The sequence below is a fragment of the Sceloporus occidentalis genome, unplaced genomic scaffold (assembly GCF_023333645.1).
Source record: "Sceloporus occidentalis isolate IW3139 unplaced genomic scaffold, rSceOcc1.0.p SCAF_17, whole genome shotgun sequence".
In the NCBI taxonomy this organism is placed as follows: domain Eukaryota; kingdom Metazoa; phylum Chordata; class Lepidosauria; order Squamata; family Phrynosomatidae; genus Sceloporus; species Sceloporus occidentalis.
The window spans coordinates 3,898,789-3,956,183 of NW_028316997.1; the positions used below are offsets into that span (position 1 = coordinate 3,898,789).

The 57,395-nt window shown below is 40.8% G+C and overlaps 1 protein-coding gene across 1 annotated transcript; it reads right to left on the reverse strand.

Moving 5' to 3' along the window:
* Positions 1 to 1,007: 1,007 nt before the first annotated feature.
* LOC149302760 (anoctamin-6-like) lies at positions 1,008 to 53,040 on the reverse strand. The gene is made up of 20 exons (XM_089481969.1): positions 52,974 to 53,040; positions 35,743 to 35,825; positions 33,399 to 33,530; positions 26,596 to 26,661; positions 25,860 to 26,138; positions 25,239 to 25,352; positions 25,027 to 25,142; positions 21,901 to 22,035; positions 21,690 to 21,795; positions 20,327 to 20,387; positions 19,423 to 19,568; positions 19,258 to 19,335; positions 12,619 to 12,844; positions 11,670 to 11,839; positions 11,498 to 11,595; positions 10,877 to 11,004; positions 8,494 to 8,699; positions 5,377 to 5,579; positions 3,962 to 4,067; positions 1,008 to 1,214 (listed from the first exon to the last, which is right to left on the reverse strand). Exons 1-20 carry the CDS (start codon positions 53,038 to 53,040, stop codon positions 1,008 to 1,010), a joined length of 2,727 nt encoding a protein of 908 aa, XP_089338095.1.
* Between the last annotated feature and the right edge of the window lie 4,355 nt (positions 53,041 to 57,395).

Consider the following 57,395-nt stretch of genomic DNA (forward strand, 5'->3'; position numbering starts at 1 on the left):
GAACACGCCTCCCCCGCAGTCCACAACATTATTTATCAGAAAGTGTTTTTTCCCTTTAAGTTTTATTTATTCTCTTTAACACATTGGCTATTAGAGAAATGAAAATATTCACACTCAATGCCCTGCTCATCCATCTGGCATTCAGTGATTGAGTATTTTCCCAATTTTGAATATTTTTTAGACATCTCTATCTCTTTTCACTGTAAGAATAAAGACATAAATAGTGAACTAAGACCCAAAGCCCGATATCCCATCGCACAGGCACTTTGTATTTCAGTAGTGATTCATTCACAACAAATATACTGGATTTAACAAGGGAAATACAGGACAGAATGTGGTTTATTCAATAAACCGTGAATTGAAATAAGAATTAAACGTCAAACATAGCAATGTATTATACAGGGCCAACTCAACCCTTCTGTAGGAGAAACTCGTAAAGTTAAGCCCTTTGCAATGCATAATTCAGTAAGATGAAATGTTTCATTTCACCTCTACTTAACAGTTTATTGAATAATTCAACTGGAACACAGACCCTTCATGTAGAGTTGTCAGCGCCAAAGACAAAAGATTATAAAACTCAACAGCTAGAAGTTCAACATTCTTCTAGATTGTTTTAAAAAAAATTACCATATGTAAAATATATTGTCAGAAGAGCAGGCATAACTGTATAAACACATTTTAAAAAAAGATATTTACCATTTTACATAAAAAGTTTTTATATTTGGCACGAGACAGGAAATAATTGCATTAAATTAAGTTATGGCACATTCCTATATGGATTGAAAGGCACAGGACATTATTGCAAACTTAACTGCTGTTTGTGCAAGGAGCAATTTTTCAGATTCTGATTTTGGACACAAAAAAGTCCTTCCTGTAGGGACAAAATGGCCACTTTTTTCCCTTGTCCACGTTCACTTCATGGGACTTAAGATACAGTGCTTTGCACTGTGGGGAACTTTACAATTTTAGACTGTTTCACAGTTCTAAGGGACATGTCCATTGAAGGTCTACTCCAGTTTACTTAATATGGAAGTTCCTCCGTCTTTTAAAATCCTGTCAGCTAAATTTCCCATTTGTTTCTTCACAATCTTCAAATGTCTCTCGTGTAACAGCTTCTGTGTGAGGTATTTTTCTCTCTTGATTTTGTCCCTGGTCTCATTGGAAATGTCAGGGATAATGTATGATATAATGAACTTCACAAAATAGACAATATGCTGTGGGGAGAAAAAAAATAAAAAAATAAAAAAAAGGAAACATACATAATTAAAAGTCCTGTTACTAAAATGCACTAATCCTACAGGAAGGGTAGTTATGTGTTATGACATCTCCATTTGTATTTCTATTATAAAAGTTAGGGTCTTTAACCCCTTCGTGACAAAGGCTGATTTTACTTTTTGTACCCTTCGTGACAATGGCCGTTTTAACATTTCTGCGCTGCTCGTGTTTAGCTGTAATTTTCTTCTTTCCCGTTTACTGAACACACATATTATATATTGGGTTTTTTTTCAGGACAAGAAGGGCTTTCTTTAGATGACATTGTTTTGATTATTAAATTTAGAAAAAAATGACTGTTTCTAACTTTTAGTTAAAAATCTTTTACTCATCTATAAAAGGTAATGATAAAACCTGCTAAATAGATTCTACTATTTGTCCTGAGTTTAGAAATACCCAATGTTTTTATGTTTTTTTGCTTTTTTCTACACATTATGGGGCAATAAGTACAGGTAGCGTCTTGCTATTTCAAAGCCATTTTTTCCAAATCTGGTAATTCTTCCCCCCATGTGCCATTTTGGGTATATTTGAAGCCGGCCAATGCAATTTACTCCATCAAGTCATATTTTTGAAAACTAGACAGCCCAGGGTATTCTAAATGCTAGTATTTTAACCCTTTCCAAGCACTAATTCTACCATTAGCCTTTGTCAAACTTTATGGTAGTAATTTTTTTTGCATTTGTTTTTTCACACACATTTTACTTTAGGTATGAATAAACAGGTTCTGGTATGTGTCAGTATCATAAAACACCCCAATATGAGTTTAGCAACATCTCCTGAGTACAACGATACCTCACATGAATGATTTTGCCTGGCTGTTTGGGGGTAAAAGGGTCACATTGGGGGCATGCGCATTTTCAATGTTGAACTTTGGCGTTTGCCGATCAACTGCCCATGCCCTATTTGGTAGATCTTTGAGCCGGGCCATTTCAGTGTGCCCAACAAACCCATATATTTTTGAAAACTAGACACCCCAGGGTATTTCAAATGCTAGTATTTTAACTCTTTCCATGCACCATATCTACCACCAGTCTTTGTCAAACTTTGTGGTAGTCATTTTTTTGCATTTGTTTTGTCACACACATTTTACTTCAGGTATGAATTAAAAGGTTCTCGTATATGTCACTATCACAAAACACCCCAATATGTGTTCGGCAACATCTCCTGAGTACAGCGATACCTCACATGAATGATTTTGCCTGGCTGTTTGGGGGCAAAAGGGCCACATTTGGGACATGCGCATTTTTCAATGTTGAACTTTGGCATATGGGGATCCACTGCCCATCCCCTATTTGGTACATCTTTGAGCCGGGCCATTTCAGTGTGCCCAACAAAACCATATATTTTTGAAAACTAGACACCCCAGGGTATTTTAAATGCTGGTATTTTAACTCTTTGCATGCACACATTTTACCACCAGAATTTTTTCAAAGTTTGCAGTAGTATTCTTTTGTGTGTATTTTTCCCCCACACACCTATGTAATGTATGAATTTACAGCTCCTGGTATATGCCTCTGTCACACGACACCCCAATATGTGTTCAGCAACATCTCCTGAGTACAGTGATACCCCACATGCATGGGTTTGTCATTTTTTGGGGGGAACTAAAAGGCCACATTTGGTACGTGTGCATTTTTCTAATTGGAAATTAGATGTGTGGCCATCCTTTCCCCCGTGTTAATTGGGACCTTGTTGAACCCGGCCAATTCAATTTACCCCATCAAATCATACATTTTTTAAAAGTAGACACCCCATGGGCATTTAATATGCCAATATTTTAACTCTTTCCATGCGAGAATTGTTTTAAGCTAATGTGCTAATTTTAGAACTTGCTCACAAAAATATATATATATATATTTTTTTTTTAAATGTAAAAAATTTTTTTCAACTTGAAGGTTCCCCTGATAGTGACATCAGTGGGAAATTATTTTTACATTTTACTGTTTTTTTTACTATTTTTTTTCTAATTATTATTAATTTTCTTTTTTAATTTATTTTTACTAATCACACTGTGATTAGAAAGCTGGGCTCCATTGACTTGCATGGTTGAATGCAGTACCTGTATTCAACCTGCAAGTGGAGCCAGAGTTCTCTAGAGGGTCTGGAGACCGTCTAGCAAACTTTTTCATCTTTATTATTTTTTTTCCCGGGCCGCTGCCATCTTGCTGATGGCGAAGATCACCGGCAGCTGCGGCTGTGACAGCTCTCCGGAGCGGTCACAGTCCATCTAGAGGTAAGTGTTCGGTGTCGCTGGATGCCTCCTGATCGCCTCCTAAACTCTTTTAAAACGGGCGTCCGCCGCCATACAATGTATGGCGGTTGTTGATGCCCCAGGGAGGGGCCAGAGATGGCCCCTGGTGCTGATCATGGCGTTGCTGAATGCCTCGAGTTCGAGGCATTACAGCAACGCCGTTTGGGTGCAGAAAGCGAACGTAGATCGCTTTCTGCACCCGTTTAATGACGTGCCGGTTCTGGCACGTCATTTGTCGTAAACGACTTGTTTTTCCGTGTCGTGCCAGAACCGGCAATTGTCATTAAGGGGTTAAACTAAAGAGGTGAGAATGGAAACAAAAAAAAATAAAAAAATGAAAAGCTGCTGTTCCATGCCCCTCCTTAAAACAGGTTTTGATAATCAATAGCTCCTTAACATGCATGAAATCCTGGACTGCATATTTGGACATTTTATTACCTCCATTACAATGATGAATGAGAGTTTGGCAGCAATAACGTGCCAGTAATATATGCTGTGCTCATACTGATGTTCGTGGCCAGGAGGGTATCTGAAATCACGGTATCTGGAAAAGAAAAATAACATATGAATTGTAAGCAGGGCTCATTTTCTAAAAGGAAGTGTACTAGGTCACCATATCTTGGGTGGTCACCTAGCATTATGTAGACTTATGTCCCCCACAAGTTTAATAATGTCCATTTACTCTATGGTGTAACGTATGCCAAGGAAAGGAAGCATGGTGATATACTTCAACTGCAACCCTTGCCAGGTTGTCCTTAAACAAGGTGAACCTGGCATGACCCTGCTGAAATCAGCAAAAGCAACTGTAACCATGGTTCTATGTTCAATAGAGTTCAGAGTAATCTGAAGGCTAATCATCTTTTAATTGAAATAATAATATTGCTGCATTATTTTACCTCTTATTAATTTACATTTCAATCAGATAACAATAGCAAAGCACTATTTGTTACATATGGTAATTTTCATCAGAATAGTTTGAGCTATGTCATTTTACAAAACAGGCGTACAACGCTGTGAAAAAGTATTTGCCCCTTTCCTGGTTTCTTCTATTTTTGCCAGATATATTTGTCAGATTTTATGTGTCAGATTTTATGTACCAGATTTTTAAGGCTCTGAGACTCCAGCAAACAACAACGAGTGCCATTACCTACAGACGGAGAAAACTTGGAACAGTGGAGAACCTTCCCAGGAGTAGCCGCCCTACCAAAATCTCTCCAAGACTGCACTGAAGACTCATCAACTGAAGACTCAATTGCTTCAGTTAAGTTCGCGATATCACAATAAGAAAGATTGATTAAAGGTGTGAAAAATGGCATCCATGGAAGAGTTACTAGGCAAAAACCACTGCTGACCAAAAAGAACACAGGGGCTCAGGTCACATTTGCCAAAAACATCAAGAAGGGCAAATACATTTCTCACGGCAGTGTATAATAGATTAAAGAAAAGTACTACACATTAACCCCCTTCAAGACCGGGACGTACCTGGTACTTCCGGGTCGAAGGTCACCGGCAGACCGGGACGTACCAGGTCCGTCATCGATGATACGCGATCCAGCGTCGCTTTGAACGCTGGAATCGCGAGGGGCGGCTGCTACTGATCGCTGGGGACACCACTCCCCCTCAATTCCGTGCACGTGATCGCTTTGCAGTGAATCACGAGCACGGAATTTAAATATTTAAAAAAAACTGCGGTCTTCAAGGGAAGACGCAGTTTGCCAACGCCGGTCCGGAAGGGGTTAATAAGAAAGAATTATACACATCGTTTACAAACAAGATATTTTAAAACATGTTATCCTTTGTTAGAAAATCCAAAGAGTTGGGATGGAGGTGCATAGAGTCAATTCAGTACTTGCCTGCATGTTGTTCTGTCACCAAACCAAGGCAGCGGAACAGGTTTGCTCTCATTCTTGAAATCAGCTATGTTGAAGACTGAGAGTGTATTATTTATATATCCTTCCATTGTGTATGAACTGTGATCTCCATAAGGAGGCACAGAGAAAGACCAATAATACACCAAACGAGGAATCATATCAGATGTAAATGCAATGATCATAGCCTACGATAAAAGACATGACATTTAGATCATCTACACAAAATGCAGTTGTAGCTTTCCAAAATATCTAATCATCTTTAAATTTTTATATAAATGGCTGAAATCTACAGTTGTGTAACTAAATACAGCATTATAAACATCATTCATATTACCATATTTGCTCGATAAGACGACCCTGATTATAAGACGACCCCCCAAAAATCTGAATATTAAATTTATGAAAAAAAGAAAAAGCCTGAATATAAGACGACCCTATAGGAAAAAAGTTTTACCGGTAAATGTTAATTCATGTAAACTATGTGAACAAGTGTTTGTTAATAAAAGCTACGATTGAGAAAAATATTTTTTTTTATTTCCTTTTTTTTCAACCTGCCCCGCTCAGTTATGCACATCTGCCCCCAGGCTTGCCGCTCTATCCCAGAAATGCCTTATACCCTATATATGCCACTGTGCTACATGACATGCCTTTTAACCCTCTATATGCCACTGTGCCCCATGATATGCCTTTTGACCCCCTATGTGCCACTCTGCCTCCAGAAATGCCTTATACCCCTATATGCCACTCTGGCATTTAGGGGGTTAAAAGGCATATTATGGGGTAAAGTGGCATATAGGGAGGTATAGGGCATTTCAGGAGGCAGAGTGGCGTATAGAGGGTTAAAAGGCATTTCTGGAAGCAGAGTGGCATTAAGGGGGGTTTAAAGGCATTTCACAGAGCACTCTGCCTCCAGAAATGCCTTATGCCCCCCATTTAACACTCCCTCCCTCCTCCAAACTTACCGGTGCTTCTGAGTCCCCCGGTGCTTAGTCCGGGCAGCGTGTAGAGCTCTACGTGATTCGCGTAGACAACTTCCGCTCTGCGCGAATCGCATAGAGCTCTACACGCTGCCCGGACTAAGCACCGGGGACTCAGAAGCACCGGTAAGTTGGGGGGGGGGGGGGGGAGACGTGTAGAGCTCTACGCGAATCACGTAGATTAAGCACCGGGGACATAGAAGCACCGGTAAGTTGGGGGGGGGCATACACAGGAGGATCCAGGTCCCCTGCATCGCTGCGGGGGATCTGGATCTTAGTCTCATAGTCATACCTATTTGAGGTCTGATTATAAAACGACCCAGATTATAAGAAGAGGGGTATTTTTCAGAGCATTTGCTCTGGAAAAAACCTTGTCTTATAATCGAGCAAATACGGTATAATGCTCAAACCCTTCCCTGAAATTCTTTTTAATCAATTAAATTTTGCTACTTCCATCTATTGTGGTAGGGATGCATGTCATAATACAAAAGTAGACACTGATAGGTTGCTGCCACAGAAACTGAAAAAGCTTCTTAAAAAGTTTATGTTGGTATTATGTGATTAAGCTTTTAGCGATAAAAACAAAATGGGAGATCTGCCATGGTTTGTTTTCTGAGCCTACTGGAAAGTAAAATCAATGCTGTGGAACAGCACTTTTAATCAGCCATTGATATATATTATATAATTATACTGGGTGAATTCCAGACACTTAGTGATGTATCCTGGCAACTAGGCCTAGGTCTTGTCCTGAAAGCTCGGGGAGGCATCAGTCCCCCTGCTGCAAAACCAGGAAGGGGCAAATGGTCCTCTTGGGTGTTAAGGCCCCATTATCCCGCTGCTCAATGGCTCGGTAACAGTGCAGACCATTGATCTACCTGGCCGGCCCATTATTGAGCACAGCCTCCATACACCTTTCAATGCGGTGGAGATGTAGACAAGAGGCACTAGGCGGCTCTGCTCTAGGTCGGGCTGATGACAGCACGGAAGGTAAAACCATCACTGGAGTTTCTTGGGCATCCATATATAAGTAACTGTTGCAGGTTAACCTTAAACCATTGTGGACCACTAACCAAAACTGAATAGCATTTTGATTATTATGATGAACATACTTTGCATCAACATTTACAAAGAATGTGGGTAAATTAGATTATTCTGAAATGCCTGACATAGCACCAAACAGTGGCATAACAATATGGAAGCTAACAGCAGTCCCAAGGATCCATCTGTTTTACAGCCTCTGTAATCTATTTAGCTTGTAGTTTACTGAGGGAGCTTGATTTCCATCAGCACACATCTTGTACTGATCCCTCTCCCTACATTGTTGGAGAATCAGAGCACTAGTAAAATGAAGATGCACACTAACTGACTGTGCAAAGCAAAAAGGAGGTCTGTGCCACGGAATGCCATGCTTCCCTGCTTACTACCGCAAACTGCTAGATAATGCCGTTAAGCCATATTAAAAACATTATTAATGCAAGTGGATGAGCTGTAGTACAGGTATCCAAAATATTCGTTACAATACACCCCTGGGGTCACGAACAGGCTGATCTATTTTAATCAAGGCAAAAATAAAAGCCTGGTCAATACTGGTATGACAGTGCCATTACCCATCATTAGCTGAGCACTGCAGATTCTGCGGCTTCCACTACAGTACTTTGCACAGAACAATTTCACAACCATTTTTCACACGTATGCTAATAGCACTGCTTTTAGTATGATCAGCAATCCGGGGCCTATAGATGTGCTTAGTCGCTTTTGCTTAATATTTACAAACGGCAGTAAATAGTAGAGACATTGCTTTGAGATATTAAAGTCAGTAACTTTTTATATTAAACCTAAGTTTAGCATTATTTGTTTCCTGCATTTCTACTGCCACTCTCCCTAAATATTAGACGACAACATGAAAATCGGATGGCCAGAACAATATATCATTGTATTGCTCTTTACATTATATATAAATTATATAAGCATACATATGTATTTGTAGCCATGAACAGGCATGTGTTTACTTTGGATAATGATTTTATGTTAACTCGTTATAAGGAACCATTTGAACTTAAAGTTTAAGAGTTTAATGATGATAAATTGCAAAAGTAAAATAACATGGGTAAAAATCACCTACATTTGTCACCACGGCCAAAAGCGCTATTCCTTGCATGATTGGTTGCCATGCTCCAATATCCTGTGCTTTTTCTGATACCATTCGTCTACATTGGGTGGTGATTTTCCACGCATCGACTCGGATTTCCAATAGGTTATTAACAAGTGCCAAGAGTGGTGCAAGTGGAAATGAAGCAACGAACAAGGTAACAAATCCAAACTGAATAACTGTCAAAAAGAAAACATCACAATATAGAGATGTCACCTTGCTTGAAACACATCAACCATGTAAAAGTCTGCAGGAATATAATGTAATTTACTCCTATCAAAACTTTCAGCCTTTTTAACAATATAAACGGTGTTTGCCCAACTGGAATTTAATTCAATAAATATTAATCTGTGCATTTTAAGGGGACAGAATAAAATATACAGATTTAAAAAAAAAATAAGCTATGTCTCCAAGTATAAAAGTTATATCATGAGTTTATGAAAAAGGCAAATCATCCAATTGATATTTATTCAGCCTTATTTTAAGAAAATAATGTCAAAATAGTCATGTTTCAAAAAGCATATACTATATAACACAGGAAATGATATGATAGTATATCGTATCAGTATAATAGTAGTTCCCTCTTCAGTTGTACATGAAATAACAGTAAGAAGTCTGGATTTGGATTCCTACATCACATTAAAAACTACAAGATTGGCATATGGGCAACTAAATTGGTCTAAATAGGAAAATTGTTTTTGCTAATCAGACTCAGAATATATGAATGTAGTGGGTGTTGGCATCAGGGTTAGGGTAGGGATTTATATATATATATATACCGTATTTTTCGCTCCATAAGACGCAGTTTTTTTCCTCCCAAAGTAGGATGAAAAATCAGCCGCGTCTTATGGAGCGAAGATGCAGGCAGGGAGGGGGGGGGGGGGGCAACGATATACCGTATTGGCTCGAATATAGGCCGCACTTTTTTCCCCCACTTTAAGACTTTAAAGTGGGGGTGCGGCCTATATTCGGGGTCTGCAGTCCCGGGCGCCGGGCAGGCAGCGGGGTTAGGATACAGATCCCCCGCAGCGGTGCAGGGGACCTGCATCCTACTCCCCGATACGCTCAGACAGCCTCCCCTGCCAGCACTTCCCACGGGGGGGGGGTGCCGGCACGGGAGGTTGTCTAAGCGCATCGTGCGGATGCGTTTTACCTCTGCACCCCCCGCGGACTTACCGGAGCAGACTCCCGGGTGTCTTGCGGGGTCGGCGGGGGACGTCTACGCAATACAACTTCCGGTGCCGGATGTGCCGCACCGGAAGTTGTATTGCGTAGATGTCCCCCGCCGGCCCCGCAAGACACCCGGGAGTCTGCTCCGGTAAGTTGGGGAGGGGGGGGCAGAGGGGGACAGTGGCAGCGTATCTCGGGGAGGGAGGACAGTGGTAGCATATCTCGGGGAGGGAGGACAGTGGCAGCGTATCTCGGGGAGGGAGGACAGTGGTAGCATATCTCGGGGGGCGGGGGGGGGGGCAGAGTGGCAGTATGTTTTTTGGTGCTTTTTTAAAGAAAAAAACTTTTTCTTTAAAAAAGCACCAAACTTTTAGGGTGCGGCCTATATACGGGGGCGGCCTATATCCGAGCCAATACGGTACTCACCAAAAGTGTCCCGGACAGTCTCTGTCTCGCTTCGCCGTCCAGGGGAGGTCTTCATCTGGAGACCGCCGCCTCTGTCGCCGCCTCTCCTCTTCTCTGGTCCGTTGCGACGGCTAAGGGCGGACTGGATGGAGAGGACGGGGGGATTTGACGCAAGCGCCGTGTCACGTATGGCGCCGGCGCATGCGCAGTACGGCGCTTGTAGTCCAACTACACTTCCCATCATGTCTGACCAGCTTTTTTCTGTGCAGGCATGACGGGAGGATGATGTCCTTTTTTTATAGCCCATTTTTTAGCTCAAAATATTTTTTCCTTTTTTTTCTCCTCTAAAATCTAGGTGCGTCTTATCAGCAGGTGCGTCTTATAGAGCGAAAAATACGGTATATATGCAATCATTTAGTATAGTGAAATATTTTACTACCTATCCCTGGCACCCACTACATTCATTATTTTGTTATCTCCCAAGGAACATTTGGGGACTGTCCCAATTGGGTATACTAAGCTGTCTATAAGATAACTATCAACCTTAGTTTTTTTTTCTTTTATATACGTTCTCTACCACTGGCACTGGTATCTACACGCCATCTTATATACTCAAAATATATGGTTTTGGTAAGGAAATTATTGTTTTAGTAAAGAATCCTTGTACGTTTAGGTTTGTCTTTTAACAGTGGGGGAGCTATCAGGATTTAACAGATAGTTTGTTATTTTCATTAAAATCACAATGTTACATAGAAAATATGAATAAACTAAATATGCACACCCATCTCAAGGTATTCATAAAATAATCCAAGCTTCCCAATGGGCTGCAAGTGATAATCTTGCTCCCAACGTGGCATGATTCTTTCCGTCCCTGGTGAGCGACATCGACTGATAAGGTTCTTAACCCAGCTGTAAAAATGTGAAAACATTAGCACATTCCATGCATTTTGCTGCTGACATGTTTGCCAAAATATATTATGGATTCATACATGTAATTAAGGATTAAACATCTTTAATTAAAAAAAAAAAAGAAATCTGGGAACCATTTAGTATTTACTAATATTTAAAAAATGAAACATGAGCTCTGCTGTTGGCTGCTTGTATAATATTTGCAGTACCAAAAATAGCCAGGAAGAAGATTTAAAGCAAGTCCATCATGATAACACCATTAGCACGACCATGCTTTTTGGCCTAAAAAAAGCCTCATTTCCCCATAGTGCTTATAATTAATTACACTTGAAATGTATAAGCTTTGAAATTATTCAGTTTGGATGAATAGATAAAAGGTATTAATTATAGAGGTACTGGTGACCTCTAGCTACTTCTAATACCAGTATGTTTGATGAATTAACCATAAGCATACATGGAGATCTCCCAATGGATTTTTATTTTACAGACTTACGGAAGAAGTATTTCCTGTATGTTATTCCAGATGGCTTTGCCTCCCATTATGATGGTGAGTTGTGTTGTAAGCTCCAGGAGGCAACCGCCTGGATCACACTAAAAATGTGACAGACATGTTAGATGTTTAACATCTCAGGATTTAGAAAAAAAATAAAGACTGGACAACTTACCTCCTCGTTACGATATCTTCCAAACCAATAAACCGGGTCTCCAGGGTAGCCTACAAATTTCCCCTTGAAAAAAGCAATGTAGAAGCAAGAGGAATAGTAGTTGACAAACTGGAACAGAAACATCTTTGTGGTTAGACTGTTTTCATACTCTGTCTTTGTCCGTGGTAATTCTAAAAACAAAAGCGTAGTTCAGAGTTGAATGACTGAAGCTATCATTAGATTAAGCACAACTGCATTCTTAAAATGACAAGAGGGTTACTAATGGCTTCTTTATTTATTGTTAAGTTTACTGAATATATTAAAAGCTTCATTATTAACTAATTTTATGCAACCACTATCTCATAGCTGGAAACAGAAGTCTAACTGCCCACTCCCTTTGCATTTTACATTCTGGTTATACTTTATTTTTTTATGGAGGAAAGGGAATTTTGCTACTGGACATTGTATTTTATTTGGAACATCATTCTATGAGACAGCTGTGAAATCAATGCATCGTACCATTTAAAGGTGATTCCAGAATGTGAAGTTACATCCAGTTTCAGGAACAGGATCAGTAACAGTAGGAATCGCTTATACTGATGTCCAAGGGAAATCTTTGTAGTTTTTACTCTTAAATATTTTTAAGCACTTTTACCAACTATAGGGCTTTAATAAATCAGTATTCTGAATCAGCCTGACAGTGAGTTTTCCTAATTTACAAAGCAAAAAACCAAAAACATGCAAAATATTATATACAAATATTTAACCTATGAACAACCAGGAAAATATTTTATTTTATACCAGAAACTGCAGCTGCATTATTACTTTAGTACACTCTGCAACGTCAGAGTTACAAAATGGTTTTGGGAAACTTACTGAATAAAACGAACAATTGCCTCTGATCTTAAAACAGAAGCAGGAAATGAATAATGAAAAAGAAACCAGACCAGTACAACGTTGGCAAGCTTACCAAAGTCTGTGATCATAATTGCTACTCTCTCGTACAGCATGTTAAGAAGCATGATGATTATGAAGCTAAGAATGGATGCTGTAACTGTGGTAGCGGTTTGTGGCGTCAAGTACTTCTGGATTGCCTCTGTTCCATTGATGTGCCGTGGCAACGTTGCAGAAAATACCAAGAAAACCGAAAGTCGGTATACAATAATACCAACTACTGATGCCACGATCAAAAGAATCTGTGAATGGAACAATATAGTTACAATACCAAACAGAGGAAACTGCACCAAACATATGAACTGATAAAATCTATAAAAGTTTGTAAACCTTATGGTATAACATTGTCAATAATGGTAACAGTGTACAAACAAGGGTTTTGTAATGTCAAGTATTGAGATAGAATGTTTAAATCATGTGCAGTCTCCTTTTATTAAGGATGTTTTTTTAATATTTCTATAACTCAAAACTCTCCTATATCTGGATCAAAAGGTTAGGAAAGTGTCCAGGCCCAAGAATATATTAGGATTTCCCAAAGTTCATTTGGTCCATGGTTGGTCATTATTTATACATAATAAAATAATAATATAACATTATTATTATAAAATACATTTTTTGTCACGTACAAGTAGTTTGGAGACACCGTAGTCAGGTAGGACTCCAGGACAGAACAAGGTTAAAAAAGCCGAGGTCAGGATTCCGGAGAGCAGGATAAACAGTAAACGTAGCCGAGGTCAGGATTCAGGAAAACAACGAAGTCAGGTAACCCGGGGTCAAACATGAGAAAACAGAATAGGAAACGCTATCTGGGTACTAGCACAGGGCATAGACAACCAACAGAAGACAGCGTCTGGCAGAACTGAGGTGGTTTAAATAGGAAACCGCAGGGGAAGTTCGAATCTCCCGCCAAACTGTCATGACGTCACTTCTGGTGTCCAGGAATCGCGGCCATCATGAGTGTGGCGTAATCTCCCTTCATATAGACCTGCAGTTTGGGAGTTCGCCACTAGAGGGCGCGCGAGCGCCGAAGCAGGACGCCGTGTCCCAGGAGGTCTGCCTCTCCTGCGCGGCAGTTCAGAGGACGACGGCGGAAGCGGCAGCGTGTTGGAGGGGGGTCTCCCTCTTCTTCGTGGCGGCTGCTGCGGAGGTGGCCATGCGTTGGAGGAGGGTCTCCCTCTCCTGCGTGGCGGCTGCTGCGGCGGTGGTGACCGTGCGTTGGAGGGGGGTCTCCCTCTCCTGCGTGGCGGCTGCTGCGTCGGCAGTGGCCGTGCGTTGGAGGGGGGTCTCCCTCTAATTCGCGGCGGTTGCTGCGGCGGCGTGGGAGCCGAGGACAGGCGAGTAACAGTACCCCCTCTCAAAAGGGCGCCCTCAGGGCGACCACCAGGGCGAGAAGGGCGTCTAGCGTGAAACGCACGTATCAGTCGTGCCGCAGGTATCCAGGATCGTTCCTCGGGGCCGAGACCCCTCCACTGTACCAGATACTGTAAGCTGCCTTGTTGCCGCCGGGAATTGAGAATGACCTGAGGAGTACGTCTCTCTGAAGCCCTCCTGGCAGTCTCGGTAGTGGAACTCTCGCCTCGGGTAAACCGGTTGCAGACCATAGGTTTCAACAATGAGGCGTGAAATACCTGAGGGATGCAAAGCGTTCTGGGTAGTGAAAGTTCATAAGCCACTGGATTGATCTGCCGTAGAACCGGAAAGGGCCCAATAAACCGTGGGGCCAATTTCATGGAAGGAACTCAGAGTCTCAGGAACCTTGTAGACAGCCAAACTCTATCGCCAGCCTGATGTTGCTGGAGCAAGGCAGCGCGTTCTAGTGCGGAATGAACTGAAGCCCAGGTGGCACGAATGGAGGCAAGTCTCTCCTCCAGATCTGGAACAGGTGAAGCCGGTAATGTCTCTGGGAGAGATTGCGGATGGAGTCCATAGAGACAGAAAAATGGAGAGATTCTGGTAGACTCCTGGAGCGTGTTGTTCCTCGCGAATGGCAGCAATTCGACCCAATCATCTTGATGATCATTAATGAAGAGACGCAGGTACTGGTCCAGATGTTGATTCGCCCTCTCCACCAGACCGTTCGTCTGAGGTGATATGCCGAAGAGAAGGCCAACGTGATGCCCAAGGATTTAGTAAATTTGCGCCAGAATCTTGCTACGAATTGGGTGCCTCTATCCGACACGATCTCAGACGGTACTCCGTGGAGCCGCACAATCTCCCGGATAAAAATGTCTGCCAAGGCAGAGGCGCTGGGTAGTTTCCGTAGCGGAATAAAGTGAGCCATCTTTGAGAAACGATCGACCACCACCAAATTCACGGTACGTCCCCTGGACGGAGGCAACTCAACAATAAAGTCTATGGCCACATGAGTCCAGGGAATCAAAGGACACGGAAGAGGTTGAAGGAGGCCAGCAGGACAAGTGCGAGAGGACTTGTTAGTTGCGCACTTAGTACAGGACTGGACAAACGCTGTAATGTCCCTGCCCCAATGAGGCCACCAAAAAGTCTGTGAAAGTAACTCCTTGGTACGCGCCACTCCTGAATGTCCCGAGGTTCTGGCACCATGCAATGTCCGCAGGATAGGTCCCCGCAAACTGGGAGGAACGTACAGTTTCCCTGGAGGCAAGGAGTCCGGAGCTTGACCTTGAGAGCGAGTGATGCGATCCAGCAAGGGAGCATAACCCCGTAACCGAATGGCCGCAACGACTTTGGTGGAAGGGACGATAGGTTCGGGCTCTCTACTCTCCTCCTCTGGTCGTGCATGCGTGCGTACGAAGGGAAAGCGGGAGAGGAAGAGAGCCCACCTGGCCCGACGAGGATTGAGGCACTTGGCCGACTCCATGTATTGAAGGTTCTTATGATCGGTCAGGATCAAGGTAGGTACCGAGGCCCCTTCTAGCAGGTGATGCCACTCCTCCAAGGCCAGGATAACCACCAACAGTTCCTTATTCCCGATATCATAATTTTTCTCGGCTGCGGAGAAGTGCCTGGAGAAGTAGCCGCAAGGATGTAGTGGTCCGCTGTACGAAGCCCGTTGGGAGAGTATAGCTCCAACCCCAGATTCAGAAGCATCCACCTCCAGGACAAATGGCAGAAGAGGGTTGGGATGCCGTAACACTGGGGCCGTCGTGAACTTCTCTTTGAGAAGAGTGAACGCAGACACGGCTTCGGAGGACCACTCAGAGACATTGGCCCCTTTCTTGGTTAAGTCTGTTAGGGGAGCAACAATCCTCAAATAATTACGGATGAAGCGTCTGTATTAGTTGGCGAAACCAAGAAAACGTTGCAGAGCCTTGAGACCCGTAGGCCGTGGCCAATCCTTGATCGCCAGAACCTTAGATGGGTCCATATCGAAACCCTCAGGAGTAATCCCACAAGGTGACCCCAGGAAGGTCACCTTGCGGGTCTCAAAGACACACTTGTCCAACTTGGCAAACAGTCCGTGCTGTGGAAGACGGCTCAGTACTTGACGAACCTGGTTGCGATGGGTAGATAAGTCCGCCGAGTAAATCAGGATGTCATCCAGGTAAACGACCACGAACTGCTGGAGAAAGTCCAGAAGACAGTCATTAATAAACTCCTGGAACACCGCCGGGGCATTGCACAGACCGAACGGCATGACCAGGTACTCGTAATGTCCAGAACGAGTGTTGAATGCTGTCCTCTATTCATGGCCGGCACGGATACGGACCAAGTTATAGGCCCCATGAAGATCGAATTTAGTAAAGATCTGAGCCCCACGTAACCTGTCAAAAAGTTCAGAGATGAGAGGAATAGGATAGGAATTTCATCTTGTGATCCTTTTCAGGCCTCTACAGTCAATGCATGGCCTTAGTTCTCCGTTCTTCTTCTTGACGAAGAAAAATCCAGGTCCAGCCGAGGACGTAGACCGACCGATGAAACCCCGCCTAAGATTCTCCTCGATGTAGGACTCCATGGCCTTAGTCTCAGGAACAGACAAGGGGTAGACTCGGCCTCGGGGTGGCATGGTACCCGGGAGGAGATCAATAGGGCAATCGTAAGGTCTGTGTGGAGGCAACCTCTCCGCCTCCTTCTTGTCAAATACATCCTCAAAATCCCGGTAATGACTTGGAAGAGCTGTAGCGACCATTTCTGACATAGTAGACACCATGGCTAGTCGAATGGGTTTGTCACAGTGCTCCCCACATGCTTGACTCCAGGACATGATCTCTCCAGTCGTCCAATTGATGGTGGGATTGTGCTTCTGTAACCATGGAAACCCCAAAATGACAGGAGTAGAGGGAGAGCAGATTACTAAGAACTGAAGTCTCTCGTTATGCATCATCCGTACGGAGAGTGTCACTGGTATGGTAGTCCAGGTACCTGAGCCGGATGAAGTTGTCTGCCGTCAATGGCCTCAATTCTTACAGGCGTGTCTTTGGGAGTAGTGGGGATAAACTGCTGCTCGCAAAAATAGGCATCGATAAAGTTCTCTGCGGCTCCTGAATCCAAGAAAGCCTCTGTGCAAACGGATCCCTCAGACCACGAAATCCGAATTGGAACAGTCATCCGAGTGCTGCTAGAATCAGATGACAGACCCAGCACACCCAAAGCAGGTCCTCTGAACCACTCTAGGTGCGGGCGTTTCCCCGACTTCTTAGGACAAGATCTTGCCCAATGTCCTGCCATGCCACAATATAAGCAGAGCCCTTCTCTACATCTCCTGGCCTTCTCGTTCTCCGACAAACGAGTGACACCCAGCTGCATAGGCTCCTCAAAGGTGGAAGGAGTCTTAGATGGTGGTATGAACTGAGGAACAGGACGCACAAGGGAACGAACTCCTCTTTCTCGTGCTCTCAGACTGTCCCGTTGCACCTGACGCTCGCGGAGACGAAGATCAATCTGTGTTACGTATGAAATTACAGAGTCTTTCAAAGTCTCTGATAATCCGTTCAAAAAAGCAGCAATAAGTGCCTCGCTGGTCCAGTTCACCTCAGCCATCAAGGTACGACATTCAATAGCATAGTCCATCAGAGATCGCTTCCCCTGACGAATGTTAAAGAGGGAGGACGAAGCGGTAGAACTCCTGCCCGGAACATCAAATAAGGAGCGCAGTGCGGACACAAATTCAGAGTAGGAGCGCACTACCGGAGTATTCCTCTCCCACAGGGGAGATGCCCATGCCAGAGCCTTGTCGGTGAGGAGCGAAATTATGTACCCAACCTTCGCCCGGTCGGAAGCAAAGGCGTAAGGGGAATGTTCGAAATGAATTTCGCACTGGTTGAGGAAACCCCGACAGGTAGCAGGATCTCCTCCATAACGTTGTGGCGGTGGTAGATTCATAGGAGCTTGCACCACGGAGACTGGAGCCGGAGACGGAACTGGTGGAGGTGCTACAGTTGGAGAATGCACCTGTAGTCCAGGATCTGTGCGCTGAAGAAGAGTCTGGAGCGCCTGGGCAAACTGATCCAGACGATGATCCATCTCGTCCAGACGAGCCTCACAGGAACCTTGAAGTCCCACCGAAGCGGGTCTCATGATGGCCTTCTGTTTCTATCACGTACAAGTAGTTTGGAGACACCGTAGTCAGGTAGGACTCCAGGACAGAACAAGGTTAAACAAGCCGAGGTCAGGATTCCGGAGAGCAGGATAGTCGTATAACGTAGCCGAGGTCAGGATTCAGGAGATCAGGATAAACAGTAAACGTAGCCGAGGTCAGGATTCAGGAAAACAACGAAGTCAGGTAAGCCGGGGTCAAACACGAGAAAACAGAATAGGAAACGCTATCTGGGTACTAGCACAGGGCATAGACAACCAACAGAAGGCAACGTCTGGCAGAACTGAGGAGGGGAAGGGGAAGTTCGAATCTCCCGCCAAACTGTCATGACGTCACTTCCGGTGTCCGGGAATCGCGGCCATCATGAGTGTGGCGTAATCTCCCTTCATATAGACCTGCGTGAGCGCCGAAGCAGGGCGCCGTGTCCCAGGAGGTCTGCCTCTCCTGCGCAGCAGTTCAGAGGACGGCGGCGGAAGCGGCAGTGCGTTGGAGGGGGCTCTCCCTCTCCTTCGAGGCGGCTGCTGCGGAGGTGGGCGTGCGTTGGAGGGGGGGGGTCTCCCTCTCCTGCGTGGCAGCTGCTGCAGCGGCGGTGGCCGTGCGTTGGAGGGGGGTCTCCCTCTCCTGCGTGGCGGCTGTTGCGGCGGCCGTGAGTTGAAGGGGGGGTCTCCCTCTCCTTTGCGGCGGTTGCTGCGGTGGCGTGGGAGCCGAGGACAGGTGAGTAACAATTTTAGAATAATAAAAAAAACATGTTCGACATTTCCTTCAGAAATTAATCTCTGCGTGTAGATTTGTACATTTAATATCAAACATTAATAAATATAGCAAAACTACAAATATACTGAAACGTAAAATGTTGAATCCGGAAAATTGGCCTGGAGATTTTCAATTCAACGCCGTTGATGAGTTTGAAGGAGGCCGATGATTGTAATATTCACTTAAGTATTTATCACTGCGTATAATGAACAACTATATTCATACATGTATAGATACAATATTTCTGTAGGTACATATTCTGGTAGATTTCATTGGCGAATGAATACCACACATTACAAAATTATATAACACCCTAGTCTTAATCAAAACATAGGCTTCCCCCCCCCCCACAAAATGTTCCGTGTCTAATATATATTTGCTATTTACCCAGAAAAAAACTGCACTTGTACAGAAGGTTATCCTCAGGCACTTTCCACAGGCTGTGTAAGGCACATGCTCTTCTTGCTGGAATAAGAAGAGGGTGCACGTTAGATAACTCCCACAGGTAATTCAGGTTCAGTGCCCCACTTACACCTGTGGGCTTCCACTTACCTGAGATATAGGATTTCTAACCACATGGGTGCATTTTGCCTCATATTCTGGTCTAGGCTGTTCTTCTTGGTCCAGGAATTCAACTGTGTCCCACTCATACTCCAGCTCAGCTTGCCTACGCTTCCAAAACTCGAGGAAGAGAGTAACTGTTGTGACAAGAAGACAATGTCCTCTTATATAGGAAACTGAATGAAGAGTATCACTCACAAAGCCTCAAGGGCACAGCAATAACAGTAGATTATTGAGAAGAAATATTCCACATGTTTGTTTTTCTTAAAACCTGGATTTAAACAATGTCTGATGGTGCACACAAGTCATTAATTAATTGCAAACTGATTAACATTTAGCAGTGTATTATGAAGTCTTTTTTGGGCAGCACCATTGTATGGTCTAGGGATTGATAAAGAATAAACACAAATGCAGAGATCAGCCAAACTATTGGCATAAAACCGTAAAGTAAAGGAACCAAGCTCAAAAAAATATTTTATATTGTTTACATAACTGTGTTAACCATTCTTGTATTTACATGCTAAACAGGTGATATTTCTCTAACTTATTATATGATTTGTAAATAATTTAGTAGTGAGGTAGTATAGAAAATAGCGCACTAAAGTGATACAAATGTAGATGCATAAATTATCCCTATAGAACTATACATACATCAACTACAAAATAAAATAAATATACTAAGTCTTCTTTAAGGGTAAATACAATTACATATCACATGCACAATAGATTCCCTTGACGTTGCTGGAATGTAGTATAATTTACACTCTAGTGGTAATTGATTTTGGAAAATAGGAACTAATTGGTAAGACACATTAATGTATAAATTATGCAAATTTTCGGAATGAAGCAGTCAGTTAGGAGCTACTGAAATTCTTGTCAAGTTAAAAGCTCTTACCCCATATTCCCATGAATACAGCAAACACAAGCGTACCAAAACTGTCAAATATACAAAGTTTCTGTAATAAAGAACACAACATGGTAAACAATTATTTCTCCTTTATTAAATGCTACACAGTATAATTCACCAGAGGAGAAATGGTCATTGAGAAGTTGAATGCATACAAGATTTACTCAGCCTTCATTGAGGTCTTCCAAAGGGGTTAAAAAAGTTCAAGAGGAAGTATTTTTAATGAGCAAAGATGTGTCAAAACTAGAAGTACTGAAGATGCTCAGAATTGGATTTCCAGTGGCAGTGCTACAGGCAAGCATATTAAAAGAAATTCAAGGAAGCTTGTGATGGGCATGAAGCTATCTTAAAGAATTAATAAGTAAAAAGCAATTGAAAATGGAACTCTCAATGGGCCAACTGGTCCTTTTTGCCACCACTATCTATCTTAGGCAACATGCACCCTCAACCTCACTGCTTAGTTAATAAGCTCCTTACTTCTTTTGACTGCCTCTCATGTACCCATGCAGTTATATGTGGAACTATATGCAGAATGGCAAAGAAAAAAACAAAAATGCTGTTTTGACAGCAAATTAAATGCATTTGTGAACTTTTTGTTAAGGCAAGTGATGCAGTTATCCCCATTACATGCTCATTATAGATGATAATACAGTTTGTGTACAAAAAGCACTGATTAAACTTCGCAGGCTTTTTGTTGCTTTGCATTTGGAAAAGTGAAGATCATGGTCACAAATGTTTTTATACGTTTACTGGCACATAGCATACAAACTACTACAATCAAAAAGGCTACCAATTTACACTTCAAGAATTGTGTTCTTATTGCAGTGCTTATGTGGACAAAATATTTATTTATTGCTGGCAAGACTTAATAAGTGGTGAATCTAACTAGTTTGGAGATATTTAACTTGGTGTGTGGGAGCCTTTTATAATGGCATTAATAAGGCAAACAGATCTCCAGTCATTAATTATTGTTTGCTTTTATAACATGTTAATTTAACATCTGCTATCATTCGACCAACAAAGCTGGAAATACAAAACACGACAGCTGAAAATACTACACAGAACTGTGGGCATCATTCACTTTTCGGTGGAGCCTTGAAGACCAAAACATTGGTTGGTTGGCTCTCTGTAAACTTATGAAGTGCTGGGAAGACACTGTGAAGTGCTATGTTATTTACATTGAAATGAGCAGTAGCATAATTCTAATAGGCGCTGCTGGAGGTGCACTGAGCATCCAGTACCCGGTAATCTAGTGGAAAAAGGAAGGTTTGTGTCCAAAGTCATGCAGACTAATGAGAGCATACAAAGCGTCCTGTACAGATGGAAGCAGGAACCATTTCCTGGACTTTACCTTAGATGACGCACACGTTATGTTAAGATGCCAGTAAGTACATTCTTTGTCACATTGGGGACACATAATGATTTCTCCTCCAATGTTTGGGTCACATACTTCTTTGCTGTAACAAAGAGTGCAAGATACATTAGCTACACATGTATTTTAGACCCGGAGGAGTACGTCATATGTATAACTGCATTTCAAGGCATCCTGTCTCATCTCATACCTCCATGTACAAGTTTCCTGAGACTTATAGCCATATAAGAAACATCCAAGGCCTACTATTGCTGCCACCAGCAACATACGTGTGTAGAAACCAAGCCAAGCAAAATAGATTCCAACCTTTTCACCATAATACTTCCTAAACGGGAGGGGGGGGGGAGAGAGAAAGAAATGTTACTATTTTACATATAAATATTGTTAATAAGAACAATAAATTACCTGGGCATTATCTTTATATCGTATTATGTTAGCTAAATACTATTTGTTTTACTTCCCATGGATACATTGAAATGGCAAGTGAGTGCTTTGTTTAACCCCTTCAGGTCCGGGACGTACCTGGTACTTCCTGGTCACAGGTCACCGGTAGACCGGGACGTACCAGCTACGTCTTCCTCAAAAACCGCCCCCACATCGCCAGAATCGTGGTGATCGTGGGGGCGCTGCTGCTGCTGTCTGCCCAGGAGTCTGGGCAGACCAGCACAGCCTCTCTAAGCCCGCCCCCAAGCCTACGATCACTCCCACGGAGTGATTCTCTAGGCAGAAACCGCGATTGCAGAAAAATCTGCAATCGCGTTATCAGCTACCACAGGCAGCTTCAGGGAAGGGGGTGGTGTGTTGAATGACCCAACACCCCCCTGCTGCCTGATCGCTCCAGGAGAGCATCAGTGCAGCGTTAAAGGGGCATTGAAGGGGTTAATTCCCGTTTCATTCAATGTTTGCGGCATTGAAGGGGTTAATTCCCCGTAGGACTGATCCTCCCCTGCAATCTCCAGTCTATGGGAGATTGTGTCCCAGCTGCCAGAGGCAGCTTCAGGGACAGGGAGACAGGGTTCTTTGGTCTCCACATGAGTGTGGAGACCAGCCCCCACCCCCTCCCTTGTTCAATTAACCCCTACTCCCCTCTTGCTCAATTAACCCCTTCAATGCTGGGATTGCGTATGACCCCCATCGCAGCATTGCAGGGGTTAATATTAGTCCCCACAAGCTTGTGGGGACTAAATATCAGTCAGTGCTGTGCTTCAATGGAGCATCAGCATTGAAAGAGAAAAAAAAAATTAAATTAAAAAAATAAATAAATAAAAAAAATAAATAAAAAAATAACCGCACTGACCTGAAAGTCCAGGGTGCTTCCAGGTCAAATGCTGGGCTGATGATGATCAGATCACTCCTGGCGAATAGGAGTGATCGGATCATTGTGGCAGCCCATGGATGACCCTGCCCTACAAAGAGAGAGGGGTCATCTAGGGTAATTATGAAAAAACACAAATTATTAATAATAAAAAAACCAACATAATTATTACCTGATCACTTGTCGGTGACATTTTAAGTCGCTGATTATTGATCGGTCTCCCTGATTGATGTCAGTGGCCTAAACCTGTCACTTACAAGTAATCTGATAAAAAAAAAAAATATTAAAAAAAGTTTAAAAATTGAAATGCGCATGTTCCCTCAAAAATAGCTTCCTCAAAAAATGCATGAACCATGCATGTGAGGCCTTGTTGGAATCGGGGGATGTTGGTGAACAAAATGTGGTGTTTTCTTCCACTGTTGCACTTATGGTGTGCAAGAAATTCAGTGCAACATTGAAATGTATGCGTTAAAAACGCAATAAAATAATTTCCCTGTGAAGTTTGGCAGACATCAGTGAAGAAATGGCTAGCTGAAAACTGTCAAAACTACCCTAGTTGAACACCTTGACTTGTCTACTGTTCATAAATATATACTTTTATGGGGTAATTTACAGTGGGGGGCTTCCAAAATGTCCCAAATGGGATATGGGCCCAGTAAACCAATTTCTGAAAATTCCAAATTTGAAAACTAAACTGCGCATGTTCCAGTTTTGCCCTCATAGCTTCCTCAAAAAATGCATGAACCATGCATGTGAGGCCTTGTTGGAACCGGGGGATGTTGGTGAACACATTTTGGGTTTTTTTCTGCAGTTGCACATATTCTATACAAAATATAATATAAAATATAAAGCAACATATGCAAAAAAAATACAAAAATACAAAAATACCTCAAAATTTGGTAGCAATTGGCAATAAAATCCCTGTTTGAAAAGTGTCAAAATGACCCTAGTTGTACACCTTGACTTATCTACTGTTCATAAACATATAATTTTGGGGGGGATAATCAGTATCCGTGACAACTATTGCAGTTATTAGACTACCATGCCAAATTTGAAAAAAATTACATTTCAAAAACGTGATGCATGCCTTGCAATATTTGCCCCTATACTGGTCAAAATAGATAAAAATCCTGGCCATGTTGTGTGGTTTCCAAATCAGGACAAGTTAATGAATATATTTGGGATAATTTTTTCCCATTGGTTTAATGTGTGTACAATTTGTATGTATACAAAACTGTAAAAAAAATGTGTTTTTTTTCATTTTCCCCCACTTTTTCCAGTTTATTTTAAACAAAACAATGTACTACCCAGCTTAATATGGTTTCAAATGAAAGCCCTACTTGTGCTGATATGATTTGTGTGGGTGCACCAATTGATAAGAGAGAAATTACAGTTGAAGAAAGACATAGCAAAAACACAAAAACGGCTCCGATCCTTTAGCGACACCTTAGTATCAAAATCCCCGGTCCTGAAGGGGTTGAAATATATTACAAAAGCCTCATTTATTTGTATACCCTTGCAAGCCTGGTTTTGATCACTGAAAAGTATTTCATGTCACCAATAACACCTACTAAATTGAGCACAGGCGTAACGTGTTCCGGTAGGTAAAAAGTTAAACAGTTATGCTACATCACAAAATGTAAGGTCTCTGGGTAATGGTAGTGGCTCAATTATTAGATTGCCACAGGCTTTATATTTGTAGAAAATACAAATGTAAATCACTTGTTGAAGATCTCTTTAAAGTTTCCATGTTGTCTGTTAAAATGTAAAATGCTTGGATGAATAAGACCAAGCTTGGTGAAAGAACATTTTATGAGTACTAACAAAGTGATGCTAAACAGTGTAGAAACTAAACGCTAAACATGTGAAAAAGCTAATATGCGGGTTTAAAAATAAGAACAGCCGGAAATAATGACATACTGATACTGTCATGATGAAAATAAAAAGGTTGTGGAGAAAGCAAATGGAAATAACACATCATATTTTTCTTATCATTGTTACCTTACAAGATCCAAGGGCTGTAACTTGAAAAAGCTGCGGGGGTGTGCCCATTCCCGGAACAGCAGATATCGCTCGCTGGGGCATCTGGTATCCTTAGATTTCACGTTAAACCTACACTGTAAAATGAACAAGAAAGCAACTGTTACAGGTCAGAGCTTCTTGGCTTAAAATGGAATCCATAGCAGGCTCTCGGTGTCATGTAAAACACATACATCATGAAGGGGAAATGCTGCCTTGTAGATTCCTGAATCCACCAGTTTGTTAATGCCAAATTTCTTGACATGATCTTTCACGGCATACTCGACACGAGAAAGAATAAATTGGACCTGGAAAACAGAAAATACCCAAATATCACATTCAGTACTTTACACTATTAGATAATGTATCTAATCTAGAAAACTACCCAATATTAAAAATACCTCTCAATAATAACTGTGTGTGTGTTTACGGTACAGTCCTACACTGCTTGCATTACTTTTAATTGTTGAGTTCTAACTACTTAACTAGATTTAAGATGTACTTGGTTTTAACCCAAGGCAAGTGCTTTAAGGAGATTATTCTTGTGCCCTTACATTCTCTGTGTCTATCTTCTTTTCTACATTTTCTCTGTGTATATTCCATTTGTTTTTTTATGTCCGTGGACAGAAATTCTGTATGCCACCCTCTCCAAAAACTAAATTAAAGAACAGCACAATTACATAGGTGGAATGCACAAACAGCTAAAAATTAAGCTTTTCCTTTAATTGCATCTTTCCATAAAAATGGTACAAACAGAACCTAAGAATTATAAGCTTTAAACTTCGCTAATACTGAGAAAGTTCAAGCAGACATACGATTCGACTTCTTGTTGCCGGGTTGAAGAAGTTCTCTCTATCCTGAATATAAAAATCAACAAGACGATCCTTTTCAAAGGGTGCAGTGAAGAACTCTTGCTCGGGTTTTATGATATCTTCATCAACGCTAAAGATTTTTGTGAACCAATTAAATGCTGAATGCCGGGTTTTTAAGTCATTGGGCTGCAAAGGGAGCTTGATATGCATCACTTCGGCATATGTGCACAATACTTCCCAGGGCGCATGCACTTTGACAAAAATAAGTTTTTCATCCGACACCTAAATATGATTAACACACACAAAAAAAAGTCAGATAAGCACTCAAGCTACATTATTTCACCATAAAACCCCCATAACCCCTACAGTAGACTCAGGAGTGTAAAAAAAGCATACTGCAAAAGTAATTGATTTAAAAAGGCTCCAAGTAACGTTGGTCTAGTTTGACATTTTTATATTAATTTGCAAGTGCCTTGATTATAAAGTTAACCTGTCCTGTAAATCCTGAATACTATTATCTATGATTGTCAATTCAATCAGCCGAGTACTGTATACTTTATTGTTAATTTCTAATCATGTAGAAATACAATTTTTAATAGTTACTACAAAACACTACATCTGAGGGCCTCTACGTCTGCCCAATAAAAAGATATCAGCTTTAACTAAAGATTTAGTTTTCTCAGACAAATATGACTATATCATTTTTCCTTACGTTACATTCACTAAAATAAAAACTCACAGCTCTAGTTGCTTCCAGCTGTAAGCCATGTCTCATAAGGTTCGACTCGTATGCTTGTCGCTTTTTCTGAAAAAAACAAAACACAGTATATGAAGATTTCTATAAATCAGAAAGTTTTGGAACGTGAAAAATAAATAAAAAAGGTTAATGTGGAACAATCAGGCAATACATATATTATTTTAATTGTCACCATTTTGAAAATAAAATCTTAACGAAAAATAGCTATCTGCCAGTATATGGAGGAAGTATGATTAAAAGCGTTGGGTTTTCATCTTCCCACAATGTCCCTGGACTGCATTCTTAAAAGTCCAGCATGTACATGATGCTGTATGGTAGCAGATCAGATTAGTGGGTGAGATAAGCACGAGTCCCTGGGAATTAAACCAATCCAAGTAAATGGGAAAATTATCATCATAGCAATGAATAGAATACCCCAAAAAATGAAATACCCCAAATGAGCAGCACATTATCATTGGTTGCTATGTTGATGAGACTATTTTTCAAACATTGCATCTTTAGTACATTATGTTACAAGTCCTCTGCTCGGGTACCACAACCTTCCTAAGAGATAACACTCATTCGTCAGTCGCATTTCGCTCTCTCTTACCCCCACTCATAACGATACATCTTCTCAAAATCACAGGCAATAGGCAAACATTCTGACAAACGGTAAAGAAAAATGAAAGTTCAGGATTATTTGTGGATGCGAAGATTATAAATTTATTTTTGCACATAAGAATTCATAAAAGGATGTCATACATGCTTGATGTGAAACACATAAAAAAGGGAAGTGCTTTTAAGGGAGAAAAAAAACAAATATATTTAATATAAGATTTTAAAGTCAAGCTCAGTGGTGGGAGGTAATATAACTTGGCATTGTCCTAATACTGGAGATTTTACCATCAATAAAGTAACAAAGAATGATACTAGTCACCTTTTTAAGAGGACAAGTTCCATGTATGCAATGTTCTAGCAAACACATAAAAAGTAATGCTTAAACTTCTTTCACGTGGGATTTTCCCTTTCCAAGGGTCCTAAGATAAGTTTCGTCGCTATGAAACTGAAAGGGAAACTAACTCCCTGACGTTTTAAGCTAATAAACCATAGCAGAGCTCCCATTTTATTATTTTCTCTAAAATATTAATATCACTTAAAACCAAAGCGGACACTAAAAACTTTTAATAAAGCCAAATGTTCACTGATCAAATAAATATTTTTGAGCAGCCATTTCTTGTTTACGGTACTGCATGACAGCTGTAGTCAATAAATTTAAGCCTGTCAACCAGGGCCCATTCTGGCTGTTGGTCACATAACACAAATGTGGAGCCATCATGGAATTAATGAGATCAGGCGTAAGATTCATAAAGACAGGTCAATGGCTTATCCTGAAGATAAATGTCTCTGACATTGTTAATAAATCTGGCATTTTGAGTAGCTGATTATTCAGAAGACTATGTTACTGCAGGCCCATTTAGACTAAACACGGCCAGTGTATGAGACCCACCATAATCTCCATATAACTTTATAAAAAATAAAAAAATATGCATAAAACAGATGTGAACGTCGTTTTTTAATATTTGACCTGCCCCGTAGCCATTTCATAGTTAAGGGATTTCATTATGTTCGGATTTTAGTCTCTGGATTTCACATAAAGGTTTCTTATTTTTTAGTGTTGTATCTTAGTTACTCAGTGGGGAGCAGTCTGGGCTATCATACTGCTCTGTGTGTGCAGATGTTCACCAGGCAAGATGGCCAAGAGTCAAACAAGAAAAAGAACTATATAGTAATCCTATAAACTCAAATAGAATTTCCCCAGGCAAATATATTAAGCAACTCAAATTTAAGCTGGTGGGTCAACAATGAATTTTAAAATATCTTCAGTGATTCTTGTGTTACAAATGCATTTAACATGCAATGTGTCTTTATATGCAGAAAACCATATAATATGTTGTTCTGCCTTGAGAGGTGATACAAAATTATCTATTGCAATTGTTACATTTTATATTCCGCAAAGAAAGTCACAAAAATCACCCTTGACGTGTGGTAGGGGAGATTCCATGGCAACAAAAAAGGATATTGTGAAAGTACGCAAACCAGTTTCTGTTTTCCATACACATGCTTTGTATTGCAAATGGAAAAACAACACCATTAGCACATTCCTGAGTCTCAAAACTCACATGGAAAATAGATCATTATGTTAGGGTTTCAAGAAAGTAGACATAAAACCAAATAAAAATATTCTTCAATGGAGAAATTGTTGTGTTTCTGTAAAACCCTATTGTTTTAAGTGGTGGGATACGGTTATCCCTGATGACTTTGTTATCCGTTATGTATTATAAGGGCTGGCCTTTTTGGCTGCATAATATTATTATTATTATTAAATTGTACTCATAAACTATGTTTTACATCGCAATGCCATCAAAATACTTGTAATATTGCGTTAAGTAGAAGACAGGAAATGATTGTAGATGTTCATTGAAGTGAGGACTTCCAGAACAGTTATAAAAACTGAAAAAAGTCAAAAGCTATAGGTAGTTGTGACAAATACGTTAAACATATTTTTATTACCAGAATTATATTTAAAATATACACAGAGCATTATATGTACAGAGAACAGCATTTTAGGCTTAAGGAGGGATGTTCAAGTCATTCAAGGCCTGTGCAGGCAAGCGTTCCTGTTTAAAAAGATTAGCTAACATGATTAGGGAGACAACTATGCACATATTTCCATTCAGTGGATCGTTCAGGACTGTACAACATGGTATAGCTGACATTATGAAGTCACGATGCAGCTGGGAATCTCAAGAGTACTTATTTCATATACAATTCAACTGCTTGCACAGACGGTACATTTTCAAGTTCACTATGCAATATAAAAATCCCCATAATATTTTGGAGAACAGTAATTATACATCAACCAACCACGTCTCCCATGGAAAAAAGAGAATTAACTTATGTAACGGAGTAAGCAATCTATACAAACAAAACTGAATTTTATTTACACAATGTAAATCACTAAAAATGCTGTTTTTGCAAACATTGTTGTGTTGCAGTCAATAGCTAGCATCAAAGATGAAGGGAAGGTATGGGCATTATCTATGACCTCCAAGCAAGCACTACTATGCAATACTTCCCTACACAAAGAGATATACGAGCTTGATAGCCAAGGTAATTGAAATCCTTATGTCTATTAGAAGTGTAAAAAAAAAAAAAAAAAAAAAAAAAAGGGGGGAAATAGATGTGTCCCAGAAGACAACCATATGAGTGGCGATTAAAAAGTCAGCATGTGATTAAAGTGGTGTTTGGTAGGAGGGGGACCGTTAGGCAATAAGGAACTATGGCTATGAGCATCCAACAAGGGGTGGTTAATAGTCAGTAGGGGATAAAACTGAAGCCATACTATGGTGGTCAAATGTCAGCAGGAGGTTAAGTAGTAGATATTTAAGCAAAGCTGGGTTATTTACTGGTACACATGAATTCAAGACACAAGTGCAGGCAAGCATGGCAGTATGAGCAACACAGGTACAGGCATTCATAGGCAAATGAAAGCATTGTGTTCTATTCAGTACTGGGTTAAAGGCAAGCCCACATCTGTTTCTAAGGCAACCTAATCAGATTTGAATGCACAAAGTCATGCAAGGTGACTGAGAGAAGAATTGTGTGTTCTATGGTAAGGTCCTGGGAATCTCAAACTGAATTAATCTGCAAAACAGATTTGGGATTTTACGTAGTCTAAGTAGAATTCTGGGTTGTTTAATTACAGACTCTTCATACACAACAGAAAAAATGACAATCAAGTGTTTCCCATGGAAGCACCAGTACCGGTAATTAAACAAAGCAGTGTGAATTAAATATTTTTTCCAGATATAAACTTGATTGCAGAGCCATATACTAAAGTATTTAAGCCAGAAGCCTCTATTTACATTCATGTAACAATTCTGGAGCCTGCTATATCCTTGCCCTGAACAATGTGTGTCAATAATACAGTAATTATACAACCGAGACACAAACCAACAGCAACAAAACACCTCAAAGGTATTCACATGAGCATTATAACTCAGGAATATGATGTAATCAAAGCCAAGTATGCACCGACATCCTACAGGGAGTCAATGAGAAGCTGTGCTCTTTGAAATAAATCAAACGTACTATAAGGCCTATACTGTAAGGGAACTGAAACCGAAGCACATCATGCTTTGTCTGTAGCTGCCTAAAAATGCTATTACCAAACATCCTATGTGTCAACATTTTTATTCATTTATATATAGCGCCAACAAGGCTTATAATACATGCCTGGGAACATCAAAGAAAATATATGCATAGGCACATAGGGCAAGAAAAGGCACTAGTCTGAGGGATCTTCCTTGGAACAGCACAAAACCGTTCATCAAAACTTATGCCACAGACCGCACAGCAACAAAGTTATTTTTAAAATAATATTCAATCATTATGATAATTGAAACCCCCCCACCTTTTAATGACTTTTATTTGAAAAATATTTTACTAATCTACAAAACCTAATGATAATTTTTTTTTAAATTATTATTTATTTGAAATCGTGTCATCCTGAGCACATGTCCTATTTGGGACATCTTTGAAGTTGACCAAATCGATTTAACTCCTTAAAAGCATATCTTTTTAAAAACTAGACACCCCAGGGTATTTCAAATGCAAGCACAAGTATGATAAGTAAGTTTACTTGAGAACTTAGGATTCCTATGAAACTTGGTACTAAACCTATTTCAATTGCATCATTTATAGCCAGATGGGCATCCAGAATTATGCACCAGAATTGAACTGATTTGTGTCTCTCTTTATTTTTCCCTTATTCCAAAACATATAATGCTTATAAGTAATAGGGATATTTGTTAGCCCTGGGTGGCTATTAAATAAGAGGAATGTTTGTTAACCCAAAGTGGCACTGGCTACAATGATTGACTTCCTTTTTTAAATCAGCATAGTATTTACCTGGACAAAGAAATCAGATGTACACTTGTGTGGACTGAATGCTTTTGTTTAACCCTACCATTCACAAAAGAACCCAATTGTTCTTAAGAAAAAAATACTCTAGCTCATAAACTATACCATTATTAGCATGTATTCCAAATGTGTGGGAAAAACTCATTGGTGTATTGAGCAGACATTCTTTGGGTATGTTTCAAGGGTGGGTAGCGCACAGAGGTTAAAGATCTACAAATTCTGGAAAAGCCATAAAAAAAAAATAAAAATGACTCAGGCATTCCACATTGCTTTTAAATTAAGGACACATGGAGCCTTGTTTTATGGAGAATCATGTTATATTTCAAGGGAAGGCTAACTGCTTGCAGCACAGGGAATAACCTCAACCAAACATAACTTCCAACATTTAAAATGGGCATTTCATATGAATTTGTGAAATCTTATTGATGGCCATTTATGTAACCGAGTTAGGCATATCTTCTATAGTTCTAACAATATAATCAGTTCTAATCAATCTAATCATAAATCAGAGTTTTCCCTATTTTGTGTTGACAAACATGTAAACGCAAGCAAATTCAATGCACAAGATCAGTAGAGTAACAGAAAAAAAATACTTTATAATAGGGCTGCAACTAACGATTATTTTAATAATCGTTTAGTTGGCCGATTATTTTTTCGATTAATCGATTAATCGGATAAAAAAAAACAATATGCAAATTTTTTGTTTATTTAAAATAATTGAATGAACTGGATGTTAAAAAACAACTTAAAATTTACATTAACATTCTTATTTTGTTATGATGTAATAAAAAACAATATTTTCAAAGTACAAAAACCCAAACACAATATTTATGAAACAAAATAACCCCAAACATTCTGAAAAGAGGTGGACTATTACTGTTCAAGAAACTTTGCCCCCGCCCTGGCACTTTGCACCCAGCACTTTGCACCCAGCCCTGGCACTTTGCACCCAGCACTTTGCACCCAGCACTTTGCACCCAGCCCTGGCACTTTGCACCCAGAACTTTGCGCCCAGCCCTGGCACTTTGTGCCCACCCCTGGCACTTTGCACCCAGCACTCAGTACTTTGCCTCAGCCCTGGCACTTTGCACCCAGCCCTGGCACTTTGCCCCTGCACCCAGTCTCCAACTCTGCCCTGCCCCCACACTCACACCCTGCACCAACTCTGCCCTGCACCCACACTCACACCCTGCACCCACACTCACACCCTGCCCTGCACCCAGTCTCCCACTCTGCCCTGCACCCACACTCACACCCTGCATCCCCACCCCCACTCTGCCCTGCACCCAGTCTCCTACCCTGCCCCCACACTCACACCCTGCCCTGCATCCCCACCCCCACTCTGCCCTGTACCCACACTCACACCCTGCCCTGCATCCCCTGAAACCCCCCCCCCCCCCAGCGAATCGCTCTGTGCGAATGGAGCCACTTGCACAGAGCGAATCGCACAGACATGAAGAATACTTACCTCCGGAACACGTCACATCCGTCACGCAACTAAAAGAAGGCGGAGACTGCAGAAGCGGGGAACGCTCGCGGAGGTAAGTAAACAACGAATCGATCACTCGATTAATCGATAACGGAAATCGTCGACAACGATTTCCGTTATCGATTATTATCGATTTTATCGATTCGTTGTTTCAGCCCTACTTTATAAAAAAAAAAAATGCAGAACCTCACAATATCCGCTAGACTGAAGCATCAGTCATTGGTAACAGCCAGTATGCCATGTACTTGGTAACAAAGTCACCATATGTAGACCAAAACTTCAGAATGTAACTGTTCGTATACGTCTTTTTGGGAAGAAACAGACAGACACTTACCATCTGCTTTTGATGAATATTTTTTTTGGTGTTCTGTTCCTTTATGGTCTCATCTTCATATACAAGAACATAGTCAATTCGCCGTTCATTATCATTGAAATATAGGGACTCAGGATTCAAATCAAATTCCACCTAGAATTTAAAAAGATGCATTGTTCAGGTTCATTTTTTTTAAACAAAGAATACATTATATTCTCTAAGGGGTGGGGTTGGTACCTAGCATTTTTAGTAATAAACTTACAACAGTGCCGTAAAGCATTTTGATTTTTTTTTTTCAAATGTCAGGATTCGTGGAATTACCATTCAGAGCATTTACCTTTTGGGTTATTCATTATGACCTCCCTTGCTTAAAGTGTACAGATGTCAAAAGTGCATTTATGTAAATCTATTACAAATGTAAACAATGAGATGTACGGGCACACATTTACCATATGGGGGGGGGGGGAGTTTATGGACGCCTGACCATCACCCCTATATGAGCTTGTTGGAGATCAAATTCCAAAACCATGTGCATTAATATGGTATAAAAGCTATATATAATTACCTGCCTGCTTGTATTCAAGTAAATATAATAATGGGGAGGATATTGAAATATTTCTTTGTGGTACTTTATATTGTTTATTTTACTAGCATTTAAAATGGAGTATATTGCAGTTTGTTAAACTACACTATCCTCCCTCTTTAGAAAAAGTAAATACATCGGACTTGTGTTCATACACTTTTTAATATCTGAACCAATATTTATTACTTAATACAATATTTGAGGGACTGCAATTATATCTGAATTCAAGTGTAAATCATTTGTGTCTAACACGTATTTGTGATTCACATGTGCGGTATGGCACTCTGATTTCCATTCCCATAACATCAGGATTTTTACTTCATTACTAAATAGGTCACTGAAATAATGACCCAATCTCAAAAACAGGAAGCCAAAAAGGGACTTGGAAAATACTGGGAAAGGTCAGGAAATGAGCGTAAAAAAAAAAAAAAAAAAAAAAAAAAAAAAAAAAAAAGGGAAGGAGAGAACTGGCTCATTTTGACAAAAGAAGGGATACTATAAGTGACGTTTTTAATAACGCCCTTAAACTTTTTTGATACTTTTTAAGGCTGCAGACCTATTCAATACCAATATTGTTGTTTATATACAATAATCAACTAGGAAAAGATTAGCATTTGGCATGACAAATGACAGATGAGGCCCAAGGGAGACAAACAATAATTAGTTAAAGGAGTAGTTATGCTCAAAGTTTTTATTTCTGGTATCGGTGCAGCAAACTGAAAGGGATTTAGGGGTTCCTGTTCAGCTTGGATATTTGCTTTTATTAATATAAGTTCTAGTAAATACACAGATTTTTTTTCGTGTGAACAAAATAGTTACACAATGTACCAAAAGCAGGCAACTAAACAAAGGTAGCATGTTAGGGAGAAATCAAAATGCATTTATCATTGGGGTTTACAACACACTATTGTCTACCTTCTACACATTTGGATAACTTCCTGGATTCTCCTCAGTCTCCATTCCTATAATTTTTTTAATTTATGAAACATAACTTTTGAAATTAGACTGTTCCACCAAACAACTGTTATACCACACATCCAGTTAAACTGGTTAGATCACCTTTTCTTAAGTCTGTCTCTAACAGCTTTGTTAAAATATTGTACTATAGGAACGGGTAAATAAGTATAAGTATTCTTATGAAAAAAATACATTCATTATATGAACATGATCTGGGTACATATACTTATCAACCCAGACCTGATTATGTATTATAAAATGCTACCCCTACAGGCTTCTCTTGCAAAACAGACTGGCCATAGTGAAACAATTTTTGTAACTTTCAAGAAATCTCTCTACATTAAATCATGCTTACAGGGCCAATCTATTTGTTCCAACAGGTGAAGTTCTCATAATAACGTCAAGCATTTGGAACAGCAACTATCCTGTAAACTCCTCCTTTGTGGAATAAACAAATTACATCACTATACCAAAAACAAATTTAAAAAGACTGTATAAAACCGTTTCATTATTGAATAATGGATGGCACATGCAGTTCTCATGCAACAAAACCAGTACTTGAATATTCTGTTGAATTATCACCATCCTATTTGGATGTACTAAACATCTAAACTTTGTGCAACTGCCAGGTGTCTGAGACAGCTGAACTTTACAAGAACATGCTATTAAATCCGTCAAGATACTTTAATGGAGTCCACCTAAATAGCCAGGTACCAACAGACGCTCACATAAAAGCCTAGCTCCACCAGGAAGACTTGTGTGAAAATAAAAGTTTATGAAAAGACACAAATGTGTTTAAAATGATATTGGAAATAAGCTACTTACAATCTCGGCAGTGGGAACTCTGGGGAGACTCTCTTGAATTGTCCCATATGTCTGTATAACCGATTGTTCCATCTCATCCGAAACTAAAAAAATATAAATATAATAAACACATATCTATATAGGTGCACACCAATATAATAATTAAGTAGGTTACAATAAAAGATCTGGAACAAAACATTACAAATTCAAGTCCAGTTCATTTTTTATAGCAAGAAGTATTTTCAGCTGCCTTGTTTTTTTCAGGAACATGGCTGCTTACCGTTAACATGAGCTAGTGGCATCTATTTATATTTCCAGGATGTTGCCCATGGCCTAAGGGCGGAGAAAAAGTAACTACCTTCCTTTCTTAGATAATCTCATTCAAAGAAAGAAAATTACCAAGATTTAGCAAATTCTGACTCGCTGCAGCTAGGATTGCATGTCACTTTTTCAGATATACAGTCTGAAATATTTGAAAGAGGGCTCAACTCTAACAAGGTATACAATACAGAATAAACTGTCTGTGGGGGATGGGGAAAAAATGAAATAATAGCGTATGGGCCAGCCATGTGACACATCATGTAATAGTTTGCATTTTTCGCTGTGTTCATAGGGTAAATTTATTCTCTTATTCCAGGGGATATTTGATTTGGCGTTTTTGTCTTACTGTAAATATGTACGGGTGTTTTCAGGCAAATACACTTTACAGCTTCTACTTCTACTTGCCAAAACCACTAATCTAAAAATTACGACCGGCCTGATTATATGTCAAAAGTCAAGCCAAGCGTAACCAGGTAGCCCACTGCGACTGATCGGCTTTAGAAAGCAATAACTATAAAGAGGAATATCCATTATTTCTCTACTGAATAAATTAACTTTACAGTGGTACAAAACTTAAATCTTAAGTTTAAATAAAATGTGCCTCTGAAAGCTCTATAAATTGCTTTTCATTCTACAAAGAAGTTATTTTGTTAAATAACTTAATTGACACAAGAACTGCATGTGTACAAAAAAAAAAAAAAAAAAAAAAAAAGGAGAACATAATTGATAATCTTTTCTTCATATAGCGCTGACAGCCAGTGTCATGCAATTGGCACAGTGGGGTATATAACATATTTTAACCCCTTCAATCCCAGGGGTTTTTGGTACCTCAAAGCCCGGAGCAATTTTGCCATTTTTGCGCTATGTCGGTTCAGCGATTATTCACTTTTCCTGTGAATAGTGTACCCATATAAACTATATATTGTTTTTTCAAGGAGAGATAGAGCTTTCTTTTGATACCATTAGGTAAAGAGACAGAAAATTCCATCCAGATTTATCAATTCAGGTGTCCTGATTTCAGAAATACCTAGTTTATATAGAATTTTCATACTTTCCCAGCACATATAGGCAACATACTATAAGGTGTACATTACTTTATACAAAGACGTAAAATTTTTACATTAGGTATGATGGGACTGCAACTCTAATTTTAAACAAATAAAACAAAAACACCCACAAAGGTATATATTTCTGTAAAGCAGACAATCCAGGCTATCCTATCAGGGCTATTTGGGCATTCTACATGCAGGTATTTGGCCACCAATCACTGTCAAAGGTGGCCACAGAAATTAGTTCCTGCACTTTTTTCAACAACGCATCTTAGTATTTTGTAGTATTCTTAGGATTTTTTGTACAGGGTATGTGTTACGGCAGAGAAATCTATCCTAAATTGTTCAGCCGCCTCTCCTGATTACGGAAATACCCCACATGCCTAGTTTTTTTGTGGTTTCCTGGACATTACAGGCATGGGCGTAGGAACCCCTAAAAATCTGGGGGGGGGGACAGCATTTTCCCCCATCAGATCCCCACTTTCTCACACTATCTACCCCCTCTCACACTTTCTTACTATCTACACCCCTCCCTTCTCACTAGCTACCCTCTCCCTATCGCCCCCTTCTCACTAGCTACCCTCTCCCTACCACCCCCTTCACACTAGCTACCCTCTCCCTACCCCCCCTTCTCACTAGCTACCCTCTCCCTGCCCCCCTTCTCACTAGCTACCCTCTCCCTGCCCCCCCTTCTCACTAGCTACCCTCTCCCTACCCCCCCTTCTCACTAGCTACCCTCTCCCTGCCCCCCCTTCTCACTAGCTACCCTCTCCCTGCCCCCCCTTCTCACTAGCTACCCTCTCCCTACCCCCCCTTCTCACTGTCTACCCCAGGGGTGTCCAAGGTTTTTCTGCAGTGGGCCACTTCATCAGAATTGTATACGTGGGTGGGCCACACTCATTTTTCACTGTGAGAAAATATGGCCTTTAATAAAATATGCAGATTAAAATAAAATAAATAACACAAAACCTTTACTTTTCCTCTCACTGATTTCTGGGCCTAGAAAGTTTTGTGACTACAAATTCAGGACTCAGGATAATTAAAAATGAAATAGTTCTATTTATTCTAGGGATGCACCAAAATGAAAATTCTGGACCAAAACATTCACGGTTCACTTAGCCAAAACCGAAAATGACCCCCCACCTTTAAAAATAATAATAAAAACTCAAATTTTTAATAAAAGTAGGTAACACCACAATTGGACAAAAGAAAATAGCAATATGACTTGGCATGATAGGAGTGTGATTGCTAACAGCAATCACACTCCTATCATACCCAGGCAGCCAGTACATTCTGGTACAGGGTGGCTGTAAGTGATGTGCAGACCCCATACTGCTGGCAGCATCAATACACAAGGGGGGCAGCTAGCTATGTTTCAGCATGTACTGGCTGACTTGGCATGATAGGAGTGTGATTGCTAACATCAATCACAGTCCAATCATGCCTAGGTTCCAGCACTTACACATCCATTCTATCACACACACACACACTCATTCACAGATTCATTCCCTCAATCAGGCATACTTATTCAAACACCCTCCCCAAAACACCCACCCTCTTACACCCACCCTCTTACCTGCACTGCAGCTCCTCGATGCCGCTCACAGTCTTCAGCAGAGGGCGCGGCCTCCCTCTGCGTTCTCCCTCTGCGTTCTCTGGTACTGCACAGAGGATGTGATGTAATGTCACGTGAACTCTGCTGGGTTCCGGTTCCTCTGTGCAGTACAGAAGACCCTCCCACAGGTAAGTAGCAGGGCTCAAGGTGCGGACCGCGTAAGATCGGTTGCCCTGGCGGGGATTTCTTAATTATCGGTCCCCCCCGCATGAGTTACTGGGGGGGGGATCTATCCCCCCCGTCCCCCCCGGTTCCTACGCCGATGATTACAGGGCACAAACGGGACCATGCGCGTTATAGATTCCAAACGTGACATTTTCACATTTTGCTTTAGTAGATCTATGTTTCATTTGGGGCTCCCCCCTAATTATAAATATCCCCATAAAAGAATACATTGCCGTAAAGCAGACAACCCAGAGTATCTCATCAAGAGCATTTGGACAATTTTCATGCAACCATGTGGCCGCCAATCACTGCCAAAGTCAGCCGTAGCAATAATTTCATGCGCTTTTTTCGCCAAAGTGTTGCTGAGGATATTTTGCACATGGTATATGTTATGGCAGAGAAATCCAGCCTAAAGTGTTCAGCCGGCTCTCCTGATTACGGAAATACCCCACATGCCTTGTTTTTTTGGACACTACAGGGCACAAACGGGACCATGCGCGTTATAGATTCCAAACGTGAAATTTTCACATTTTGCTTTAGTAGACCTATGTTTCATTTGGGGCGACGCTGGCTTCTGCTGCCAGGGGGGGGGGGGTCGGAGTCCAGGCTGTCAAACGACAGCCTGGTCTCCCGTGCAGCGGCAGGGATGTGTCCCTGACACTGCACAAAGGGCTAGACGCACCGGTGCGTCCATAGGGATTTCTTAGCGGGCGTTTTTTGGACGTCCCGGTACGTCTATAGGGGGTGGAAGGGGTTAAGAAACTATGACTCGTTTTGGTTGTTTATGTAAAAACAATGATCTTAAACTGAAAACGTTCAGTAAATCTGGCTAGAAAATACATTTTAGTGCCAAGCTTGCATGTACTATGGTGTAATTCACGGCTTTCACCGGTAGGAGCGTAAGAATGTTTGTAGATGTTGCTATGGAATGGGATAAACGTAACTGTCTATATGTCAAATGACAACAAAAGGCAGACTGGGGACTTTTCAATTCCTAAATGCCATTAGTGGCAAATCTGTTTGAACTCAAAGATAAGCAATAAAATAAACTAATCACAACTGGAAGAAACTGCACTGGTATTAATAAAAACTATCATCCAAATAAAACAATTGACCAACCGCATTTTATCCCTCTTCAATGTATTTTTTTATTAAAATATAATAATTTAAAATATACAAATTTAAGCACAGATAGCAAACACATTTCCTCCCCCTATTACTGCAGATTTAGAGTTCTCTTGTTACAGTACGGAAAATATTTCTAAGTTGTATGGTATACGAGAGAGTCCAACAGAGGTCTCTTGATTAAAACTTAATGTTATCAAAGCAAACGTGAAAGTGTCTTCCTCTGCTGGTGTAAATCCATATGTACCGGACAAACAGTTTCCATAATCTTTGCCAGATTACCGAACTTCGATGACGTTTTTCCTATTATTCGGTATGTCACAGAAGCAATACATCCAACACATTCATACCTGCTGTGTACATATAAGCCATCGTGTTCATTCAGGTGTCCTGTTGCGAGAGAGTCCTGTTCACTAGCCGGTCTCATGGTATGTGAAAAGGTTACATGCCCCTCCTTCGGGTGTTAGCCTCTCTAAATATACACATGCAGAGGGGCACGTCTTTAAAGACAAAAGGATGAATTTGTCCACCAGGTACAAACCACAGCAGAAATACTAAGAGGCAAAATTGTGCTTTCCTACAAATCACTTGAGTACTAAAAAGCTTTTAATTAGCAATTAGAACCAGATGTGTGGATTGAAAAACAAACATACAAATGACATTTTTTTTTAAAGCATAACTACATTCATTTAATTAAAGCCATTTATGCAAACTACTTATGAAACACACACATTATATTTTGGCTTGAGAAAGATCCCATAGTAGGATCGAAACGTTCTGAGCTTCATAGTTCTTTGTGTTTCATAATTTTTCATCTGGGCAATTATTTTGGATGTTTTGACAAACGCTGCAGATTGCGTTTCTGAAGTTCATTCACTTTTTATGCAACCCCACAAAGGCTGTGAAATAATCTTTAACCAAAAGGTAACAGTAAACCTCGAGTAAGGGAACTTAAAGGCTGCCATTCCACTTAAACACCAAAGGGGAAGGGTAAACATTTTGTCTCTGTTCTATGGTTGTAAGGAATGTGTGTGTGTAATATTTGTCACAAAAAAAGTTGTATAAACAGTGAAGTTATAAATTTCATATTCTCATAATCCTCTATTTGAGAAGCTAGCCCAGACAGCCAGAAAGGCCCCTGGAGATCGGAACATGGCAGCAATTGCCTCACGTGAATAATAGGGCAACTTAATCATATACATAATGATGACTGTCTCAAATAAAAATAGCAAAATGTGAAAATGCCAACTCAGGCTAGTATGCACCCCATATCCAAAATCAGGCTAGGAAGGGTGACACACAACTGTAGCTAACACTGTTTATACTGCTTGTAAATTATACTGGAGGGAAAAAAAAAAACGAAGGACATCCATGAAAAACACACACACATTATATATATATATATATATATATATATTTGGGGAGCTCCCCTTTAAATGTACCCTCTAGTAAAAAAATACTTCGTAGACCTGTCATTTTATTCTTACCTCTGAAGATCTAATCATATAAAGAGCATTTAACATAAAGAATGTTCTTTTTTTCCCCAAATTAAAGTTACTCTTAAAAAAAAAGAAAAAATTTATTGAATAAAAAATAAACCACCACACGTAAATTACATTTACAAATCTTTCAAGTTAACATATATACCCAGGAGTATGTATGTATGTATGTATGTATGTATGTATGTATACACACAACCAAATCTAATAGGGAAGCACTCAAATGAACTAGCATTAATTATAAGGGGTGCTGCTGAAGACCAAGGTTATACACAATCCATAGATCAGCACACCCACATCAAATAGGTTATAAACGCTCATAACTATAGCTTTTATTAAAGCTACTTAAAAACACCTTTCTAATTGGAGGTTTAGTCACATCATATGGCCATATTATGCTAAGCCCACCACTACACCAAAGCACTCCAATGTAGGTAGGTCCTAACACTAAATACTGTCTCTTACACAAAGTTAAATCTTTTCAAATATATTACTTACCAGGAACCAAAATGCCTTCCTATACACAGACATTCCTACAATTTGTAGGTTTCTGAGGACCCCATTAATGGAGCACCTGTGGTGGGGAGGGGTGCTAAACCAAAAGCCTGTTCAGAGCTTCAAATACAAGCAAATGCAAAAGGGAAGCACTCACCTGAACTAGCATTAATTAAAAGGGGGTGCTGCTGAAGTGAAGTTATACGCAATGCATAGATCAGCGTACTTACATCAAATAGGTTATAAACTCTCAAAACTACAAGTTTTATTAAGGTTACTTAAAAACACCTTTCTAAGATAACAAAATTAGAGGCTTAGTCACATCATATGGATTTGTTTGTATTTGAAGCTCTGACCAGGCTTTTGGTTTAGCACCCGTCCCCACCACGGGTGCGCCATTAATGGGGTCCTTAGAAACCTACAAATTGCAGGAGTGTCTGTGTATAGGAAGGCCTTTTGGTTTCTGGTAAGTAATATATTTGAAAAGCTTTAGCTCCATCTAAGCAACAGTATTTAGTGTTAGGACCCACCTACGTTGGTGTGCTTTGGCATGGTGGTGGGCTTAGCATAATATGGCCATGTGATGTGACTAAACCTCCAATTTCGTTATCTTAGAAGGGTGTTTATAGTTTTTATTAAGGTTGCTTAAAGGTCTTGGAGTTTACAACTTATTTGATGCGAGTGCGCTGATCTATATATTGTATGTGTACTTACACTCACACTCGCTCATCTTCCAGTGGAAATGCCTTTATTTACTCTTACAAAGGATGCAAACGGTCTTTCTTATTTCCTAATTGAACCAAGCTAATAAGTATGCACAAGCATACCAGACATACTTTTAATGCATTGTCTGTTTTATATCAGTATTATAAATGACATTAATGAGCCATAAGTGATACAATTTTGTCTTTCACTATGCATCTGTTGCAATACTTCAGCTAAAAGAGCATGTGGAATATTTACGATCGAACAGCTTTAGGAGTAAATTGAATACAATGTGTGTTTGTTGGAGGGAACAGGAAGTTGGGGTGAGACAGTGCAGAGCAAAGCTACAAGTGTCTGCTTTGACTCAAGTACCTAAATATATTAACGGAGACCATGCGGATAGTGCTGCGGCAGGCTGATAACCGAGTTTAAGGAGTTCCATGACATCTGCGATTGTTGTGTACAAGAAATCCGTTAAAGCTATGGAAGAAAATTATACATTTAAAGGAAATACCACAGAAAGATCATAATATTCCTCATTAAAATATATAACATATGTTCTACACAATCACATACAGCAGAAAGCAAACACATAATTCAGGCCTTCATGTGAAGGCAGTGTGGCTGCAGAAATCTGTTTCTGGCTCATGACTCCAGCCATAATATGCCTTTTAATTTTCTTGTCTCTTTTGCAGATGCAGGGGGGATTCTGCCGAATTCTCCCATATACATTTGCCCCTTTACCCACACACTGTATGGTTTTTGTTTCCTCTGTCATGTTTACTGACCTCATCACCTCCCCACCCCGACCTGGATTGGCTACTGGGCAAAATTTGCCCAATGGGGGCCATTGCCAGGCTACATGTGGCCACAGTCTGCAAGAGTGTACCCACCTGCTGGAGATATAGTTTTAGGCAGGTGTGAAAAAATGCTGTAAAAAAAAAGAATGCCTAAAAAAAATACACGTTAATAGTTTATTTTTATTTAACAAAATGCAAAGCGAGTTAGCAGAAGAACAATCTAAATCAAATCAGTATTTGGCGTGACCACCTTCATAATTGCATCAATTCTTCTAGGTGCACTTACACAAAGTCAGGGATTTAGTACTTTATTACTTTTTTTTTTTCTCACTCCTGCCTAAAACTTGCACAGTAAGTCATTTTACTAGCCAGTAGCCTTGGAGTGCAAGGGCCAGTTTTAATCCTTACTCAGGGCTTGCCTCTGGTTGGGCACTGTCATCATTTGAATTTAAGGAAGACCATTAAGTCTTGAAAGCAGAAAGCGATTAGCTTGTACATTGTAGAAGGACCTCTATACAACATTTATCTAGGAGCTAGAAGATGTATGCCTCCCGAGTACGTGGTAAAATTGTAACAAGAAACTTTGAAATGAGTGGACCATGAAAATCTTCAAATTCTTATCTTATGTGTATGCTGCAGCACATATTCCATATGATCAACCTTGGCCATCTCCAAATATTTGATTTTTAAAAAAGGTATTGTGCCAACTAGACAAAGCACTAATCCCCCCCCCCCTTTTTTTTTTTTTTTTACCAGTGCCAAAGTGTTATCTGCCCTAGTCTACACACGACTTCCCCAGTAATAACGGCGTCTTGCAGCACCATGATACTTATATTTTGTGATAGTCGGCTGGATGTCACTAACATAAATTTAGATAGCAGAAGAGAAAATTCCCCAAATAATTTTATATCTGACGTATTCTTTTTATACTGCAGCAAACAGAAGAAAACATTTGTGCAAAATGTAATGTGATTTATCACCCTGCAGCACTGATCATGTTAACTGAAACCAGCATAAACCTGCATGATTTGGCTTCTACACTCTTTTCACATTTTTCACAGTGTGATATGGAACCACCTGCACAACAGTCACAGAAATAACTAAGGCAGATCGCTGAATGAAAGGTTAGCAGTCTTACAACCCGTTGTGTGCCAACATTCATCTTAAGCTTACATTATGCTTTACAATATTTTACAAACCCACCACACACATTTAAAACACTAAGTTCTTGTGTTTCTTCCCCCCAGTTCTAGAATCAGTTCTCCTGGGTTTATTCACTAAAGGGAGACTAGTGATTTCAACTATCTTGCTTCACTATTAATTCTGAAAGACCAGCAACAGTAGATTTTTCTTTTTATACAGGCTGGCCATGTATAATGAAAAATCCAATGTGTAAGGAGACTTTATTGATTTAACTATACATTATACAGGGTTCTTCCAGCAGCAGGAGCTTTCTGGGGTTGGCCTTTCATAATATACAATGAAGTCAAGGAGCCAACACAAGTCTCTGGCAAACTCTCCTGTCAACTCCGCCTTTAGCGAATAAACCCCTCTGTCTGTATTCCTCTACAAACACACACCATCCCACAACTGATGTTCCATTTTGTACTGTATATTTTACTTGACAATTGGTCAAATACAGATTTATAACAGAAATAGGATCCCACAAGAAGAACAGTATATACATCCTACCATTAGATGCAAATTATTACATCAGCAATTTTTAGGGTAGTAAAGTATAAACATAAATGTATATGGTGCTTGGGGTACGTTATTTTCTCTAAAAGGATTTATATGTGCAAGCCGATCTATGTTGTGAAATATTTCAATCAGAATAACTTAATTCATTTTAATATGCAATTTTAGTTAATTCAATGTACATATTTCATTGCAGCCTTTCCTTATCTCAACGTGGTAATAATGATATGTAGAAATGTGTGGCACAATTTAATCCAAACCTTTGGTCAAGCAGCTGTTAAATCAAAATATCTATAGATAACAAAGCCATTTAAAATAAATAAATAAATAAATACAGAGATTACTTTCTTGGCTTACTGGTTGTTCCTGTTAGCATAAATAGTACGGTATATACACGGCTTCATCACATGAGACAAGATACATGGGAAATGATAAAGCTTGCTTGTAACCTACATCTGCATATGGCAACGTTATTCCTAACTGATAACACATGTAGACATTTAGTAAGGTAGTTTCTGCAGTCAGAATTAGTTTTGGGTCTTACTAAAATAAATTGTTAATACTGTTTGTTTTTTGCTGATGTCGTTTCTGCTTTGTGTGACAGGTCATTGAGGACCTAGGGTGGTACCACAGTCTTTCATGCAGATGGCACATGGTGCTGCACAAGACCTCCATTAACTTTACAGCTACCTGAGCAGGTCAGGGTGGATCAGGGGATCTCCAAAATGATGGGACAGTGGTGGAATACCATGACTGTCCCACAAAACCCAGGACACTTGGGAGGTATGTAGCTGTGACACAAAATTAGGCAGTGTGTGCCGCTTTACCAGGTACCCCATTGGCCACACACACAGTTCTTTAATTTTATAATGTTTTTGTGGGACACCACATTACATAACATTCTGAAGAGTACCTAGAGAAGTCATCAGCAATCTATTATTACCCCAAGCAAATGCAAAAAGCTTTTAACCCCTTAACGTCCATTGCCGGGTCAGGCACGTCATGCAAAACGGTCACTTAACGACCTATGACGTGCCTGACACGTCATCAGACTTAAACAAGCTTAGAAAGTGATCAACGATCACTTTCTAAGCTTAAACGGTGTTACTGTAATGCCTCGATGTCGAGGCATTCAGCAACACCGAGATCGGCATAATGGGCCATGTCTGGCCTCTCCCCGGGGCGTCAACAGCCGCCATATATTGTATGGCGGCGGACGCCCGTTTTAAAAGCGTTTAGGAGGCGATCAACGATCACCTCCTAAACTTCAATGGTGTCGCTGGAATGCCTCGATCAGGAGGCATCCAGCGACACCAAACACTTACCTCTTGATGGACTGTGACCGTTCCGGAGAGCGGTCACAGCCGCAGCTGCCGGTGATCTTCGCCATCAGCAAGATGGCGGCGACCCGGGAAAAAAAATAATAAAGTTGAAAAAGTTCGCTAGACAGTCTCCAGACCCTCTAGAGAACTCTGGCTCCACTTGCAGGTTGAATACAGGTACTGCATTCAACCATACAAGTCAATGGAGCCCAGCTTTCTAATCACTATGTGATTAGTAAAATATTTAAAAAAAAATAAAAAAATTAAAAAAAGGAAAAAAAGAAAAAGCTTAAAAAAAAACATAGTAACATTTAAAAATTATTATGCTTTAGAGGAACTATCCAGTTCCAGCAAAATGTAAAAAAAAAAGTCCAAAAAGAGTAAAATAAAAAAATAAAGTTTATTATGAGCAAGTGCTAAAATTAGCGCTGTATCTTCCCAAAAATCCTGACGTGGAAAAATTTTAATAAAAGCATTTCAAATACCCAAGGGGTGTCTAATTTAAAAAAAAAATGAATGGTTTGATGCGGTAAATTGGAGTGGCCGGGCTCAAAGATAGGGCATAGGCACAGACTGACCGAAATGGGGAAAAAAAAGCGCACTTCCAAAATGTGGCATTTTAACCTCAAACACCAGACAAACCCATACATGTGGGGTATGACTGAACTCGGGAGATGTTCCTGAACACATATTAGGGTGTTGTTTGATAGTGACGTATACCTCGAGCTATAAATTTATACCCAAAGTACAATTTGTGTAAAAAAAAAAAATACAAAAAAAAATACTACCACAAAGTGTGGCAAAGGCTGGTGGTAGAATCTGATGCAAGGAAAGGGTTAAATACTACCATTTTAAGTACCTTGGGGTGTCTAGTTTTCAAAAATATATGGTTTTATGAGGTAAATTGTAGTGGCCAGGCTCAAAGATAGGGCATAGGCACAGACTGACCAAAATAGGGGGAAAAAAAGCACACTTCCCAAATGTGGCCTTTTAACCCCAAACAGCAGTCAAACCCATGCATGGGTGGTATCACTGTACTCGAGAGATGTTGTTGAACACATATTAGGGTGTTGTTTGATAGTGACGTATACCTGGAGCTATAAATGTATACCCAAAGTACAATTTGTGTAAAAAAAAAAAATAAAAAAAAAAATACTACCACAAAGTGTGGCAAAGGCTGGTGGTAGAAGTTCATGCATGGAAAGGGTTAAAATACTAGCATTTGAAATACCTTGGGGTGTCTAGTTTTCAAAAATATATGATTTGATGGGGTAAATTGCATTGGCCGGCTTCAAAGATACCCGAAATGGCACATGGGGGGAAGAATTACCAAATTTGGAAAAAATGGTTTTGAAATAGCAAAACGCTACCTGTACTTAATGCTCCATAATGTGCAGAAAAAAGCAAAAAAACATAAAAACATTGAGTATTTCTAAACTCAGGACAAATAGCAGAATATATTTAGTAGGTTTTTTTCATTAGCTTTTTTGGATGAGTAAAAGATTTTTGGGGTAAAAGTCAGAAAATGTGGGTTTTTTTACATTTTTCATCATATTTTATTTTTTTTATGGGAAATTAGATAATATGATTAAAACAATGGTATCTGAAGAAAGCCCTTCTTGTCCTGAAAAAAACAACATATAATTTGTGTGGGTTCACTAAATGAGTGAAGAGAAAATTACAGCCTTGGTCCCAATGGTACAAAAGGCAAAACACAGCCTGGTCCTTAAGGGGTTAAGCAGTTCCACTTGACTTCAGACTTGAGAGCCCCCTGCCATAATACTAGTATAACACAATTATTATAACACACTTTCCCCAAGTGCTTTTGCTTAAAACTCAGCATACAAAATGAACATGCCCCGTTTATGAAGCCCTCTGACAAGTCATGCTAGTCCATGGACATTCTAGACCAAACACTGCTCATGGGTACAGTGGGATAGGCACTAGCAATGCGTCTCTAATGTTTATGTAAACATAAAATCTCCTTATTTGACTACTAGGAGGTACTGACTGCTATTACAGTTCTGAGAGAAATCTGTATTTTGGCAGAATAGATATGGTAAACAGGTGGAGATCACACAATGTCCACTGAGGCTTACTGGAAGAATATACGTATAAGCAATATTGTGTACACATTGCTTTTAACACAATGCACAAGGGACTTTTTTCTTTTGAATCATTTAATGGCGCAGAACCAAAAATTAAAACTCAAGAGAAATGGTTCTTCTTCGGCATTAGTCTGCTAATAATCGGTTTAAGCAGCAAAAAAACAACAGATGCCAGAAGACCCATCTAACAGATTAGAGATAACAAGGTTCTGTATCACACATTTTAAAACTTCTATGGCCAGATGTCTATCACTTATTGTTGTTTTATTCCAAAATCTATATGTTTGATCTATAATGCTAGCAGCAAAGTGCAAGGAACAGCTGTTGGTGTTATATAAAACTATATACATATAGAAAACAATTCTTGGGGAGAAAAAAAGAGAGCAGTCGTCAAAACTGTAAAAAGTGTTTTTTAAATAAAATATTTACCTCCTGCCGTTTCCTTTAGAAAATCAGTGTTTTATGAGAAACGTCCATCCCCCTGGATGGGGTTTGCCCCTAACTTCTCCTTGCTGCTCATCACACATACTATGATTAAAACTTAGAGAGATAAGAGGAGGAAGAGGGGAAATAGTCTCCAAAAACAATGCAAAAGAAAGTAATCAAAACAAAAAACCCAGTCATTATGAATTGCCAGAAATACCGGGCAAAATGCCCAGTGGGCCACAGTCTGAGAGCACTACAAATTCACCACCTCTGTATGCAGACCATGGCTGGGTATGCCCGGCAGCACGTTAGTTGAGCATAAAAACGTAGTGTGCGTCAGTGAATATTAGCCGCGCTTACATCTTTAGGCAGCCACTGGCATTAAAGTGCCAGGTCTGCCTTGTCATGGCCAGTCTTTTCAGGTTGTACTGCTCTTTAAAGCAGAGCAAAAGAAAAAAGTTGAACTGAAAAAGCAAAATTAAAATTTTTTTATGAAAAAACAAAAACTACATGACCAAAATGTATGTGGACACCCCTGCCAATTGAGTTTAGGTGTTTCAGTCACACTTATTGCTAACAGACCCCTATATGCCATTTCCATTGATTAGCACTAGAATGGGTTGTACTGAAGTTGCCACAAGTCAGTTGGTGAAATTTCTGGCCTCTAAGGGTAACAACAACCAGGGCCGGCCTCTGGGGTGTGCGACCTGGCAGGGGGCGCCGCCGCAGGGTCCGCCGCGGGGTCCGCCGCCGCCACCGTAGCGCTGCCGCCAGCAGCGTACCTAGCGGGGGGGGGGGGGGGCGGTCCACACCAGGTGCCGCTCACCAGTCCGCCACTGGAGGAGCAGGCTCGCAAGGGAGCGGTATCGGAGGTTCAAGGATCTCCGGTTCAAGGATCTCCCTTGAACCCGGCTTAAAATCACTCAAGGGAGCCGGAGGTCTGTTCAAGACCTCCGATACCGCTCCCTTGTGATCCGCGCGGCAACAGCTGCTGTGCGCCAGGGTTTGTTGTCAGATCCCGGCGCACAACACTGAAGCCGCGCCCACCGCTGTCCGTGCCCTCTGACCCGGAAGAAGACAGAAGAACTGAAGAAGAGGAGCGAAGAGAAGGAAAAGGAGCTGTAAGGAGAAAAGAGGAAAGGTAGGAAAGCATTCAGTGAGAGTGAGAGAGAGTGGATTGGTGTGTGTGTGGATTGGCATATGTGTGTGGATTGGTATATGTGTGTGGATTGGTATAAATGTGTGTGGATTGGTATATATGTGTGTGGATTGGTATATATGTGTGTGGATTGGTATATGTGTGGATTGGTAAATGTGTGAGAGTGATGGGTGTTATGCTGTACCATTTCCAATGTCTTTTTCATGATCTAATTATGCTCTAAAAGTACATCATAACGCCCATCATTCTATACTGTTTCAGACAGAGCTGGGAGGCAGAGGCCTTGCACCCCCACCGCAGGACTCCTGAAAGATAAGTGAACTTCAAAGAGGGAAAGGGTAGATAGTTAGGAGGGGGTAGATAGGGAGAAGGGAGTGAGACAGGGGAAAGGGGGTAGATAGGGAAAAGGGAGTGAGAAGGGGTAGATAGGGCAGAAGAGAGTTAGAAGGGGTAGATAGGGCAATCATACTCCTATCATGCCAAGTCTGCGAGTAAATCCTGGAATCTGGGTATGCCTGGGCATGATAGGAATGTGATTGCTGTTAATTATATATATATATATATATATAATATTATTTAATTGTTTTGTCCTATTTTGGTGTGTTACTTACTTTAAATAAAAGTGTTAGATTTTTTTATGGTGTGGGGGGGGTCATATTCGGTTTTGGCCAGGTAAATGCTGCACTTTCAGTTTCAGTCCAGAATTCGTTTCGGTGCATCCCTACTACTAAGCCAGACAATGAAGTGGTAGGCCTAGACCACATCAATGTTTGGCGTAGTATATAGTGATTGGGGTTTTTTGTTACAAGTTTTTATTCCTTTCTTTTTTTGGGATGGGGGGGCGCCAGAGGAGTAGTCCGCACAGGGCGCCGGAACACCTAAGGCCGGCTCTGACAACAACTCAGCCATGAAGCGGTCAGTCGCACACAATCACAAAGTGGGGCTGCCAAATGCAGGAGCACAAAAAAAACAATCACCGGTATAACTCACTACAGAGTTACAGAGTCACAACATGACTTCATGTAATGGGCGAACAGCTGCACACAAGCTGAAAACTATGTGCAATGCCACTCGGATGGAGTGGTGTAAATCTTAAGGGCCGGATCTGGGTTTGGGGGATGCAGACAGAACGCTACCTACCGGAATGCAAAGTGCCAACTGTAAAATTTGTAAGGTTAATGGTCTGGGGCTATATTTCAGGCTAGGCAACGTAGTTCCAGTGAAGGGTAATGTTAATGCTACAGCATTTTAGACAATTGTATGCTTCCAACTTTGTGGCACCAGTTTGGAAAAGGCCCTTTCTTGTTCCAGCATGACTTTCCATTTTGACAAATTAGGTGCCAGGCCATCTCATCCAACAGTGGTTGAATGGACACAAATTTCCACAGAAACAGTTCAAAATCTTGTGGAAAGCCTTAACAGAAGAGTGGAGGCTGGTGTAGTTGCAAAGGGGGGGGGGCTCTGTATTAATGCCTGTGGTTTTGGAAAGGGATATCCAACAAGCTCATATAAGTGTGATGGTCAGGTGTCCACATATTTTAGGCCATATAGTGTATTTAAAGAGTGTCAATGTATCCAAACACCTCATACACCTCTCAGTAGAAATGGAGCCAGTCTCTACCCTATGTGCCCCTTTGCTGTTTTCTCTTAAGTTATATGGCCCCCATTGCTTGCTAAGTTATGTAGGTTAAGCATAACCTGTACCTGTTGTTACAATGTAAAGTTTGTGTTGTTTCGGCATGGTATACACTGAGGAATGTCACAGTATTCAAACAAAATATACAAGAGTCTTAACCAATACACCTACACTAAAGAAAGCAAAGCACAACCAGTCATATTCTTATGTCTGCACACAGTCTCACATCCTGTCCTTTATGCGATTCTGAAAACCATAGTTTCACTTTATAGGAAGTAAATCTTGCTTCAAGAAGTTTAACATGCAAGAAACATACGGTAATTACAGAGGAGCCCACTTAGAGCAAAACAATTCTCTAAGAATGTGGCCTTTCCTTAAAAATGTGTTGTGCAATCAGAAATCTTAAGAGATTCCTTTCTGCTCTGTAAATTGATGCCTGTGGCCACAGGTCACAGGTTTATCTGAAGGTCTATGGGATATTTTGCTTTTCCACATGCAACCTATACATAATAAAACAATAACATCAAAATATTGAAATCAAGCGGGGTAGGGTGTCTTGATACACAGTTAACAAGATGCTCAGTGAGCACAGAGTTACTCCAAAGGTTTATTCACTTATTTATCAATGATGAAGCATCTTCCCTGATAAAAGAATGTTCAGGGGACTGGTCCTGCATACCTATCTCAGTAAGGGGACTGTAAAGAAACCCACTGATTTAACTATGCATGATACAGGGTGAACCAAGGAGAAGCTCACATGGGCCATCTTAACGCCTTTTAGTGAATAAATAAATAAAGAGATATTAACATGAATTTAGGTGTTGAAGGTCACTAGCAAGCAGCATAGTTGTTGTTTTTAAAGTGTTGAAGGGTGCAAGTCTGGGTAAGAATCACCAAACACAGTAGAAACTTCAATAGTGAGCTACAGCTTCACAGAAGGAACAGGCAGCGCTGTTGAATATCTTGGCCAGCAACCAAGAATCCTCAGGGTATGCAAATTTGGGACACACAATCTTATCTTCTAAATGGCCTACTGCTGGACTCTATAGCTGTAGAAAATTAGGTCCAAACAGTTGACGTACCGGCTAATATAAATCAAAGAGCACCCAAAACATGAATCAAGCCTTACCGATCATCTCACCATCTTCTGACATGTCATCCATCTCCAAGGAGGTCTCATCACTGATGGAAGCCATTGCGCTGGATTAAGCAGCTGTTTTCTTTATGTAAACCAATGAGCACACCATCCAAGTAAAGCTACTCAAGGGGGCCGTTAGCAGACGCAGCTCCCACCGTGGAGTGTGAACACGGGCAGTAGAAGGTGGCGGACGTGCGCTGAAGTTCTGAGGGAAATATTTAGGGTGTTGTCTCTGCTGCTTGGGAGGGACCCCTTCCAGTTCGGAACTTTTTAGTGAGCCGAAGTTTGCGTGCACCGAAAACGCGCACAAAGAACATGGAACTTAACTTAAATCCCTCTTCTTGTTTACCCTGTCTTTGCACACAGGAACAAAAAAAAACGGAGCGCCTTCAGAAACACTTGGCAGACACGGACTGATATGAGGACGAGAAGGAGGGGCTGAGACACTAATACACTAAGTATGCAACGGAGCGGTGGACAAGATTAAGCTGGCTGCAGCTCCCCCTCTCTCTCTAAAAATGTATTTCTGACTTACAAACAATGCAAATACAAAAGGCTAAAGCATTCCCACGTGAGTTTATCCCACGGTGTCACGCACTGCCAAAACCTGCGCTACCTGGATGCTGAGACATAGTGTGAGCAAAATCGGCCTCTTGTGCTCCTAAATTGCTGTGGCATTTGTGACTAATATTTCAACTAAACGGCCCACAGGCATCAATGGCTTCCACCAGGTTTGTCTCCAGACACCAGAGTCCATATGCTGCCGTTATTTTTTTCGTGAGATATATGCAGTAACATTGGGTTCCACTCCTAGTGATTAAATACTTTTCTATTGTGGCTACCTGAATGTAGGCGGAGGTGTAATATACATCACAGAGGGTGACATTTCACACTCTTGCACACCCCTGTTTTCTGGTATTTATCTGGAGGGAACATGGAACCCAAGCCTCTCACAGAAATCCATATACGCTGTTATGTGAGGGATTATGATGAAGGGGTGATGTGGATTGCACCACTAAAGCTCTCCTCTCCTTATGTTTAGCCCATTCTGGCTACAGAGGGATGCCATTATTCAACACAGGAGGCAAGTGTGGCCAAGAATCCCACTAAAACAGACTTGGTATAAAACATAGTCACCATAAACTTTCCAGCCATGTCTAAAACACATTTACTAATTGTTCAGATTAAGTAGTGATCCAGACAAAGTCTTGACACCTGTCCCAGGGTTTATGGCTAAAGGCAGGGAGGGACATGGCTGAACCACCATTCCCAAAGAGCCACCTTGCAGTGTTCAGATTCACAGCATTGCAAGATGGCCTCCTGGAAGCTTTATTGCGGTGCAGCACAGCATCATTTTTACAGTTCCCAAAGCTAGACAGAGGATCTCCCCAACTGACCCATGACTCCCAGGGCCCGGTACATGGGACTGTGGCCTAACAACAGGATGCTTAGACGGTATAAGCTAATTCTTCTTCTTTTTATTATTATGTTTTGTTTTATATAACATCATCATATTCCATAGTGCTAAACTTTTTGCCCTGATGGCTATATGTGCTAACTCATACAAACCACACACAAAGCCTCAGGTAATACTCTAAAAGCCCAAAGTAATAGAAGTCCAGGGAGCAATTGTCCCCTGTCCCTCTTCTCAGCAATCCCAAAAGGGGACCTAAAGGTAGGTCACTTATTGAAACACCAGTGTAAATCATGGCCTGTTGGTAGCACTTGGCATAGTAGTATGTAGAAGCTGCATGGACATAACCTGTGTGCAACTACTGCTAGGCAGCTGGTGTTGTGCAGATGCAGATTACCCATTAGATCCTAGAAGCTTGCTTGGTGTTTGTCTAACCTATAACCCACCACTGGATTATTACATTTTTCCATAGTGATAAATGTCACCTCGCTTTTAGAGCTCTACTACATATGGTTGTATATCCCTGCCTTACGTGTATGCATGTAAATTGTTTAAAGGTGACATTTGAATATGTGCAACATGTAAGCGGTTTAACTTGTAGACAATTTCCCTTCAGGGACATAAAGACTCTCAAACTGGACTAAGGTTCACATCATTGCCAGGTCACTTCTCTGTCACATCTGTGTGCATGGATGTTCTGGATTCTACTGCAGTTTGATATAGATGTGTGGTGGCTCTGCATCACATGAACACATTCAGAAATGCTGATTTCTTTATGTTTGATGTAGCAGTTTTGATGAGTTACTTCTTGCATTGTCCCAATTATACAGGCCACTTCTGCTTTGCCTAATGGGCCTTCATACCTGTTGTCTGAACAAAGACAGAGTCTTGTTATACTGCTTACATTAATTAGCTGTGTAAGTATCTGCTCCATGTCAGTTGTACTAATTGTTGCAAAATATATTTGCATGTCTTGGCCACACCTTAGGGTTAAGCACTCCACTCTTTAATGGTGTCCAGAGAAGGCTTTAAGATGTAGGAGGGTCATTGATGGTTAAAAGGCAGTGCAGTTCCACTGATTCAGCTCCATTGTAAGCAATATAGTCATGTAAAATTACCGTATTTGCTCGATTATAAGACGAGGTTTTTTTCAGAGCAAATGCTCTGAAAAATACCCCTCGTCTTCTAATCGGGGTCGTCTTCTAATCAGACCTCAAATAGAGTCTGATTAGGAGACTAAGATCCAGATCCCCCGCACCGCTGCAGGGGACCTGGATCCTCCTGTCTCACCCCCCCCCCCCCCCCCCCATCATACACACTTACCGGTGCTTCCTGCTGTATTGCCGGGGCAGCGGGTTGACGTCTACGCGATCCGCGTAGACAACGTCCGCTGCAGCCGGAAGGAGGTGTGGCTAGCAGCGGGGGTTGTCTGCGTCCGTCGCGTAGACCTTCCCCGACTGTCAGAGATCTCTGATCTCTGACAGCCGGGGAAAGTATACGCGACGGACGCATACAAACCCCCGCTGCCAACTCCACCTCCTTCCGGCTGCAGCAGAAGGCGACGTCAACCCGCTGCCCCGGCTGGAAGCACCGGTAAGAGAGGGCTGAGAGGGGAGAGAGGAGAGAGGAGAGGGGAGGGGGGGGAGAGAGTGTGTGTGTGTGTGTTAGTTAAATGGGGGCATAGGGCATTTCTGGAGTGGCGTTAAGGGGGCATTTAATAGAGCACTCTGCCTCCTGAAATGCCTTATACCTCCCTATATGCCACTCTGCCCCATAATATGCCTTTTAACCCCCTAAATGCCAGAGTGGCATATAGGGGTATAAGGCATTTCTGGAGGCAGAGTGCTCTATACAATGCCTTTTAACTCCCTTAATGCCACTCTGCCTCCTGAAATGCCTTATACCTCCCTATATGCCACTCTGCCCCATAATATGCATTTTAACCCCCTAAATGCCAGAATGGGATATAGGGGTATAAGGCATTTCTGGAGGCAGAGTGGCATATAGGGGGTCAAAAGGCATACCATGGGGCACAGTGGCATATAGAGGGTTAAAAGGCATATCATGGGCCACAGTGCCATATTGGTGTGGCAAGCCTGGGGGCAGATGTGCGTAACTGGGGGACAGGCTGGAAAATACAAGAAATAAAAACAAAAAAAATATTTTTCTCAATCATAGCTTTTATTAAAAAAAATAGTTTACGTGAATTAACATTTACTGGTAAAACTTTTTTCCTTTAGGGTCGTCTTATATTCAGACTTTTTCTTTTTTCCTAAGTTAATATTCAGATTTTGGGGGGTCGTCTTATAATCGAGCAAATACGGTAAATAGGACTTACAAAATTGAAGTACTTTAGGGGGGGGGGATTTAATGACAACCTAAGCAACATACAGTCATATGACATGACCAAATTCCCAATGCTTCAGTTACATGCTTTAAATAGCACTTGCTTGTTTTGTGCTGCTTCCTTGTTTTGCTGTATGTACATGTTGGTCATTTCAATAACACTCCTAAATCTTAATGTATATGCTTTTAGGGTGTGCTTCCCTTTCACACAGGTGCCTCACTAAAGGTGCCCAGAGATGGCTTTAAATGACAGGAGAGTATCATATAGCCGTGTAAAATTATCTAGAACTCACCAAAATTGCGGTACTTTTAACCATATAACGTGAAAAACCCTGAGTTCTCTTATGATGCCGTCAGACTCCACTCAGGACTTGGCTCCCCAGTGTCTTAACGGATCTCCATCTATCCTTTCCACCATGTAGTACTGACAAGGAAACATAACACCAGGTCTAAACAAGTGAGAAGATTTGCACTGCCTGTCCCGTGACCCCATCTCACTTAAAGAACTGTCTCTGTATGTTGTTGGCACTCACATCTTACAGCCAGCTACAAATTGGTCACCACTGCCACATCTTCGACTCAATCCATGTAATTTGATGAGCTAAACTAGAGAAGGTGAGTTTTGTTTTTGTCCAGGTTCACCAATTTGGCCT

Excerpts from the sequence above, each read along its gene's own strand:
- LOC149302760 (XM_089481969.1), bottom strand. The coding sequence starts at position 53,040 with ATGGCTTCCATCAGTGATGAGACCTCCTTGGAGATGGATGACATGTCA. Across the intron at positions 26,662-33,398 it reads ATATTCATCAAAAGCAGATG|AAAAAGCGACAAGCATACGA; the intron begins GTAAGTGTCTGT and ends TGTTTTTTTCAG. Across the intron at positions 26,139-26,595 it reads AGCTGGAAGCAACTAGAGCT|GTGTCGGATGAAAAACTTAT; the intron begins GTGAGTTTTTAT and ends AATCATATTTAG.